The sequence below is a fragment of the Mesocricetus auratus genome, unplaced genomic scaffold (genome assembly GCF_017639785.1).
Source record: "Mesocricetus auratus isolate SY011 unplaced genomic scaffold, BCM_Maur_2.0 Super-Scaffold_100009, whole genome shotgun sequence".
NCBI classification, from domain to species: Eukaryota; Metazoa; Chordata; class Mammalia; order Rodentia; family Cricetidae; genus Mesocricetus; species Mesocricetus auratus.
Window position 1 is genome coordinate 7,893,797 of NW_024429193.1, and position 72,089 is coordinate 7,965,885.

Here is a 72,089-nt window from a genome sequence, read left to right on the forward strand (position 1 = left end):
TCTTCTCCGGTCTTCCTCTTTAATCCCTTCCACTCCATCTAAACTACGTCACTCCTAGTTTTCTCTTTGTCTTTGTTAGCATCTTTGCCACTCCCTCATTCTTCAAATGCAATATTAATAAACACAACACTCTTCGGTGACTTTTTTCATCAGACAGAACAAAACATGTCCACTTGTCATTTATTGTAGTGTAATAAACACTGTTTTGCTTCTCTCTGTCATTTAAGTTCCCAATCATTTTTGTTGCCATATATTGTCGATATATTGGAATCAGATGTGGAATTTTCTTTTGCTCAGTCAAAGTATTCGGCAGTTTGACATCCAACTAATAGTTTATTTCAACAACCATGGTAAACCCTTATTTCTTTTAATGACAACCGCTCCACACTTGGTGAAAATTCTTCTTTTGAAATTCCCTGTGTTAGACAGACCTTTGTCACTGTGACAAAACTCCACACGTTAGCAACTTGAAAGTAAGGAAGCTTTCTGTTGCTGTAGGCTACCGTCTGTGGTTGCCTTGCTCTCCTGGGCTTAGTGAACACCTGGCCAAAGGGGTGTGGTGGAGGATAGAATGGAGCAAACCTGCTCACCTGACGCTGGACGAGAAGCATAGAGACTGAAAGGAACTGAAGCACAGCACGTTGTCGAAAGAGACATCCACAGGGAGTTCAAACCTGCGACACTAGGCCTCTTCACCCTTCAGAATGTCTCTTGCTTCAGGTGCCTACTTCATATTGTTAATATTTTATTTAGTTCTAATTTGAATGAGTTTCTTTCCCCAGATATATTTGCTATCATCCTTTTAGCATTTTCTTGTGCTGTTTGAGCCACCATCTGGCTTCTGTTTTGTTTCTAAGCAGCTTTCATTTCTAGAAATTCTACCTGCTCCTTTTGAACCACCCCCCACTTCCTGGGTGTACCTGTGGTGTGTGCATATTTGTGCATGCACGCCCTGGTACCTGGTCCTATATCCTTGGTGTTCCAGGCAATTTCAGTTGAGACAAACTGAGTTTACGCAGTTGAGACAAAGATACGCCCTGGACCTGAAGCTTACTGCTTATTTACACTCTTGACTAACGATCAGATTCTAGCAACCCTCCTGTCTCTGCTCCTTGTTCCCCAGCTTAGGGTGACAGGCACACATATGTACATCCTACATTATTTCGAGTGTGTTCTGAGATCCGAACTGGTGGCCTTATGCCTAAAGAGCAAGTGTTTCATCTTCTTCAATGTTCGTTTCTTTGTTAATAATCTCTCATCTTCATGAATTTAACATTTACTGTGTATCTTATGCTTCCTGCTGCGCTTACCATCAAGCTTATTGGAAATTTTGTTATTGTTATTTGTGGCTTTAAGACAGGATTCATTATGTAGCCCAAGCTGTCTTGAACTTTATGACCATCTTGTCTCTCTCTCCAGAGAAAGCAGCTGATGCAACCCCCATCTTTGAGATTGTCCCATTATCTTCCCTATTTCTTTTGACTCTTGTTATTCTGTGTCTTCTCCTAACTCATGGAACCAGAGTGTTATAATATACATTCTAGTTATATTTCCTGTTAAAATCTTATCAAGAATGTGGTAGAAGCAGGGCTTTGGTGGCACACTCCTTTAATCCCAGCACTCAACAGGCAGAGACAGGTGGATTTCTGTGAGTTCGAGGCCAGCCTGGTCTACAGAGCGAGTTCCAGGACAGCCTCCAAAACAATACAGAGAAACCCTGTCTGGAAAAACCAAAAAGAAAACAATATGGTGGAGTCTGGAAATAACGTTTAATTAAATGTTAAAAGTTTGCAGTTTGTTTTGCATGTTACATGTTCACAACCTGACAAAAGAAACATCACATTCCCATATAGGTTCCTATTGCCTTTGTAAATATAACTTTCATGGACTTGTTCCCAGGATCTGGGGCTCCAACATTGTATAAAGGCAAGATATCAATAAAATCTTTCTGCTTTCAATTCTGGACAAATCTTTCTTTGCAGTGGCAAAAGGGAAAAACACAGTCGTGTGAACTGCAAACACAGTATCCTCTTCCAAATGACATCATCCAGGATGATGTAAGCCTAGAGTGACAGCCGTCTTTCAATATGTGGGGGTCTGATAATTACACATTGTTCTCACCTGTGCTTTCTCCCTCCTGTCCTCACTTTAAAGCTGCATCCCTTTCAGTGATTTGAAAGGACACTAGCATCTGGCATCAACAAATGCCTACAAATTGGAAACAAAATGAAGAAGTCTCAGGTTTTAATTAATTATCTAAATCACTGATTCTCTATTAGGGCTTCTAAATATGATTCAGCAAGTGGACTGTTGACTGTCATCATTACTACTAGTGAAGTATTATATGATTGCCATGCTCAGTCTTCTTGATCCCAGATAAGAAGGGAGAGGAGAGATCTCTCCTTTGTCTAAGGTGGAAGCTAAGATAGCCAGGGCTTGTTTGTTAAATTTTGGGCAGAATATTTCTCCTTTTGAGAATTCACTTGACCTCTCTGCTTTGGTTTATCTGACTGTAAAGTGGGGTGTTGGAGAGGTTGTACAATTAATATTTCTGAAGTACTCTGTAAATGAGAGATGCTGTGTAGGTGTTAATTATCTTGTCATGTCATTATTAATAGTAATTTCTGCAATACATGTGCAAAGAGACCATCGTGACATTTTTTTCTCCTTTTTGCAGCATGGCTGATTATTTTTGCACAACGCCACACACGTTAGTATAATATAAATTTCGAAGTTTATAAAACATCTCCTCTATGATCTCCAGGGAAGTCACATTATGCTTTTACATTATGCTAAAAGAAAGGAAATTTAAACATATAAGAAAGCACGTCAGCCAGTGGCGTAGTACCTCACGGGTGGTTCTGTGTCCTGTGGCTCCCATTTTTACTGCTCCAGCTGAGAATGAGAGTTAACATGGTTGAACGTTACTGTTGTGCAGTGAACAGTCTGGCTGTCTTCAGTCGTTCTCACCCACCCTGATTTCTTCTGTTCGATTCAAATGCTCAGACACCTCTCATACACAGTAAGCTTCAACTGACATTCCTGGGTGGTTGTGGCAGGGGCCGGGCAGAAGATATGCAAGGGATGTACCAAGAGAAAGCTGACCAAGTCTTGTTGAAGTCCTCCAGTGTGGGATGCTGTGCTAGTTATTCTTCCCATTGTGGTGACCAAACAGACAACAAGCAGCAATGTAAGAGGGAGTGAGTCTGCTTTGCCTTACAATTTCGGGGAGGATGAAACCCATCGTGGTGTGGTGGGGGAAGCCTAGTGGCAAGGGATGGGTGGCAGGCAGAATGGGGAGGTGGTTGGCCACACATCCACGTCTGTAAGCAGAAGCAGACAGTGACCTGTGGTTGTCAGGAGCAGGACTGAATTTCCACATAAAATGACAAAAGCTTAAAAGCAATTTTAGAAACAAAAGAATGGAGAGAGGCACAGCTTCTTGGTAGCAGCATTTTCTCAGGTGGGCTCTGTTTTGCTAGCAACAAGCAGAGACTCACGCGGCTCGCTTAAGGGAGTCTTCTTGACTCAGCATAAAACAAAACAAAACCAGCCAGGCGTTGGTGGTGCACGCCTTTAATCCCAGCACTTGGGAGGCAGAGGCAGGCAGATCTCTGTGAGTTCGAGACCAGCCTGGACTACCAAGTGAGTTCCAGGACAGCCTCCAAAACCACAGAGAAACCCTGTCTCGAAAAACCAAAAAAAAAAAAAAAAACCAAACCAAACAAACAAACAACAACAACAAAAAACCCAACAAGGTCTTTTAAGAGGCTCTGCTAACAATTGGAAGGTGTGTATTACATCTCCTATGGATGTCAGCATAGACTGGGTGTACTGGAATCAGGCTTATGCCCGCCATCTTGGAAAAACTGCAGTTTAAACAACCGCGGATTTAACAAATAAGACACGTGGCCAGAAAAATATAAAGAATTACAGTAAAGTCAGACTTGAATAAATAAAAACCTCTAAAGGTTTACAGTATGTTTTAAAATATATGTAGGAATGAGAGAGAAAAAGGAATTACATAGTGGTAAATAAATAGAGAAGCCTGCTGTGGTGGCGCACACAGGTAGGATTTGCTCAAGAGGCAGAGGTAGGCAGATTTCCAGAGAAACTCTGTCTCAGAGAAATAAATAAATACATAAAAGTAAAAGAAAGAGAGTAACATGAGCCACGTAAAGATGGAAAATACACAGAGAGTCTGGCTACTGTATGCTATTGTGTTTTTCAGTTGTTCAGTGGCTAAGGAAGGAGCAACTACTGAAATATACTTGATTATAAATGCTGCTGAATTAATATAACTTATATTTCAAAAATGCTTTGACTTCTAACTTTAAATATAAGGACCAGTTACTTGGGAAAAGAGTTTTTGTTTATGTTTCCACAGAAAATGAAAAGCTGAGGATTCCTTCCAGGCTTCTGTGGTTTGATGAACCAAGACCACCGGAAGCAGTGGGCCAGGTGTTCCAACAATTGAGACAGCTAAGATGATGCAGCCTTACAGACCCCGAAAATAAGGACTTATACAGGTTTCTGAGTTTTGTCATGATCCCCATGGTATGGACAGTGCCCCCATCCATCATGAAGCAGTTTGGAATAAGCGACGTCCAAATCCCCATATAGCTTATATAACTTTTGTTTTCATTTGAATGGAGTTGCTTATAATTGGTTAATGATTACAATCAATCTCTTTTTGAAGGAAAAGGGGGAATTATGGTATGGAAATGAATACTTTGTATGGGTATGGTTTTTCATTTATTGATACAAATTCAAGGTCAATTTTGTGATATGTATATTTCTCCTTTTGATCAAGTATTGTGAGTATACTGATCTTTTAAAACGTAAAGCATAATTAAATACAGACTATAGATAGTTACTTATAATAGTCAGAACTTATAGTTAGGTAAGTTAGGTTTTCTAGATATACAGAGATATATTTGAGATAGATAGTCTTCAAAACTTTCAAAGACCTTCAGAAAATGGCATTTAAAATGGTTTAGGGTTTTTCTTGACAATGAGAAATGTCTGCTCCTGGCACATCAATTACATCTGAAAGGAAGATTGGCATCAAAGAAACTCATTATGGAGTTTGCTTTCAACATGGCAAGATTACCCATTTGGGAAAGAAACTGCTCTTGCTTAGACTTCTTGACTGTTGCTGAATAAACTGGATATGCAGGACCCACAGGAAAGTGACTGCTGAACTCAAACAGTCCTTCAGGGTTCCTGATTCATGGAATAATCTATGAGACTTGCTGAAGGACACAGAAAAATAACTGAGAGACTGCCAGTGCAGATGGACAGGTTGAAATTTCCTGCTTTGCTGAGAAGTCTTCCAGACACACTGTGGCCTATGGGCTAAAGATGGATGCCCCAACATTACAGAGGAACTTCAGGTTACTGTCCAGGTAGCAAGATGTCTCTGTCAATTCTAGTGTTTATATATTATCCTCCTGTGGTCTCTGATGGAGTTGAAGACAGATAGTTATAATTATAGTTTCCTTAGTTATGATAAAAGATAAGCTACATATAAGACTTTAGACTCACAAAGATAGGATAGATGATAAAATACTTTCTTTAAATCTTACTAAATATTAATGAAGAAAATATTGTAACTATATTCTTACTTGATAACTGTTCTGTTATATATAATTTGACTATGTTAAAGTTAAAACCTTTCTTTTATTTAGACAGAAAATAGGAGATGATGGGAGATGCCATTCTGTATATCTGTCTCTTATTGGTTGTTGGCCAATAGGGAAGCAAGATAGGTGGGACTAGCAGTCGAGGAGGACTCTGGGAAAGAGAGAGACACAGGGAGCCATGATGTAGCTGCCATAGGAGTAAGAAGTCTGGACCCTTTCTCTGGTAAGAGAAGTACTTAGATTACCAATTATGGAGTAAATACTTAAGTCAGAGATAGCCAGTAAGAAATCAAGCAAACTGCCAACAGCTCCATAATTAATACAGCCTCCTATGTGTTCATTTGGGACTGATATGGCTTTAGAACCAGGCTGGCGGGAAGACTTCACCTACAGACCTGGAACTACAATAGCATTCTTCTACCTCAACGCCTGACCATCCCCGCTTATTGTTCTCTTTCATTCTGACATTTGAGAACTTGTGTCTCTCTGTTCCTTTAGGTTACACATTATGACATTGTCCTTGGCTGCATAACATGTCCGCTTCACTCTTTATCTGTGAATCACAGTCATTATGTTCATTTCCAGTAGAACCAAAGAGTCGTACGGCCCACTTAATGGCATCTTGGTTGCCAGTTAACTTGCAGTTGTGGCCACACCGTTTGCATGTGGCTTTAGGTGCAGACGTGACTCATGATAAGTTGGAAGCCAATTGAAGGCAGGGTTTAAATGATTTCACCAGACCCAAGGCAAATGATAAGTAGGTGTTTATTAGGGAAGGACTTACACAGATAAGTGTAAATAGCAGTCTTTCTGTTCTAGAAGATGCAGTCTCTGCTCTCTGATGCTCTCTGCAGTCCAAGAGACCATGAGTCAGTCCCTCCTCTACCTTATAAAGCATCACATCTGTATCTAAAACCAAGCACAAAAGGTGTGGCCACTACAAGTTCACTGGCAAGGCAAGATGCCACTATAGACCCGTCTTGGCATGAAGAGTTTTACTGACTCTAAAACTGAGGTCTTGAGATCAGAGATGTTTAAACAGTAAGGTAATGAATCTGAGAAGTAAAAGAACTAAGCATTGAAGTGCAGGTCTATGATCTAGTTGGATGTCCACATTACAGAGGTAGTCTATCTGATGCAAGTATAAATATTTCAGGTTTGTGCATTTACTTCTGGTCTAGTTTCACAGACATTTACTTACAGGTCTTATGGTATTATCACTAACAAACAAAAGGGCAATTCTGCTAAAGATAAAATAGGAGATTCTGAAGACTGTGACAAGCCAAAGGAATACTCCTGTGGGTAACGACCAGGCATTGTAGTGCCAGCTAGTGCTTTGAAGAAAAAATGTTTTCAAGTGTACAAAATTTTCTGCTTTTTCAAAAGGTGAATAAAAATGCAATGGTATATTTCTTCTGTATGTTTAAGACAACTAGAATCAACAGTGTATAACTGCAATTATCTTTATAACAAAAATGAGATACTGTGGAATTTTACTAAACTTCAAGCTCTTCAGGGTCAGTTGGAAATGAGGGTAACCTGATTCAATTATAGATGCTAAGATTCAATTATATAGATTTTTTTCAGGAGCCAAAACTTTAAAGCACACATTTTACAAATATTATAAAATAGCATTATATTTTATTGCCATTTAAAAATCCAATAGAAGGATAACATTTAGAGAGTATTAACATGATCTATGTAGCACTCTAAATGATTTTCTCCTATAGTCTTCTTTTAGGGGTAAGCTAAGAGGCTTAACTCTGAAAGACATGGATATATCCATTAGAGCAATAAAATCGTCAGAAGTTTTGGACTGTCAAATTAGTTATTAACGTCAATAAGATTTTCTGAGTCTTTCATGAGACAATATTGTAGAAAGTAAGACATTGGAGAAAGAGGATTTTTTAAAATTACTTAAGCTCCATTAACATCAAGAGGCTGTTCTAGTAGTCAAGCATGAGCATACCATATTATTCTAAGACAGGTAGAGCACTACAAGATATATAATGGAAATCCCATTTTCCAGCATGAGATATAGAACCTTACCTAGTTGAAAAGAACACAGATTCTGGCAGAGAAAGTTTTAGTGGAAGAAAATAGTTACCATCTTATCATGTTTCTTAAGATGGTAATTATTAAGATGGTAAACACAAAAAGAGTCAGAGCAACATGGTGAAAGCTGGAAAAGATTCAGAGTTGTGAATATATGTGAATATGCTCAGCCTGGCAGATCATTAGCATCCATATACATACTGGGTTCAGAGTCACCAAGGAATCACCTCTGGATATGTCTTTCGTGACATTTCCAGACAGTTCTAACTGAGGAGGTAAAACCCATCTTGAATATGAGTTGCAATATGGGCTGGAGGTCTGCAGTAAAAAGGGGAAATGGAGAAAAGCAGATAAACTCTAAGATCCATCTTTGCTTCCTGGTCAGTGCAGATATTAGGCAGCATCTCTGTACTCAAGCTGACCCTACATCGATGCCTTCTCTACCATGATGTGCTGTATCTCTGGACCCATTAGCCAACATCTTGTCTCCTTTAAGGTGCTTTCATCTGATGTTTTGTCATAGCCATAGAAAAAATAACTAGCATCCCTAAGTCTTACACATACAGAGCTTCTTTGTAGTCAAAAGAAGGCAATTGGAAGATTAACTTTTTGTGGAACACATGAAGAACTTACGGTGTCTAAGTGCTCATGAACAAATTCTAGTTGCTATGAGCTTAGACTTCTGGGTAGCATCTCTATGACATCTCTTTTTATCAACTGGCACTTTAGGAAATTGATAGTAGATGAGAAAGAAATTCTGAACATCCAACTTCTTTACCTGTCAAAATGGAGAAGCCTGGAAAGACAGATATTTTCCTTCTTGGTCATCTTTGGTCCTCTGTCCCTCCTTCACTAGAAAAGGGAGTAAGGACTTATAAGTTGAAAAATAAATTATATCCTTACTCATCTTAAAAATGGCTAATTATTGGCCTTACTCTACCTCCAAGACATTAGAAATAACTTCTTACATTGTTCTATTTGTCCCTGAAGTTTGTTGAAAAAAACTTAAGTCATGATTATTTAATACCGTGAGTTTTCAACCTTCATTACTCAATTTTTTTTTCTAAAAATAGTTACACAGTAAGAAGTGAAAGAGAGTGGAATTTTTTCAGCTGTATTATGGAGGATAATTTAAAATATGATAGACTTTTGAGCATTCTTTAAACATCAACTTCACCTTAAATTCAACCGTGGAGTGTGAAGGGGAAAGTTTTAGTTAAGGAACATTAATTATACATGCATAGTGATGACACCTCAGACCCATATATTAGTAATAAAAAGTCAAGGAGTTCCTATTGTCATCTCCTCCTCATGTTAACCATGTTTTACCTAACTTGTAGCTGAGGACAGTGTGAGCCTTTAGTGGGGCATGTGAAATCTTAGATACTTGAATGAAGCGGTTCTTCAACTTAAAAGAATGTCATTGTATGCAAAACGTGTGAGAGGGAAACTAATAAATCAGTGAGGGAAATATTTCGACAAGCCAACTCACAGAAAGAAAATTGAAATAGATAAGGGATTAAAGAAGAACTCAGAAAACTTTGAAGTCTACAGCATATGGTATGTACATTGTGTGTGTGTGTGTGTGTGTATGGCGAGAGAGACAAAAACAGAGAAAGAGAGAGAGACTATATGTGAACCTTAGAGATAATCAGAGATGTAAGTAAGGGTATTTGTATAGTATTTTTTATTTATTTATAGTAATTATTTCCAATGACATGTCTATTGACTTAATATACACTAAATTTTGGGGGTGTTTTGAGACAGGATTTCTCTGTGACATTGGAGGTTGTCCTGGAACTCACTGTGTAGGCCAGGCTGGCCTCGAACCCACAGAGATCTGCCTGTCTCTGCCTCATAAGTGGTGGGGTTAAAGGCATGTGCCACCAATGCCCAGCTACTATGCAGTAAATTTTATAATGGAAATACTTATTTAAACTTGAAACTTTATATAGGTTACCCTTTTTAACATATGCGTATTCATATCTGAATGTCTATATAATGAAAATATATAACTATTAATATGCAAAGCTCCTTCCATGATGCCAATAGAATATATTATTCACATACTTATGTAAATTGTAGGTAACTTGGAATACATGGAAAAAGATAACAATGTTTGGGTCTATGAAAATAGATACATAGCCAAGGATATAAGTCAAAAAGTATTCAATCTTATGTATACCTTTTGTATACAAACTTTTTTTGAAATTGTTGTGATACCATATTTGGCTTTATGGAGAGTGGGTGTAAATTATGTAATTATCTTTAACATTTCCTGTTTGGATTTTAAGAGTATATGGAGAAGTTATAAATTCTTAAGGTCTTTTAGCACGGAATATACAGGAAGAATATGGGTTACTCAGTCTTCTAGATCTTCTTTAATATCTTTAAGAAATTTTTGCTTTACCTACGTGTGCGCAAGTGTTCATGTGTAAGAATGATGCGTGCATGGAGAGTCTCAAAGATGGTGCCAGGCCTCTTATTTCTTCTCCTTCCATTCCATTTATTCATGCGGGTCACTAGGTCCTTCAATTTTATTTTCTTTGTTTATTTATTATGTACACTGTGTTCTACTGTCTGTATGCCTGCAGGCCAGAAGAGGGCACCAGATCTCGCTGTGAATAACTGCTGGGAATTGAATTCAGAACCTCTGGAATAGCAGCCAGTGCTCTTAACCACTGAGCCTTCTCTCCGTTCCCGCTCTTTAGCTTTTGAAGGGAAATTGTTCTTAGGTCATTTTTGCAGTCTGATCCATTATGATAAGGTTTCTCTTCTTGCTCCTTCCCTCTAGGAAACCTGATGTTAATTCCTCACAGAGGATGATAAAGAAACGAATGTAGAACTTACCTTGATGTTGCATAGGATGTAGCCTATCTTCTGGTGTCCATCTGGTCCGGAAGTTGGTGAAGGCAGCTGCTTGGATGACAGGTGAGTCACATCCGAGTTTATCCTGGCCAGTTCCCCAGCAATATCTGGCATAAGGAGCAGTGCTAGTTCTTTTAACAATTCATTTGCTTCTCTTTTAAAACCCTCTGAACATTCATTCAGATCAGCGCACAACAGAGAATGCACACCAGTGAATTTCTTATTATCTGAATTCTGGGAATTGTGTTCCTGTTTGATGGACTTCACACATCTTTAAACTTTGAGAAAAAAATTGGAAAAGGACAGCAGACTTAGCCCTGGGAGGCTGAGAAAGCTGTGTTCACTCCCATTTAATAGATAACCATGGAGAGGAGGAAAAAAATAAGGTAGGCATCTGTTGGAATTAAAGAGGATGCCAAGTTAAATGCCCTTCTGTTAGCTTCATATGCAGAAAATAAATTGTCTTGTAGCTTTTACAACTATCTCCTTACCTAGGTAACTACGCCGTAAATTTGTGTAAAACTGATCCCAAACTGTGGAGCTAGGAACACCTAAGCATGAAAGGGAAGGAACAGTTAGTTACTAAATGAAATGAGGGAATGGAAACTGTATTCTACTGACATATATCATTAGTAGATATCTATTTAATTCTGTTATTCTGATTTGGTCTTTGCATGGAACTCTTGGAAAGCTGATCTGAAGCAGAAAGCACATTGTTTCTTACTGTGCATATAATTGTGACAATCAGAGAAAGGTGAGCTAGGTTCACATAGTCATGGACCCACATGCCAGACACGTGAGACTAAAATGAGGACCCCATTTGCTTCTGCTATGAAAATGCCCTGAGAAATGACTGAGGAGTTAATTTCTTGGAGGAAGAGATGGTGCATTTTTTCTGTTGTTGCTACATGGGCAACGTAGGAGATCAACTGTCAGAAGACCTGGGTGTTCATAAGGGTCACATTCAGATGTCACAGCTCTGTTAGAATCTTGCTATCCACATTTTTGGCAGCATTGCACTTAAGAAAAGAGGTCATCATATATATATATATATATATATATATATCCTTATTTTACTTTTCATGACAATTTTATAAAGGGAATGGAGTAATGCTTTAGTATCAAAAAATGGCACAAATCTCTGTGAAATGATAGGTAAAATCAGTTTGATCTTCTATACTTTATTTCTCAGAATTAAGAAACTTTATAGTAGCATTTTGTCCTCTGTTAAAATACTAGACAATCCACTGCAGTTGGAATCTTAAGATACCTATGAGCCATATCAACACCTAGCAGGAAAAGATAATCCCAACAAGGGAAGTAGTGATTTACAACTCTTAGTGATAACCATCTGCATTCTAATTGAGCTTAAGATCCATTCAAGAGTGGAGAAATGCTCCCCTTTCTCCACATCCTCTCCAGCATAAATTGTCTTTGGTGTTTTTGATTTTAGACATTTTGATTTGCATTTCCCTGATGGCTAAGGATGTTGAACACTTTCTTAAGTGTCTATCAGCCATTTTAGACTTCTCTGTTGAGAATTCTCTATTTAGTTCTGTATCCCACTTTTTAATTGGATCCTTTGGTGTTTTGGAGACTTGCTTCTTGAGTTCTTTGTAAATTTTGGAGATCAGTCCTCTGTCAGATGTAGGGTTAGTGAATATGTTTTCCCATCGTCTGGACTGCCTTTTAGTCTTGCTGACTGTGTCCCTTGCCTTGAAGAAGCTTCTCAGTTTCAGGAGGTCCCATTTATTAATTGTCGATCACAGTGTCTGTGCTACTGGTGTTATGTTCAGGAAGCAGTCTCCTGTACCAATTCGTTCAAGAGTACCTCCCACTTTCTCTTCTAAGTGGTTCAATGTGACTGGATTGATGCTGAGGTCTTTAATCCATTTGGACTTAAGTTTTGTGTATGACGATACACATGGATCTATCCTCAGTCTTCTACATGCCAGCATCCAGTTATGCCAGCACCCTTTGTTGAAGATGCTTTCTTTCTTTCTTTGTATAATTTTAGCAACTTTGCCAAAAATCAGTTGTGTGGGTTAATATCAGGGTGTTCAATTTGATTACATTGGTCTACCTGTCTATTTTTGTGCCAATACCAAGCTGTTTTCAGGACTATGGTTCTATATTAGACCTTGAAGTCAAGGATGGTGATGCCTCTGGAAGTTCCTTTATTGTACAACGTTGTTGTGGCTATCCTGGGTTTTTTGTTTTTTCCATATAAAGTTGAGAATTGTTCTTTCAAGGTCTGTGATGAATTGTGCTGGGATTTTGAAGGGGATTGCATTGAATCTTCAGATTGCTTTGGGCAAGATTGCCATTTTTATTATGTTGATCCTACATATACATGAGCATGGGGGAATCTTTCCATTTTCTGGTATTTTCTTTAAATTCTTTTTTAAAGACTCAAATTTCTTACAATACCATGTCTTCACTTGTTTTGTTAGCATTACCCCAAGGTATTTTACGTCCTTAGTGGCAATTGTAAAGGGTGATATTTCTCTGATTTCTTTCTCAGCCCTTTTATAATCTGTTTATAGTAGGGCAACTGTTATTTTTGAATTGATCATGTATCCTGTCACTTTTTCTGAAGGTGCTTATCAGTTATAGAAGTTCCCTGGTAAAGTTTTTTGGCCCTTCCCTGAAAATGAGATTAATGATCCCTCACACACTATCCTAGAACCTTCATCCAGTGGCTGATGGAAGCAGAAGCAGACACCCACTGCTAAACACTGAAGTGAACTCCTGGAAATGAGTTGCAGAGAGGGAGGAGTGATGAGCAAAGCTGTCAAGATAGGGCTGGTGAAACCCACAGAAACTGCTGACATGAATAAGGGGGAGCTCATGGACCCCAGACTGATGTCTGAGAGGCCAGCATGGGACTGACCCAGAACTCCTGAATGCAGATGTCAGTGAGGAGGCCTCGGCAATCTATGGGACCTTGGGTAGTAGATCAGTATTTTTCCTTGGCATACAAATGGACTTTGGGAACCCATAACACATGGAGAGTGCTGTCTCAGCTTCGACATATGGGGGAGGGCCTAGGTCCTGACCTGGATGAAATGACAGACTCTGGAGAGCCCCCATGGAGGGCCTTATCTTCTCTGGGAAGCAGAGTGGGTATTTTGTTGGGGGTTGGGAGAGATGATGGGGGATGAGCAAGGAGGGGAGGGAGGAGGAGCTGGGATTGATAGTAAAGCAAGCTTGTTTCTAATTTAAATAAAAAAAAGAAGTTACACAAATACAGGAAGGTCAAATGAAAAAAAAATAAGATCCACTAAACAAGAGGGATACCATTTTTGGTATTGAAACCCTAGCTAACTACCCAGTGCTAATGAAATCACAATTATTAGAAGAGAGTCTACAATTATTAATTTACTAAACTATCATAAGCATAATTCCAACAACTATCTGTAGAGATTTGTTCTTACCACAGATAAGTGTAGTCTTCACCCCTCATCAAAGAAGTTTCTCTTTGCAACAGAGATCACTACAAAAAAAGCAAAACCCATCAAAATGCAGAGTTTTAGAGTCCACTCACAGTGGATATCTCTCCATAACACAACCACACCTAAGGATAAAGCAACATTGAGTCAGAAGGGGCTGGAAAGACTGTGAGAGTCAGATTGTGTCTCTGATAATGTCAGAAGCCATGCTCATAAAGTCTCACCAGTGTGACAGGCCAAATGTGAGCAGAACGAGAATGAGAGTAATGGGCATGCCAAAGCAGAAGGAGAAAAGTCCACGAGGCTTCAGCTCTACACAAAGAATTCTATGAGTGGAGTAATTACGGGAGTGGAGAAGTGGTCCTCCCCGGAGAAGGCCTCATCAATTGGTTCGTCAGTTCCAAATGGTCAGTTCTGAAAACACACTCACAAGCAACATTACACGGACTCAGCAGATTATATTTATAGATGTACATATATGTGCAAATATATGTACGTTCTAATAACAAGGAGGAAATAGGCCATGGATTTGAAGGAAAGCAGGAGGGGTTTCTAGAAGAGTATGAATGGAGGAAATGGTAAGGAGAAATGTAATTCAATTACATTCTCAAAAAACAGGCAGAGAAAACAGAATTTATGTTCCATATGAAAACCAGGAGTAGTAAAAACATGTAAGATTTAAAAGTGATTTACTTTGAAAATGTCTGTTTCCAATTAAATTTTATGTTAGCATTTCTGCTCTGAACCACCTGATTTGCTGGTTGGTTGAATGTGGATTTTTCAAGTTGTCATTGCAATTTATTCACCGTGAGGTTGGATTTTTTTTTCCAGTTCAATTTTTCTTCATGAATTCCTTGCATAAGGCCTGACCAGTGACCTGTTTACTGATATTGTAGGTAACATGGATCATGCTGTTAAAGTTACAAGTTCAGACATTAGATGGCTGGGCAAGCCCCACACAGCCTCAGTACTACTCCTACAAGTGCGTGGTAATGCCCTCGCCTTTCAGTAAGGTGTCCTTGCCTAACGGATTTGATTTTGACTTTGAAATCTCTCTGTCTCTTCCCTCCTTTCTCCGCCCCCTGTATTATATTGTCTGATAAGTATTCCTCAACATTTTATTTTTAGATAGTCTTTGTTTATGCTGTCATGTGAAGTAAATTACTTCTGTTCTCACAAAGAACCATTTCCAATGTGAAAACAAAACAACAAAAAAGGTTTAAATACCTTGTATATGCTCAAAAGTTTTATTTTAGAAGTTTGTTTAGGTTTATTGAACTGAAAAAAAGCATTCAATATAAGTAAGTAAATAGCAATGTATTATCTTTTGTATGTTTTAGCAGCATGATAGAGTGTGTATTCTATATAAGTTATGTTAAAAGGAAAATAAATTTGCTGCTCATACCAGCAAAATCTGGTTGGGAGAAACTGTATTAAAAATAATTTCAGATTTTGTGTTTGTACCATGTAATTTGAGTGCCAATAAAATATCAGTATGATTTTACATAATTTTATTTTTTCAGCCTTTTTTTATACTGAAAATTAAAAATACACACGGATTTTAATACTTTGTTCTCTTAGGCATAATAATATATATTGATGTGTGTTCATATAAACTGTATACGTATGTTATATTTGCAATGTATACAGTTTGATTATATTCTATATTATACACAGTTTATATAGTATTATGAATACTATCCGACTACATGTATGCAGTACAGGCAATTGATGAGTATTTGAGTTTCTTCCATTTTGGCTATGACAAGTTGAGAAACTATGAATTTTGGTATAAGGGTTTTTATGGTAACATGGACATTCACTCACCATGAGCACATTGCTAGACCCGAAATGAGGGGAACATATGTTGTACTTTTAGCGTTTTGAGACTGCTAAACCATTTTCCAGAGATAATAATTCTATATTCCCACTGGCAAAGTGTGAAGTTTCTAATATGTATTTTTACCAACATTTTCTGTCAGTGTTTTCTTTGATTATTCATGTTTTTGAGGTATTTCTGAAAAGCATTTATGGTACTCAACATGAGAATCTGAGAAAGACAAACATCTGAAGTGGTTACCCTAGTCTGGCTCGTTGATGTTTCTGAACAAATTTCAAGGATAAGATACAATACTGATACAGCTCACATCCTGTTTATGAGATGTCTATAGCTAAGCATCATATACAAGCACAGCTTTTCGTACTTTGATGAATTAGATTTTCCCATTATCTACCCATTACGTTTATCATTAGAGGTTCTGCTTACATGAGTTCAAGCATAATTCTTTGTAATTCCACACGCAGTTGTGATTATACAGCATTTCTCTTCTTTGCCTGGTTTGTTTTGCTTAGTGCAGTGCCTCTGTATGTCTGTGTTGCAGCGTATGGAAATCCTCTGTCTAAGGTTAAATAGTGCTCTGTCATCTCCATTTGTCTCAGTAAAACACAATTTTGTGAGATCTAGCCAAAGGCAGATGATGCTGAAAAAGTGAAGAGAGAAACGCTGAAGAAAGAAGCTGAAGAAAACAGAACTGCGCAAAGCGTAGGTTTATAAGGACTCTAGAACAGAGGTGTGCTCTGCCAGCAGTCTAGAAGAGGTTCTCTGAATCCAGAGTGAAATGGAAAGAATCCAGCACACACCAAAGAAAGGGGAGCGCTGATCCACCAGAATATACATGGGCTTGCATTTTCAAATCCAGTGAGACGTCAAACATCACGTAAGACACACTTGAAGTGTCATTACAGTACGTGAAATGCGGGATAGCTGTGCACTGTGTGACGATACATTGCTGAGACAGGTTAAACAAAGAACTAAAACGCCAGAAGCTAGGCAAGAGGTGTAGGCAGGACTTCTGGGCAAGGAGAGAACACAGCAATGAATCTAGGCATTCAGGAGAGAATCCAGGGACATGGAGAGGAAACACGAGGGGCAAGATGAAAGAGAGGGAATGCCAGATGGAGGGTGTAGACTTTCATAAATATATTAATTTAAGTTAGAAGAGCTAGTTGGGAACAAGCTTAAGCCATAGGCTGAGATTTCATAATTAATAAGGGGTATCTGAGTCATTATTTGGGAGAGGGCTGGTGGGACAGAGAGAGAATTGTTACCATGAGACACTGTCTGACTGTGTTGACTGTGTTTTATTGTATTTGTCCTATGATCCTGGAGGCAGATAATGGCTAAGTCTAAGCTGGGTTCCTGAAGAATTGGCCCTGTCTTTTCTGACCACTGTTGTGGTTTGAGTATAAAACGCCACCCCCACGCCCTTGCATAGCGCCTCATGTGTTGGAACACTTGGTCCCCAGTAGGTGGCGCTGTTGGAAGATGGCTGTGGAATTTTTTTTCATTTTTTAAATTTATTTTTAAATTTAAATTTAGGTTAGAAACAAGGTTGCTTCATGAGTCAGTTCCAGGTCCCTCTCCGTTTCCCTCCCCTCCTCCTACACCCTTCCCCCAATCCCCCCATTATCCCCTCATTTCCCCAGGGAGGGTGAGGCCCTCCATGGGAGTGTCCATAGTCTGTCATTTCATCCAGGGCAGGGGTAGACCCTCCCCCAAGAGTCCAGGGTGAGAGTGCATCTCACGGAAGAGAGTCCTGTGGAGGAAGAAAATCACTAGAGACTGGCTTTGAGCTCTTGTAACCTGGCTCCATTCCCTTCTTCTTCTTCTTCTTCTTCTTCTTCTTCTTCTTCTTCTTCTTCTTCTTCTTCTTCTTCTTCTTCTTCTTCTTCTTCTCCTCCTCCTCCTCCTCTTCCTCCTCCTCCTCCTCCTCCTCGTCCTCCTCCTCCTCCTCCTCCTTCTTCTTCTCCTCCTCCTCCTTCTCTTCATCCTCCTCTTCCTCCTCCTTCTCCTCCTCCTCCTTCTCTTCATCCTCCTCCTCCCCCTCCTCCTCCTCCTCTCTTCTCTGCTTCCTGATGGTAAATGCACTGTGACTGCCACTATGCCTTTCCAAATGGAATGGAGTCTTTGCTTCTGGAATTATAAACCAAAATAATCCCTTTCTCCTAAGCTGTTATTTGTCACGGTACTTTATCGCAGAAGTAAATAAAAGAACAAATATATTCATGAATTGTCCTGGATGTCTTGACTATTGCATGCTTTAATGGCCATGGCCACTTAGATATCCCTTTGACAGAATGCATTGTGTGTGTGTGTGTGTATCTATATGATGACCCGTCTATCCATAAAATTTTGAAGAATGTGTGTACTGTTTTCCACAGTGTCAAAGCCACATTTCATTCCATAACTACAGTGTAGTCTTTTCTTTTCCCTACATTTGCAAAAGCAGTAGCTAGCCATTATCCTTCTGATACAGTCATTTTAACAGGTTTGACATGGTACACTTCACTGTGGCTGTGATTTGCATTGCTTTGATGGTAACTGATGCTGAACACATGTTTGCATGCTTGTTAGCTGCGTGTACTTTTTTGATAAATTGTCTATTCAGATATTTGCTCATCTTTTAATTGGGTGATTTGTTTTCTTCCTGTTCAACTATGTGAGTTCCTTATAAACTTTGTATTTGAAGTGCTTATCAGATAGATGGATAACAAATATTTCTTTTATTCCATTCTGTTGAGTATTTCTTTGGTGTGGAATAGCTTATTGCTTTATGTATTCAATTCCCATGTGTGTACTTTGAGTTTTGATGTGTATACTTTTATAGTAATAAGAGATCATTGTGAACAGTTATACACCAGTAATATGGATGATGGAGAATGAATGCATAAACAGAGTATACCACATCGAGTCATGGAGAAATCTGGACAGATGAATAAAGAGTAAAGAGTTAGAAATAAGAATTCAAACCTGACAACAAAGAAAAGACCTACCTAATATTTTACTGTGTAGACATTGCAAAACTTACATAGAGATGCTTGTTTACAGTCTTAAGTGCATATAATTAACATTTTTAGGAAGAATTATTATGGCAGTGTTGTAGTTTTTAGTTAAGATTTTATCATACAGTGAAATTATTAATATGTACAACATTAATATGTACAACATAAATGTTGCGCCATATGGAAGTTACTTGTTCTTTGTAAATGTACTCCAAATTACATTGTGTTCTTTAAAGGGACTGCATTTAATTGATATACAGAAGAAATATTATATTTTCATATATATATAATCATGCATATTAGACGCTCTCTTGCCACATGCATAGGCTGTTCAATGTGTAAATCATGATAAGCATATCTATGCCCTCAAGTATTTTTCATTTATTTATGGTAAGGACACACGGATTTATGTCTTCTGGTTTTTTGCTGTTTCCTTTAGTCTTGGTGTTTAGATGTTGGGACTAAATCTAGCTGGGCACATACATACTCTAGCATTAAAGTATGCATAGGACCTTCTTTGTAGTTTTTCCTTTTGAGACAGGGTCTCAGTACTTTGTTCTGACTGTCCATGAATACACTGTGTGGTTCCTGCAGACTCTGAGAGTGTGATCCTCTAGCTTCATTCCCAAGAGCAGCTAAGATCATGGGTGTGTGGCACCAGTTCCATCTCTCTTACGGGTTATTGATTTACTTATCAGTTAATTATTGTTGTTGTTGTTGTCATCATTCTTATAGTTACCCCAATGTTCAAGTCATTCTAAACTTTTGACTTCTAAAAACAACTTAGCAGTCATTGATCGACCTTCCCAGGTCCCCTTTCTACTTCCCCCAACCTCTGATAAATCTGATACAATTGTGGATTTCTATGAGAGCAACTCTTAAGTTTTGTATATGAATGAGGTACTTAGTTTACTACTGATACCCAATGATACTCGTGTTGTTCCAAATGGAGAGGTTATATATTCCATGATCTATTCTTCCATTCATAAACTGATTCTTACTTTGGTATGAACATCAAAGCACATAACTCTGACATACTGATACTTATATCATTCTTTAAATATATACCCACTAGATAGATCTACTAATTTTTTTATTTTATGCTTTATAATAGAGTTAGCATGTATATAAAATGCAGGCACCAAGTTCTTCATAGTCAGTAGTTTAAAGATTTTCCATTTTTAGTCTTTGTGTGTGTGAGAGCGAGAGAGGGGAGAGAACATACATACATACATACATACATACATACATACATACGTACGTACGTACATACATACATACATACATACATACATACATAACGCACGTACCACGTGTGCAGATATCAGAGGACAAGAGGAAAACCTGTGGTAGTCAATTCTTCCATTCTACCATGCGGATCTCAAGGATCTAATTCAAGTCATCAAGTTTGGTTTGATTTTTTCTTCTTATTTATTTGACAGTTTTATCATGTCTTCTAGATACACATCCTCTTTTAGTCACAGATTGTTGTCATAATTCTTTCTTTTCTCAAATTAACCTGAGGCATCATTGTAATAATATAGCTGTCATTTCCTCGTGTTCATCATTTATTGTTTTGAGATATTGGCTTTAATAATTTTTTATTTATATGTGTTCTGTGTTATTAACTATTCCTATTCTGAAACTTAAAAATAGACAAAACCTAATATTGTCTAAATTATCCTTGAAAAATTGAGTTTTCTTTCTCATCTAGGTCATTAATTTATTAAAGATTTATCTTATATATTATTATCTCTGCTTTCTATTTACAGCTGATTCACTGAGCTAGTCAACGAAGTGGCTTTTCCCATTGACTTTACATGCCATTTCTCATTTACCAAGGTAGCTATTTTGTATATAACCATTCCTTTAAGTTATGATGTTTTTGTTTACAGAAATTATAGCTCATTCAACTTTGTTTTATTTCAGTAATTATAATAGACCTGTTATCTATCAAATATTTTAGGAAAAGATGTCATTGAAACTGGAGTTTTCCTTAAGCTAGAAGTTCATATATCCAATAAGTTTGGTTTAAGCAACATGCTTGAACATAAATGTAAAAATGAGAACACCTTTTAACAACGATTTCATTCTATGTACATAAGGGATAAACATTATAATTGATATTTGTATAGCTAATAACTCCGAGCTCTTCACATAAAAACTAGAATTGTATATATGTCTTATAATAAAATAAAAAGATAATTGAGTATCTGATGACAATTGGTTACCACCCAGGAAGAAAAGTGCAAAAGCAGGTGTGGTAAACTTCCTAAGGAAGCTCACAGACATCTGCTATGTTCATTGCAATTATGGGTGTAATTAGGTCTGAATGGGAAGGAACATGACGCAGGAAAGAAGCCTTGGACATAAGCAGCAGAGAAGGCAGCATGAACATGATCGGGGTTGAGCTGAATCTCAATAAGAAAATTTAAAGTTCACCAAGCTGAAAACAGAAATGCATTTTCTTAGCAGTGGGAATGACAGGCACAAAGGCACAGAGGCATGATGGAGCATGTCTTGCTAGGGAAATAGCAGCTGACCTTTCATAGCAAACGTAGAAACGTCAGGGGTGGAGAAAGGACTTGGAGATTAGTCTGGGAAAAAATAGATTGGGGTCAGATTTTGAAGACATTTGTACTGAGAGGCTGTACATAATTCTGCAGGCAACAGGCCACCATTGAAATTTTGAAATGGGCAAGTCACATGTTCAAAGTTGTATTTCAGAAAAGAACTGATGTCAAGATGATGGATGGACTGAAAGCTGTAAAGACCAGGAGGTACTAAAGCTTATTTTTATAGGAAAAACAAGAAACAGATTTCGAGATGTCTGAAATAAACTCAACGGGCCTTCTGGCTTCTACTGTTGCCTCCTGTAGTATAGTTCCAGGAAGGCATCTGGAGCGACCCTCCCAGCTTCTTTGCCCAGCTCCTCACAGTGATTCTACAAATTGCTCAGAGTGAAAGATCGGCTTCCTATAATCCATATCACATTACACCGTATCATTTGCCTGACTTCTGCCCTTGCTGCCCTGTCCCCTGTGTCCTCCCTCCATCCCACTGCCAGTCTGCCTATTCTCTTCTTATGTTTTACTAAATTTTTCCTATAAATACAAGGTTAATTGTCTCATCACTGTCAAATCTTGGCTCGAGTGACATCTTCTCGTGGAGAACTATGCCGGCCATTCTAATATTGCAAATCTCTCTTCATTTATCTCCTCTGATCCATTAAACCTGCTCTGCTTTTCCCTCCTAAAGTGATACCAACACAACTGTTATTCAATGCTTTTCTTGCAGCCTCCTTCCTCTAAGGCAGAAACGGTATGTTTTGTCAAATGATATTTGCAGAATTGTCAAGGACACAGTCTGGCACCTTACAGGCATGTGATAATTACTGTCTTTAATGAATGCAATGATAAAGTTCTGGATATGGTAATATACTGACTGAAAGAATGACTTGTCTCTGAAGTTTTAATATTAACTCAGTGCAGTTGTGGGAAGGTCTAAGCATGGACATTAGGTGAGCTAAATAAATGAGCCCTTTATGTTTTCTATGGCCTTGTTTTCAGGAGACCAGTGTGCCATTAGATTATATACTTTTACAAATATATGTGGACACATATTTAGTATCTAGTAGATACTTTGTATGTTTTCCTTACAGGAAAGGAATATATAGAAAGAAACAGATAAAGAAAGGGAAAGAGATTGAGGGAGGAAGAGTATCTCAGATTTTCTTTAATTCCAATAACTATTATTGGCTGGGTAGACAGAAAATTCATTGGATCCAAGCAGCATATTTCATGGTGACTAGATGTTTTAGCAATCAGAATCTGAGGCTATCAAGTCCTTTATAAAAATGAATGTTCAGTCAAAGTTCATTCTTTGTCAAATATTTTCAAATCACATTTAAGTACACACAAGGAGAACTCATGGCTACAGAGGGCTGGCGATGGTAGCCTATACAAAAGTTTCAACATTTCCACCAGACCCAAGACTTCTAACCTGTGGTCTCTGGAATACATGACCCCTGCCAAGAGAAAAAGCAAACTTTTCTGTTTCAGCTTAGTAGAGCTATTGCCAACTTGTAGTTTTGATATTTTATTGACAACGTCTCCCAATCCAGTTATTTATCTCTACTTGTAATCACTTCTCCCATTTGCAAAATGATACTACTGTTTAACACTTTACAATGACAACCTGAACTGATGTCAAACAGTGTAAGTTATAGTCAAGGACTAAGATCCTATCACTGTCCTAAAAAGGAAAGGAGAAAGGAGGACAGAGTCTCTAATGGGGAAACACATGCTATCCCATTGTCAGAAAACTGTGCTTATGGATCCAAGAATAATTAGCTTCTCAATTTTACAAACAAAATATGGTATTGACTCCTTTGTTTCATTGGATTGCCATATCTACATTTTTCCCCAAGAATGACTTTGAGTCATAAACACTCAAAGGTTCAATTCAACTCTATGATGGCCAATATCTAGGTATTTCTTGATTGGAGATGACACTAAATTTTGCAATTCTAAGTAAGTTGTGTTTTAAAAATATGTTGGTCAGTCTAATTTCACCTTTCTGGTACTTTCCAGAATCTGCAAATTTGAAGCCTTTGGCGTAGCAATATAGATTATATTCTTCCTTATTCAGTCTTAAATTAGGCTTCTGCTTTGATTGCATGCTTGAAAATTTCCATAGACAACAATTTATTTATTTTCATATAATCCCAACCTGATGGTATCAAAATAAAATATGAATGAACTATAATGTACAGAGACTGTGTTTCCCCATCTTAATAAAGATACCACCCATAAATTTCATGAGAAAATGAAACTGGAATGTCCCAGCACAGGAACTTTGGAAAACAGTCTAACCACAGACCAAGCTGTGTTTTACTGTTAGGATTTTCAATCATTTTCATGTGTCATAAACCGCACCTACATGCAAAAATAAAAAGGCCTCGAGTACTGAAATATAAAGGTCTCAAGTCAGTTGCATCAAAACTATGATTCATACTTATCTGAATGTGTCCTGTGATTAAATCCAAATTAACCCTTTGTGGTAAGAATGTGGTCAGTTTGGTGCTGTGTATATTACTAAATGTTGGATCTCCTCTTACAAATGTTTCTTGTGGAAATAATACTGTTTTTTGCAACTGTTTTTGAGTGTACAAAATAATTTATGTCTCTATATTTTGACAAGTTCCTACGGACTCCCAGAAGAAACTGGTGATATCTACGGTGATCAGTAAGTCAGGTATATTTATTGTATTTATTACTCTTGTTCTGGGAGATTAGTCACTTCAGCATTAATTTTCTTTCATGCTTCTACTAAGAACCGCATGAATTTCCAGATGTGAAAGATGAAACAGTTTAGTTTTAAAGCCTTGATCTAACAATATGTGTGTATGATGGTCACACTAATATAGTAAAATCAAGACAGAAAATGTGATTCACCACTCAGCAACAGGAGTCAGGTTACAACAGGTACACTAATATTAATTACTCCACCTGCTACATGATGTGAAACTTCAGCATGTTATTCTTTTAAAATATAATTTTCTAAAGGTTCAAATCTCTGTAAGTTAGCAAAAGCAAGGCAGTCACCTTTTCAAGATATTAAATAGATGTAGTAATTAAGTCATGCATTGGTTTTTTTGTTTTGTTTTTTTTTTGTGTTATTTTAATAAACTATGTTTCCCCCGCTGTGTTGTGTCCTTGGGGCTGAGGAACTAAATACACTTTCAGGAACGGATATCATAGTTAAGAATTAGGTTCTATAGATTTTTCTGTTTTGGTTTAGTTTGTTTGCTTTTCCTTCACGCATTAGACATTGTTGGGAACTTCAGCGTCTTGCATTGTTTTAGAATTTTTGTTTGCTTGTTCATTCTTTTACTTTGGGGGCAAGAGCCTGTGGATATTAGACTCCTTTCATAAGTAAAAACTTGGGTTCCTCCGTGTTCATCAGGAGGTCCAGGAGCTTAACCACTCTTTTTCATTCTGATGGAAAACATAGCATGTTAGAAATGTCAATTATAAATAGAATATGACAAAGATGATCTTTCTTTGTTAACCTTGCATATTTCTCACCTTGTTAGTGTTAGGAGGCTTGCAATGAGAAGGTTACCAAGAACCTGTGCTCCTAAGAGGCATCCATTTATTGTACATAAAACTGATGAACTATTTTCATTTTCTATTTGGGATGATAGCCAAATGTCCTGCTGTGCTTCATCTTCTCTGTGGCACCACATTGTTTGTGGTCAACAGGGGTATACTTACTATAGATGTACCTTTGTTTGATTAGAAACTAAAGGAAGAATTTTTTTGATTATCCCCTTTGGCTTTAAGATGGAGAATTTGCTTTATTTAAACAAAAGTTAAGCACAATGCTGACTTAACCTGTAATAATGAATGCTACAGGTTAAGTTGCTGAAAGGACACTGTCAAGTAAAGAACAAATATGTGTTGTAATCAATTTGATAATTAGATTTCTCTGAACATGCAACAACACAAGCCTGACTCAAAACATCATTGTAACCCATAAATATGTGCAAGATCTGTCTTTCAATTAAAATGAAAAATGTAAGACACCACCAAAATATCAGTGCTTTACAATGTATCTAATTTTATAACGAGAAGAGATATTAGAAATGGCCCATAGGATCTGATGCCCTCTTCTGGATTTCTCAGGCACCTGCGCTCACATGCAAGTAATCCACACACACACATACTATTCACATAGTTAAAAAAAATCTAAATGTTAACAATACAACAATGTTTGCTCAATAGTTACAATGAATGCCTCATCATTTTCTTTTGTGGGGTTTTGCATACATTTTGAGAATTAGCCACCTTGACCAAGCTGTTCTAAACAATTTGAACTAAACACTATTTTAATTGCTTAATGTGTCATAAATGGAATAATGGATAAATTTAAAGAAATTTTACATATATTCTGCTTTCAATTTAGACAGCAATGCATTAATTAAGTGTGGACTCTACAGCAACTTCCCGTCTTTTGTCTCCTACCTCTGCTGTGAATGAGAAAACAATTTTGTCTCCTGTAGAGCAGCAAGATATAATGATGTGCGAATGAGTTTGTTTCTCTTGAAGAAAACATCCCGATAGATTTACAGTGTTGTTTGCAGCTATTTGTGGCCCAAGTGTAGAGGAGATTTATTCTTTTCAAAGGAATGATGGCATCTGTTCTGCTCCACGAGACCTGTTAGTTGTTCAACATAAAGCCAAAGGCATTTATTTAAAGAAAGGGACGCACATGCCCTCAGCTTATCAATTGTATTGCCGTTAGTGGTTCAAAGTGTTATATAGTTTTCTTGGGTCGTTAGGCAACCTTGTAGTAAGGAGGAAAAGAATGTTAATATTGGGAATAATTTGTTCCTAACTGGAAGCTTGCAACCATGGTGTTGAGAGCTCCCCAGTGGCCAAGAAGTTTCAGAATTCCCACGTGATGTGCGGGTACAGCAGATGAGGGTCTGTGAACGTTTCTGCAGATGGCTGCTTAATGTGTAAATTAATCTGACTCAGTAAGGATCATGCCAGTCACTGGCAGCTATAATTATAGATCAGAATAAAATCTTGCTCTACAAATTTGTTCAACCAGAGAACTGTAGCACAGACACAAGTTTATTTAAATACTTTAATTATTGACTGTCAGGATTTGTGACACATGTGTGCCTCAACCTGTGAACACTAATAGGGATGATACAGCTTCCTGTTAGTGGCATAAAACAAACAAGCTAATTAAGGAATAAGAGAAAAATGAAACCACCACAAACTCACAAAACTACACATCCGTTTCCATGCAATGAATTTGCAAAGTAAATGAATTTGCAAAGTAAATGGATCAAATAACAGTCAGGAAGGGCATTTGAAAGAACCTGTTAAATACAAGACTGATATGTTATTACATTTTTTGTGTGTTTTTGAAATCAACATGAAGTCCAAGATGCTCTAGTTCAGCCCTTGCTAACAAGCACAATTCAAAGCCTGCTTGAATTTCAAGGTAACTGCTGTGAGTGTTTGTTTCTAACAGTGGCATATTTGCACTTAATGAGACACGTATGAATTTCTAGCCTTTATTTGGAGAGCTTGGGAAAGCATCAACCTTGAAAGGCACATCTGTTGCCTCCTTAGAACTAGAAAGTCCTCCCTCCTTGACATCAACTGCAGACACAGAATTCGCTAGGAAAATAAAGCACACTGTACTTGATGAAGAATCTTTGATTACTATTTCCTCCTTTGGAATGTAAGCTCTAATCTAGTATTTGCTCAATTAAAATAAATCCTAGTTGAGTAGCTATTTAAAAAGCTAATTAAAAACATTAATTCACAATGGAACATACAAGATGAGATCCCTGCTCTGGCGTCACATGCTTAAATGGCTCTTATTCCCTTTGATGACAACGGCTGAAGAAAATACTAACATATTAGTTAAACTCTTTCCTATATACAGAAGAGTAGAGCTTCTCATTCCTCAGAAACCCAGTCTGTCAAAGGAAAGGTGGGTGAACACCCCACTACGTTGCTCACATTGGTTCAGAAGCTGTGCTGGAGCTGGAACAGGGGCTCAATTGGTAAAGGAGTTTTATACAAGCATGAAGACCTTGAAGACCTTATTTATTCAGTATGCATACAGCTTTCTGCCTGAATGTGTTTCTTCATGCCAGAAGAGAGCGCTAGATCTCATTAAGGATGGTTGTGAGCCACCATGTGGTTGCAGGGAATTGAACTCAGGACCTTTGGAACCACAGCCAGTGCCCTGAGCCTGGAGAGATTGCATTCTGTGTGGGAACTCTGTTCTGAATTCCATAATCAAAAGATCTTTAGGGGAACATTGAGTATCAGCTTCAGAAGTAAGAGTCTTTAGGAACACAGAGCCCAGGAAATAACTAAAAACAGAAAAGCTTGAAGAGGAACTCTGCATCTCAAGGTACTGGTGATACACACACACACACACACACACACACACACACACACACACACACACACACAAATTGCCTTTTGCATGGGGACATTTGTTGTTAATTAACTAAGGGGAAAATCCTAGTTCTACTCTAGGGTCTAAGATTGTACTCTTTAGGCCTTTAATTAAAACAAGGGCAGAAAACTGAATGAAATAAATGCAAATGGTGGAGCAGAGATTCATCTAGTTTTGTTTACTTATTTGATTTTCATAAAAGCAATAAAGTAAAAGAAAGGACATGTTTTAATCATTTCTGCCTCATATTTGTATTTTCTGACTAGCAGGAGAGAGATTAGCAAAGACCACATGAGGGGTCATTTCAAATGAGACTTGTTCCCTAATGTTCTCACAAGATCACAGGATCACTGCAGCACATTCCTGAACTTTTAAAAATGTGGATTACATGTTCACGTGTCTTTGTATGTCTCTTTCTCTGTGTGCATTGCAGATGTGTGTGGATGTCTACAGAGACTTAAAGAAGTCTTTGACACCCCTAGAACTGTGGAACTAAAGTTATGGGCTATTGTTGAGCCAAGCCATCCAACATGGGTGCTGAGAACTAAACTCAAGTCCCCTGCTAGAGCACTAAGCATGCTTAATGGCTGAGACATCTCTTGAGTTTTGTTGACTTCTGAACTTTTACAAGACTTTCATGATTAATCATCTGGTAATTAAATAAATGTGGCAGTTTTTAAAAATGATTTTTTGTTTTTGTTATTTTTATTTTTTAATTTAATTTTACATTCCACCCTCAGATTTATTCACCTACCTCTCCTCCTGTACTCCTTTTGCCTGGCCCACTCCATGTCCATTCCAACTATCATCATGGAGCCTTCATTCTATAATTGATAAAAACAGATGAAGAGATCCATAGCCAAACACCAGGCTGAGCTTTGGGAATCCAGTTGAAGAGAGGTAGGAGGGGATACATGAGCAAGGGAGGTCAGGATCTTGATGGAGGAATCTACAGAGACAGCTGAACCAAGCTTGTAGAAACTTATAAACTCTAGACCTACAACTGTGGAGACTCCAGGGGACTGAACAAGGCTTTCTGTATGTGGGATACAGTATTGAAGCTTGAACTATCTTAGACGCCACTGGCAGTAGGACCATGATATAAAACTGGCTCATGAGATAGCTTGTTTGAGCCCATTCTTATGGTGGGATGTCATACTAGGCCTTAATGCATGGGAGAGGGGCTTGGTTCTGCCCCAAGCTAAAAATGTTTTAAATAATAGGCATGTCAAACATATATATTTGTAGACAGGCCTTTGTCTCCAAAGCCATGTCTATTTATTTTAGATTTCAATGTATTTAATCAGCAACAATTATAAATTTTAAGTTCTACAATATAATGATGCATAATATGATGTGTACATTGTATACTAATCACATACAAATTCATGAGCATTCATTTTGCACATGGACATAGTCACTAATATATGCTTTTATAAGTGATCAATCTAGTATCAATAACCACAGTCGCCTCCTCTATTAGATTCCTTCAACTTACTCAAAAAGACAAATCTACCACTTTTCTTCTCTCTACAGTCTACGCTTAAGTGTTTGTATTTGTATGAGAGTCAGTTTGTGCATAGGCTACAAACTAGACAGGGTCTCATGAGAGCAAGGGGTAAACAGGATTTAAAAAAGTAGGAAGGGTAATAGAATGCATGTTATATTAAAATTAAAAGGCGACTAATGGACAGAAGAGGATTTAATTAGCTTAGAGCATGTATGTGTGTGTGTGTGTGTGAGAGAGAGAGAGAGAGAGAGAGAGAGAGAGAGATAGTGAGGGAGGCAGAGACAGAGAGAGAGGGGGGTGTGAGGAAGTGAGAGGAGGTTCAACCAATTAAAATTAAATTTTGAGGAAGCTGAAACCTCAATCACTTTCACTGAAGATTCTCCAAAAATGCACAGACCAAGGAAAATTTTTCAACTTTCCTAACAAGTTTATGTGTTCAATTATCAGTCCCTAAAATTGTAATACTCTCCATTTGATAGAATACAAGTTTAATGTCTCAAACAGAATCTTGACTAGGGGTTCAGAGTTGGCTAGTACAGATTCCTATGTGTTGAGCAGGTTAAAAACACTGTGACAAATGTATACTGCTTAGCTCTTTTTTTCTTTGATATGCATTAGGTAGCAAATTAAGACTTGTAGACAACTATAAGCTGAGAATTTAAATGTGGGTGTTAGGATACTTCATTAAGGTACCAAGATATGTATATTGTTACGCTCTTCCACCCAAAGTTATTAAATAAGTTTAGAGGACAATATAATGAGCTGATTCATGCAACAGACAAGAGTTTTATGTTTCGGGTCTTACATTTTTACTAAGTGAACTTCCCGAATATTCCCAGAGTGCTTTGCTATTGCAGGTTGGCATGAGAAAGACAACTTTGAATCTGCTTACTCCTTTGCTCTGATAATGGCACAGAATTTTGACAGCAGCACCTTCTCCTGTGTTAGTTATTTACTTTGCCTGTTATTTGTTCTCTAGGAAACAATTTCATTGTACAAAAGCTAAGATGTCCTTTATTAATTGTAAGACTTGCTGCTGAACAACTTTACCAAGATGCTTAATTTTATATTTCATCACCCCCTAAGCAGCAAGAAAGAGTCTTCTCACTTTACAGAGCATAGATGTGTCCATGAAAACACACTTGATGGATGTAAAATAACTCACCCAAGAACAGCCTTGTGTTAAATGAATTTTCCTAACACCAAACAAGTTGTTCTTGGAACTCTGGGTTGTGTTTTGTAAAGTGGATGTTTCACAAATTTGCATATGTGGTTAGACATAATTTTTTAAATCCTATTAGATATCATAATATAATTTTGTATATGAAATAACAACTATGCTTTCCCCTGAAGTGAACAGAAGACAGTGTAATTTAAGAATTTCTTTTTCTTGGCTAATGGTCAATATTTCATGGGGAATGTGTGAAAAAAAAGCTTTCAATAAGTTTGTCTATTATTTCAAAAAGGAAATGGATGTAAATGGAGAGCGATTTTTTTAAAACATTGGCAAAAATATCTGTCCTGGTTTAAATATTTCTCCATTCAAATTTTGTGGGGAACACAATAATCTCTGAGTCAGGACGGAGTGGTGAGCAAAAGAGTAGGTGCTTAGACTACAGAAGATTTACTCTTACAAATGAATTGATGTCCACTTAGAAGTGCTGGGGGGCTGCAAGTCTTGTATTTCTTCTTTATCATCTGTCCCTCCTTTCTGCGACTGCGAGGCAGGAAACCCACATACAAAGGGTATTGCTCCTTTAATGATACTCTAACCAACACTCCCTCAACGTTACCCAAGTCACCAACTCCCTCAATGATGCCCTAGCCACTACACCCTTGGCAATGCCCTAGCCCCACTCCATCAGACACACTCAGGAGGAAATGATAGAAAACATAAAATGAGCTGTAGTCATAAAGATTTTTCTATTATATTTTTTGGAATGATTAATTGGACTCAATGTAACCATCCAATAGAGAAATGATGAACTTACTGAAACGACTATGCATTATTTACTCATTGTTTAAAAAGTTCCTAAAATGCTGACATAATACGTAAGGCATAGTATATTAACACATTTCGGGAAAAGAATGATGGAAAACAAATGGTAATCTCTTAGTTGATGACTGAATTGTCTCTGCCTCCACACTAACATATGGCTGGTTTCTATGTCAACTCTAAGGCCTCCCCACTCACTAAATAATCTGATTGACCATTTTAAATGTGGAATGCTATAAATGCATAACACCAAAATCATAATAGACAGAGAAAATTCTAACAGTTGTTCTTTTGGACTACTATTACTCTTAATTTTTATTCTTTCGGTAAATGCTCAGATTTCTTTAAAAATTTTTAAGCAATGTGGGGAAAAAAGCTCATAGTCAGTTATAAGTTTTAGATCAATAATTACCCAAAGGAGTCCAATACTTATTTATTTCCATATCACTATGCCCTGTCTTCATTTGCGTTATCCAAAACAAGATCATATTTTAACACATTTGTGTATAGTTCATTGTCCAACATCTTGCTGAATTGCGAACTGAGATCATGTTCCATTAATCTCTAATACCCAACTCAGTGCAATTTCTCAAGTTTGTGAGATATTAATGTAGTAAGTGTTCAAAAAGAATGAATCACCAGAATCACCAGAATCATTTGTTTCAGAACTTTTCACTTTGTGTGTGTGTGTGTGTGTGTGTGTGTGTGTGTGTGTGTCTACAGAGTTCATGAGAGGGTATTTGATTGACTTGGAGCTAGAATTATAGACAGTTGCAAACTTCCCCATGAGGGTACTTGGAACCAATCTCAGGCTCTTTATAAGAGTAGCAAATATTCATAATCTTTGAGCCATCTCTTTACCTTCTGCTAGAATCTTACCTGTATTTGCTTCTCTGGTGTTTTCCTGGCCTGATATAAATATGTAAATTTTATCTATAATGGAAAATTAGAGTACAGAAAATTTTTCCTGTAACAATGTGTATATCTATGAAGATCAGAGCAGTGGCTATTCCAGGTGAAAAACACAAGAAAATGTAAAAAAAAACAACCTCCATTTTCTCAGAAGGGAAGACACAAGGTTATAATAGGTGAATCATTCTGGATAAATTCAAACCTGAAACAAAACAAGTTCCAAAAATAGTTTACCCTAAATAAGAAAAGATGGGACAGTATCATAGAGACTCAATCATCAAAGTGCAAAACAGGAAAGCACTAAGGGAGAGGTGACACAGTTCCATCCAAAATAACCTGTGCCATGCGTAAAGGACGAGGAAGTCATTGTAGATGGATGTTTCTGTCCAGCCTGGTCGCTTTGTCTCCTATTCCAAACAAACACACAGAGGAGTCTGTTAATTATAAACTGTTTGCCAGTGGCTCAGGCTTCTTACTGGTTAGCTCTCTCTCAATTATTAACTCATAACTATTAATCTATGTATTTCTACATGGCCTTGTCTTAATGGAGAATGCCTGACATCTTATGTTCCAGTAGCTACATGGCATCTCTCTGGCAAACCCTCTCTCCAGAATTATCTTCACCTGGTAGCCACACCTATACTTCCTGCACGGCTACTGTCCAATCAGTATTTTATTCATCAACCAATTAGAGAAACATACATAAGAAGGACGTCCCCCATCAACTAATAAAATAAAAGAGGCCAGAGAGAGTAAAAAAATCTAAGGAAGACATTGGACCAAGCTGGAATTCTAACTCATTCTATGTGTCTTTAAAAATAATATATAGGGAAATCAGAGATTTTTATGATTTGTTAGATATGAAATGTCTTCATTTTAACTGTAGGCATGGCTATTTTGGTTGTTAATTCTTGTTTGTTAGAGATATGTTATGGATATTTGAACTGGTTGGAAACATGAAAGGAGATAAAGAGAGATGGTGATAGATAGATGGATACATAGATACATAGATATCACACACACACAAACACAAACACACACACACACACACACACACAGACACAATAGATATTGAGTCCAAAATTGAAATTTCATTATGGTATGTTTAATTTTCCCCACAATGAATAACTTAAAATAAAGTTTTAAAAAGTTAAAAACAAATCAAAATATCCTAGAAAGTAATGAATGAGTAAGTTGTCACTCCATGATAACCTGGATAATGAAGATGTCATTTTCCTGTCCATGGTTGCTTAAAATGGTTCCTTGGAAATATTTTATTTGTATTTATAATAAATCATTTCAGGGTAACAGTGTAAAATATAAATGAAAATTCTGTTAAAGCTAATGTTAGTAGCTAAAGAGCTCCTGGATAAGGGAAAGAGCTGAATTTCATTTTACTATTATTTAATTGTCTGTGGCTCATCTGCTCCCACAATCATTTAAACTTTATCCAAAAAAATCCCCAAACCTCCAGGTCTGAAATACATCCAGAATAAAATAGTTTGGTCAAGTGTTGTGTGTCCCATCAGCTGAGTGAATGGAGACATGTTTTATTTCAGGTTGCTAGTTCACTCCCGAAATGCCTCCCAATTCAGGGCATCTCTCTCAGGACCCTCTTCCTCCCCACACCGCACCTGATCCTTTCTGTTCTTGCCCCCAGCTGGCTCCAGTGAAGACTCATGTTCGTAGATGGGACAGATTTATCCTGATGAGCAGAAGGAAATTCTCCAGTGTTGGCTCCTCACTGGTATTCCAGCCTGCCAGCCCTCTATGGAGACATCGGAGGTGACATAATCCACAGTTATGACAAAAGTACTCAAAATGAATAGTTTCCAATAGACGTGTTTGGACACATGTATATATTATATTGACCCCATTACTCTTGAGAACATAAATATCATATTAAGCACATTGCTTACATAGTAAACATGGCGCTTTATGATTAAGAATGAAATGATAGTCACAAAAGAAATCAGTCTTGTGTTGTTAGTAGAAATCCCCAGATATTAGTAGAAATCTCTAGATATTACAGAGTTCCCTACAGTCTCTTCAAATGACTTTGCTTCCAAATAACCATGGATTGTTATGGTGCCCTATGGCGTGGCTTAATGTACAGATGTTATGGGTTATTTTCTCTGTTGATCTGGGGAGGTACTATCATCTTTTTAAATAAAGTCATATATTTTGTCTCATTACAAATATTTAAGAAGTTTAATATTGATTATGCTATATAAAAAGGCGCAACAGGCAAAATAGACATAATGTATCTCAAATTGATAGTTTGAGTTTACTACACTTTTTGAGTTAATAAACATACTTTAGTTGTTACTCAAAACTAGCATGCTGGCATTTTACATGCCTAAATAGAAATAATTATTCCTCACAGTTCTGAAGTAAATAACTCAAGTTCAGGTTGCTGAAAGATGAGTCTCAAAGAGTGGGCCTTGAGAGACGAGGAGGAGGCCTTTATTATTAGTTTTTTTTGTATTTTCCATCTCTTTTTTATTCTTTTTTAATTTAAATTTAAATTAGAAACAAGGTTGCTTCACATGTCAATTCCAGGTCCCTCTCCTTTTCCCTCCCCTCCTCCCATGCCCTCCCACCAACTCCTCCATTATCCCTTCATTTTCCCAGGGAGGATGAAGCCCACCATGGGGGTGTCCATAGTCTGTCATTTCATCCAGGGCAGGGCCTATATCCTCCCCCTTAGAGTCCAGGGTGAGAGTGCATCTCCCATTGTTGGATGGATGCCCAAAGTCCATTTGTATACCCGGGATAAATACTGATCTACTACCTAAGGCTCAATAGATTACCTAGGGAGGAGGCCTTTATTTTATCAGGGATTTTATTTATTCAGATCTTTAAGGGCTTCCCCTTCATAATGCAACATAAATGTTTTCAGATACTTCATCCCAGAGTATTGCATGTAGGAATTCAACATATGAAGTTTAAGCTCTTTATTTTGAAATATTCAATCTTTAGCAGAAGCTAACAAAAACTCTAAGCCCCCAGAATGGTTCAGTAAATGAACTTGTAAATATGCACCAGTGGGGCTGGAGAGATGGGTCAGCTTTCAAGAAAACTTACTGCTCCTGCAGAAGGACCTGGGTTCTGACTCCAGCATCCAGAGAGTGTCTTAGAACTTCTTGGAACTCCAGTTCCAGGGCATCCAATACTCTCTTCTGGTCTCTGTGGGCTGCTGCATACACATAATTTCTACAAATTAGTTATATCAATTCCTTTTTTGACAAATCAGCTAGTGTTAACAAAGTGCATCTATACTTACAAGTTTAGCACACACATGTATCTGTTAATTATTTAATGATGGAGTTATAATCTGAGGTATGTTTCATTGGACAGTTTTCCATTTAGCAAGAATCATGAGAATATACATGGGATCTGAGACCAGTTTTCCATGTGACTTTGTGATGTAATCAAGATGCTTTAAACTAGAGACTTACAGTCCTGACTGACCATAGCATAACAGGGAATGCATTTTGACAGTTGGAAGAGTAGTCTGCAGAAGCAAACATTAAAATAATGATTAACAGAATGACAAATGACTGTGTTCACAGCATTACTTAGCCTTATCAAGTATTATGTACTATAGATAATTTAATGTGCCACATTCTACATGACTCAAATATCATAATGTTTATTCTAGTGCCACTAGTAACAAGTTAATATTGTGCTCTGTGTTGCTCATTATACATAAACAGCTACTGTGCCATTAGACAATATAAAAATTTCAGTGCCACTTTAATCTTATGAAACCAAAGGCACACCCCAAAAATTGTGTGTATGTATATATATATATGAATATATTGTATACATGTATACATACAAACACATACACATATATATATATGTAAACATACAGAACTCTTCACTGAAACTGCCATGAGTTGTGTATATGAATTTTAGATTGCTAAATATGCACCAGATAATATTTCTGTACATTATTAAGTGCATTCTATGCATGTAAGAAATGTTTAAAATCTATACACACTATAAAAGTGGGTCATAATTAGAAAATATGTTTTGTAGGTAAAGTAAAAATGACAAAATTAGTGCTTAGGTAGGGACATTGAAGATCACATATGCAACATTAAATATTCTCAAATTTCTGTTAAGCATTTCCTACTTGTTCTGTGGAACTAAAATGAGTCTTCGACATTTGTAGGATTTGCCACATACATTATAAACGAATAAGTTGTTGACAGAAGGAGGATAACACTGCCCATGGGTGACTGGCAGAGATGTCTTCATGAGAAGCCCCTTCCTGTGTCCCATTTATCTGTATGAATGCTGAATCCAAGGGGGTAGTGGTTAAATCAAGGCTTTGTTCTTCCTGACTACAATCCCAGGAGCAAGTGCACCTCTATAAACCTCAGGATTCTAGTGACTCTGGATTTGGTTCCCAGCTGCACAGAAATGTGGAGACCCTCTGAAGGCATAACTATCACCATGTCATTCATTTTCAAATTTAGAACTTCTGGAACATTCTACTAATCATATGGTCTCATCTCCTGTTTATTTTTCTTTATAAAGGTTGCTGTCTCCTATGCTTAAAAAAGAAAAAAAGCTTCACCAAAGTACAATTATTTACAACGCTTGCTAAATCGCAGAAGAGATGAGAAATGAAAGGGGTCTTTTCATGGTCCAGGACAGGAAAATACTATGTTCACACATCAGTTAGGAAGTAACTCCATTAGGAATGCCATGCTCCTTTAGCATCTGACCTATGGCAGTCCTTATTTTTGCCAAATAATCACCGCACTTCTCAGACATGCGAGTCTACCTCTTTGTTTGGTGCCAGGCTCTTGCCATTTCTATACCTATTCCACGAGGTGCTTTCAATTCTTATCCACTCCACTCAAGAGTGAGTTGAGTTTATAAGTAGAATCTGCCACTAGATATTGAGATCAAAATTAAATGTCACACAAATACTCAAATAGTAGCAGAACCACTTATCTCATAGGACCATGTTGAGTACATTTTAATGAGGAAATGTACATAAGGAAATTAGCAGTATGATTGTGATGGAGTCATTTCTCAGTCCATGCCAATCATCTTTCCGTTGGTATTATTACACTATAGATAAATTACTTTGTCTAACTAATATCTTACTAATAAAAATGAAGAGATAGAGAGACAGAGATAGAGAGAGAGATAGAGAGAGAGAGAGGGAGGGAGAGAGGGGGAGAGAGAGAGAGAGAGAGAGAGAGAAGACTGACTATATGATACAAGAATTTAACTCAAGGAAGGTAGGTGAGCAACTTTGCTTTTTTGTCTCTAAAACAGAAATTTCATTAGTCTGTATTTCCTAAGACCAATGATGGAAAATGGTTTCGACTGCCCCAGAAGTTGTTGGCTTCACTCTCATAGGTTAGGGCACCTCTCAGCCCCCATTAAAGAAGCTTCTATTATTAGTAAGTGCCAATTATCACAAGGAGTACATATGTGGTCACTGTGCGTAAAAACGAGACTGAAGAATGCTGGGCACTGATTTGGAACATCTGTATTATACCCTCCCCTCCCAGTGCTCAGGGCAGAAATGCTTTAGAGACAGAGGTAGTGCACATCTGTAGCTTCCCAGAAAACTACAAACAGGAACATGTGTATGACAATACGGAAGAAACCTGATAGTCCCCATGAAAGGAGAAGTTACATAATTAAAAATCAGCGACATAAAATTGAAATATTCAACCATGTAACACACCGACTCAATACATAGCTAAACAAAACAAATTCTAATTTATTAGTTTAATTAAATGGCAACTTCCAAGTTACCTCCCCTTTGGAACTCCACTGAAAAACTTTCTCGTGAATATTGAAACATTATCCTGTCCTTGTACTGCCATAAGTGATTTTATGGGAGGCATTTCCTCTCATTTCTTTCATTTGAGACGACTTCTTTTGGTGCCCTTCAGTTTCGTGGACTGCTTTCCTCTGTTTATCTGGCAGGCTCCTTAATTCTGTGATGTCCCATCTTTCACAACTTAGTTTCTCCCTGAGCAACTGGTCCTCTCTATTACCCTCCCTCAGAGCTCTGAGACACATGACAGGCATTGCTGAAGACCAATCATCTCACTCCTCCACTTCACCCAGACAGTTTGTCCTTTCTTGTCCTTCCTCTTCCTCCTCCTCCTCCTCCTCTTCCTCCTCCTCTTCTTCTTCTTCTTCTTGAGTATTTGAGACTTTCCATCAATTTTAGTAGTAATCCAATACCTTATGTGAATTTAACTTCTGATTTTATTTCACGGAGATTTCTACTTCACGTAACTTTTAACTTCTGTCTTCTAGTGCTTTCTACCAACTCTATTTTATCAGCAATTTAATAAAACTTTTGGCTAAAGTACACTTCAACTACACTCTCAATACTTACATGTTTGTGGCTGTGGCTTTACTCTTAACTTTTCTTCTACTCTTCCTGAACCAGGACTTCTTCCTTGTATTGTATCTATAAATTTGATTGTAAGCTGTCCTTGCAAGACCACCGCAGCCCAAGACGATGTGTTTACGTCACTGTTGACTGTGGCAGAACCTTATGTTTGGGTGGGTTTCTTGGATTTCCTAGTTTCAGACTTATTTTGAGGCAGCTCTCTGAATCACCCATCTTACTAGTATAACAGCATTTACAATGAAGAGATTCTCTATTGATGAGTGTCAACCAACCGTCAAACAATCACCAGGCTGTACTCAGCATTTCAAAGGCTTTCATGAAATCTGAAATTGTGAATTATCCTTTCAGTAATTCCATACTGACTGGGAATTCTGATCTTCATAAAAGGAAAAAGAAAATGTGGGAGTTGTGATTGCCTTATGTGATAATGCATTGCACAATGTACAGAGTATAATGAAACCTGAGAGAAATTCATCAACTCAAGTTGTTTCCACCCACTTCTGGGAAATTGAAATGAAAAAAAGGTAACATTTACCTGGGAAAATAACAGAATAAGTATCTTGACTAGTCATCAGCATGGATTTTGGTTACCATAAGTATTATAGAGTGTCGGCTGGACAGATTACAGGAACACAGGCCCAGAACTTCATAAGCCTTCTTACCGTGGACTCTAAACGCTTATTTGCTCAAATTGGCTGATGAATAAGAAATGTGAAAGTGAGAACAATGACATAATAAAGAAAAGTTCATGACAGGAAGTAGAGACTGACTATGTCCATGGAATTTGGAAATGGTTTCTTATATGTAAGAGGAAATCACCGAGCACAGTGGCTGGGCTGTAATCCCATCCACTCAGAGGACAAAACAGAAGCACAGATTTAAGGTGTGTCTGGGCTACAGAGTGAGTTCACAGAAAGCCTGGGGAGCTTAGTGAGACCAAGTTTTAACCAAAAAAAAAACAGAAAAGAAAAGAAAAGAAGGAACTGGATCTAGCTCCTCAGTAATTGTCTAATGTTTGCCAGGACCTTGAGTTAATTGTCAGCATCCTGTGTGTGTGTGTGTATTCACATGTGTATGCTTGTGTTCATGTGTGTGTACATATGGGTTCATGTGTGTGTGCATGTGTGCATATGTGTTCTTTTGTGCATGTGTGTCTATGTGTGTGCCTCTGTGTGTTTGTGTGTGTGTGTATGCACACATGCCCAATCAAGAGTCAGCAATGGGGGTGAGTAGTAGTATTTGCAGTATTCAAGAAGAAAATGACCTGCTTTGTTGGTTTCATGGACTTGGCACGGATTTTAGCAAAAGACACAGAGTAGCGAATGGAGATGGACAACAGCTCATGCACCCTCCCTCTAATATCTGAAAAACTAAAGGGCTCACACTACTTGAGTCAGGATTCTGTGCAGGAAATAAAGGCTCTTCATCCTCTCATTGTGGGAACTATTAACCGTGGAGAAAGATCTGCCAGTACTCCCGGGAACTTAAGAGAAAGAAGACTATGTGAAGTCGGGAATATAACCTAAAACAACTATGTTCATCAACAGATGGATTAACACTTCAGCAGTTGTCTCTAATACCTAGGGAAATGGTGCTCTCCCTGCCCACTGCTGTCCAGGCATAACAGCTTTTCAAAATTCTCTCAAGGCTTGTACTGGTGAACTTCAACCGGGGCTCTGATAGCAGCAGGGCCTTGGGGTGCACAGAAAATCTTGGTTTCCATCCCTGGAAATGCATGTTGCACCTCAGAGGGGGAGCAATGTGATGGTGAGGGTCAACAGAAAATTCATTATGTCCTTGTATATTTACATCACCACTGTGGGTATTGGTCTGCATATTCATGGTGACGATAACATTATGAAATGCATTGAGGTAGAAGTGATTTTCTATACATTTTGCTCGTTCACAGGTACCAACACGGTTATGTAAAAGCTCTGGTTTCTCTGAAACCAAACACGTAGTAATGAAGAATGTGAGACATTTATCTGTGTCTACAACTTTTGCTCCCCTGTTTGACCCCCTTATCACAATTCTGACACCATATTACAAATCATGAAAAGAAAACATTATGGAAATGTGGTACAGCCATTCATTTGTTTTAGGGTGTAATTAAATTGAACATTTTAAGAAAGTGTGTAGTACCCATAATGAAGCATGTTTAGTCGAGTGCATTTAAGAATGTACATTCATTTGCACAACAAAACACACAACATGGGATTCCTACATAATTTACTCAAGTGGAAATCCTTCAGTATATGAATATGAGTGCTATTCACTATGCAAAGGTGGAAATATTTTTCATAACCATGCTCCTCCTCCTCCAGTGCACATATACCAGTGGCGGTGGTGTGTACACGTTTGTGTACAGTTAACTGGCTGACTCTCTCCATTCTTCTCTGCCTTATTGTTTGAGACAGATCTGGAGCTCACTGTTTAAGGTTGTTTTGCTAACGACAGAGCTCATGGGCTCTCCTACTTCTGCTCCTCTGCATTGGGATTATAAATTTACCAATATATTACCTTGATGCTGAGAGTGTGAACTTTGGTTTTGAGACTTGTGTAACAAGAACTTTACCAACTATGTCCCCAAGCCCCTGATCTTTTGAATACATTCCTGTCCTTGTCATTCACTTTGATATGCTATCATAAGCCTCTTTAACATAAACTCAAGTATCATGAGCAAATGAGACCTTAAGAGAAAATGCATTTTACCTGATTAATTCAGGGTTTTTTTTGACTAAACATGTTTTATTACAGACACTAAAAGAAATATGCGTTTAATTACTTTTTAAATACACAGGCTGATTTAATCCCATTTCTATGCTAAAATTATGTATGTTTCATTTTTATGCTTCCACTTATTACAAGAGTACCCCTCATCTCTGGTTTCACTTTCTTTGGTTTCAGCTACCCATGATCAATTACAGACCGAAAAATGATAAATGGAAAGTTACAGGAATAAATAATTCATGAGGTTAAGTTGTGCAGTGTTCTGAGCAGTGTGCAGAAATACTGTGTGCTCAGGATGCGAATCACCCTTTGTGGGGCACACAAACACACAAAGACGGCGTGCCCGCACCTGCCCATGGTCTCACCCTAGCGTTTTCGTTTTCCGGTACCCCGTCCAAGGACCACACAGTACAAGGCAGCAATGTCATCTCACATCGACTGTGCACATTCCGTCCTGTCATTTAGGCCTTGTGTCGGCTCCCGCCATCCTGACAGGAAGGGTGAGTACAGTGTAGTATTCTGAGAGAGAGAGATAGCATGTCCACTTAACTTCTGTCACAGAATGGGACCATAATTGCTGTGTTTTACCGTTGGTTGCTGGTGGCTATTTGCCCCACCCATAAATTAATCTTTATAATAATCCTGGATAGGAAAAGCATTGTCCACGCTGTGTTTAGGGCGTGCTTCTGCATGGTCATCCACTGATGATCTTGGATTGTATTCCCTGCAAATAAAGGGGTGATATTTTACCAACCTCTTAAATATTGTGATCCATGTGGCTCCTTAAAACAATAGTTTGGGTTCAAAAGGGATCTTTGGTACTAGGTGAATACCTATCTGTCCACGAGTGTTGAAACCAAAATAACATATTTAGCACTTTACCACACATTCCAAGTCCAGGCTGCGTCAGGGATGCTGCGGCCTACTGATCACGGGAAAGCAAACATTGCAGCACAAGGAACCACAGGGTTTCTGTTTTCCAGGTGCCTATCAGAGTCATGTTTACTTTGAACTGTAGTCTGTCAAGTGTGCTGAATGCATTGTGTCAAAACAAAAGATGATGATGCGCATGCCTTCGTTTAATAAAATACTGCCACGAACTGAAAGTGACCACATGGGCTGCTTGACACCATGAAAGAAGGCACTGGGAAACAAGAGGCACATTAAATGCCTTACACTGCCAGAGTACTGAGCCATGCGGCTATCTCTCCTTTATGTTTAACCCGTTTGTTAACGTCAGCTGGATTTCAGGCTGACACAACTGGTACAGCATAACTAAGAGACTGGAGAGTAAATAATAATTCAGCAAGAACATATCAGAGCACCAAAGATTATGTGTTTGTATCATGGCTTGATCTCTTCCCCCATCCAATAATTCTACAATCTCAAGTAAGTGCAAAATGAATATATTCATTTCATTATCTGACTGACTACCTGACCTCAATTTATAACTACATCCAAATCTATGATCCATAAAACCATTTTGAAGAGACACAAGCCAAGCATTTCTTTTGATAGGTTAATGCAAGCAGTCCATTTGTAGAAAGGGAACTTTACAAGTCCTAAAATAAAAACATTAAAGAGGTTCAGGGATATTACTCTGAAGCTTTTATTTAAAAAAAGGTTCTACAATGCCTCGTGCAGATCTAGAGGTTTCAAAAACATAATGAATGAGAGAAGTAATGGTTCTAATATTTTAGATAAATAAATACCTAAGATATACTTGCTACTTATGAGCAGTAATCTACAATTCCAGTAGTATATGCAAAATATATGTGACCAAATCCCTCAAACATTTCAGTTGTACCTTGGTTTCCCCAGACATTTCAATAAGGAGAAAGTTCTTAACATTTGTGCCTGGAAGCTTCACCTCTAAGGTTCACAGAAATGGCTATTAACAGGATCAAGGAGGGATGTGCACTAGTAATTCTGTCACAAGGGATTTTGAGGCTTACTTTTGTTTCTATGCTCCTATTTCTACTTCTTAAATTTCTGTTTCCAACAGCCTGTAGAGTGTGTTGCACAGTATACTTCTTAGATATGTGCGCTTAATTTTTCTTTTAAAAATAATTATCAATATCTCTGCTTTTGCCCATGAATAGAAACTGAAATGAAACATCTCCAGGACACATAGACTGAGAAATTAGAGATTCTTCAGGATAAATTTTCAACATTTACTTTTCAAAGGCAAGAGAGGACTAGAAAGTCATCCTTTTATAACTGTGTCAGTTTTCTCAGTGTTGTGATAAAATACCTGCAAACCTCAACTTAAGTTTGAGAGTGTTGATATGACTCATCTTCATGAGTATAGTGCATCACCACAGAGGAAGCTCGGCAATGAGTGTGTGTTAGCTGCTCATATTTATCTGGTCTCAAGAATCAGAGATTAAACAATTAATTAATTAATGCTGGTGTTCAGATAATGTTATTTGTTTCATTCAACTTAGTATCCCAATCCAAGGAATGTTGGAACCCATGGTTTTTAAACATCATTCTTAGAAAGAATTTGTCACTCACCTTCATCAACACAACTGAAGCAGACAAGCATTCGACAAGTTCATTCGTTCTTGACCAAAAAGTGATGTCATTGCTGTTTCTAACTTGTTACTATTTTCCTTTGGGAATGGAAGATACCTTGGTGTGTAAAGTGCCTGCTGTGTAAGCATGAAGACTGATTTGTGGTCCTCAGCCTACATATTAAGTGGCTTACAGTAGCTTATCCATAGACTTAGCATTCCTACTGTGAGTTGGGAGATCACATGATGACTAGTTTGTGAAACATTGTAAGGAATAAGCAAACTGTCATCAAACTAGGTGGAAGGTGAGGGATAATATGTAAGGTTGTTTGTACAAACCCATATTTTCATACATGAATTCTTACACACTCTTTTTAATATCTTTTCTTGTGATATAGAACCTGTTATAAGAAATCTGCAGCCAGCAGGGATTATATGTATGGGTTATATATTTAATTATGTCCTGGGCAATTCTTGTTGTTTTATATAACTATGATACGGCAGTATTATTTCAACATACTCTTTTATAAATGACAGATGTTGGGCCAAACTGTTATCAGTGCCTGCAAGATACTAAGATGCCAAGTCAAGTCAAAAATTAACATCTATTGAAATATGGATGTGGCTCAATTTCTGAATACATAGGGGAAATAGGTTGAGTGTTTCCCTATGTTGAGAAACCAATAAATAGTGGTCAGAGCCAGACCAAAATGCCCATGTCTTATCTTTAGTATGTTTTCAAAGACTTCATAATTCAATTTCCTGAAGTACAAATTGAGCTCCACAGGATAAATTACCTTTTGGACGTGTGTTTTAATTGCTGTTTGCTTTTATCCATTGACTTTAAAGAAAGAGAGGGCAATCTCAAATTACTCACCTGTTACCATACTTTTTGGGGGTTACTTCAAAAGATTTTTGAGTAGATGGTATAAATAGGAAATAGACATGAGTAAGAAACAAATACTTTATTAATATATTAATAACAACGTTTGAAACAAAAACATTCATATATTAAATATTTCTTAGAAAATTATCCAATATTTATATAAAAGAGTAGTTGTATCTTTGAAGATCACAGAACTTTTAAAAAGTTCTGATGGTCATGGGGAAACAGGAAGGTTGAGTGGGGGGTAGAATAGGGGGAAGAGGGAATCATTGGTTAGAAAACATATCAGGCACCAGTGTGACCTTTAATGATCTAAAGGGATGACAACAACTGGCAAGCTAAGCAATAGTGGAGAGACCACCTCTAATACCAATTCCTGATAATGAACTTGATGTCCATAAACATCCTGGAGCCTTCATCCAGTGACTGATGGAAGCAGAGGCAAACACCCACAGTTAAGCACTGAACTGAACCCATGGAACCCAATGACAGAGAGTGAGGAGCGATGAGCAATTTGGCAAAGAATGGGCTGGCAAAACCAGTAGAGACAGCTGATCCTAACAGCGGAGAGCTCTTGGACTCCAGACCGACAGCTGGGAGGCCAGCATGGGACTTATCCAGACCCCCTGAATGTGAGAGTCAGTGAGGACACCTGGGCAACCTATGGGGCCCTGGGCAGTGGATCAGTGTTTATTCCTGGCATACAAACAGACATCGTGTGTCCATAACACAAAGAGAGATGTCTGAACTCGTAGGGGAGTGCTTGGATCCTGCCCTGAGTGAAATAACAGACTCTAGATATCCCCTATGTGGAGGGAAATGGTGATAGGGTGAGAGGCTGGGGGGGATGGTGGGGAGGTTAGGGAGGAGGGGAGGGAGAGGTAGCTGGGATTGACATGTAAAACAAGCTATTTAAATTTAAAATAATAACAAAAATAAAAAGCAAAAAATTTAACTTAAAAAAGTTCTGATCTTAAACCATTCTAAAATATATTTTAACACTGACTATCTCAACATGCAATATTATAGCATAACATGTTAGATGGACACATTGAGATTTTTTTCTATTATATTTTTTCCTTATCCTTGATACAGGTCTATGGATCAGCAGTTGGTAATTACTGTATGCTGTTGGTTGAATGTGCATATGAGAATTCCAACCCTGTAAATACGCATGGAAATGTGGGAGTTGATGACATTTATCAGTAAAAACCTAGAGATCTGCAGGAGGGATGGAGTGAGCTATCGCCAATATGAAGCCCTGTCCCATGTCTGTAGACTCAATTCCTTTCATTTTCCATCCACACATCTTTCCTCTGGAATGCTTCTTCTTCTTCTTCTTCTTCTTATCATTTCTGCTTTGACAGTTGTCCAGAATCTACACTCTGTGTGAGGAGCAGTAGACAGACCCTGGAGGAGGAAGAGGAATGTCTCCTGGGCCCTGGGTATATGTTTGTAGCAGACAGTCGGAAAAGCACAATACATTCTTAGTAGTTCCCTAGTAGATTTTGCAGCCAGTGGATAAATCCTCAGTGAGTCACTCTGGTAGCACAACAAGCAGCCTTGTCTTTGGCAGGACCATTAAACTTCTCCCACCAATGCAACATAATGAAACTGTCCACTAATATTCCTAGGGTAGGAGTGGAGGCTCTTGTATTCTATGTGCTTCTTCTCTAGGTTTCGGCCTGAACCTGGTGTGGTAGCTGACCTCTTTGGAGATGATTCCTTCTTTACTACCTATTTTCTAGATGAAAATTCTCTCTCCAACTAACTACTGTAGTTTCTTTGCCTTGAATCGGCCCCAACTGGTACATGTCTGCTCTGTCTAACTTCGTGATGGAAAGATCTCATTAGATCTTCATGCCATCCCCCCTGCCATTTTAATTAGTTCTTTAAAACTTTTAATTCAACATGCCACTATTGGATTTAAATTCACTACTCTGATAATATATTGGATACAATTTTGACTTCTGATACAGATAACTGGGGAAGAAGATGCATGGATGTATAATCAAGGGTTGTAAGTTTGGCATTTCAGAAAGTACTCCATAGAAATGGCCCAGTAAGACAGAGGAGGCCCAGTAGTCTTAAAGATGTGGGGCTGTCAGGGGTTTCTTAAGATGACTTTAGGAACAAGTCTCACACTTGGATGTTGGGTAATGGGCAATTAATAGCTTCTGGGAGAGGGAAAGTCAATTTTCTTGAATAGTATATGCCCTGGTTGATAAACCATGTTCCATTGAAAGCACATATACTCAACTGTATATGGCAACATATATGCAACTATGTATGACAGCATTAATTGGATCAAAGGCTTGCTAGAGAGAGAGAGAGAGACAGAGAGAGAGAGAGACAGACAGGCAGACAGACAGAGACAGAGACAGAGACCAGAGTAGACAGAGTGGTAAGGGTGGTAGATCTGGGAGAAATTGTGGGATGGATTTGAATAATATCAAAACACCTTGAATTAAATTCTCAAATCACTAACATAAGAGAAAAGATCCCTCATTTTCTCTCCCCTCCTGCATCTTCCCGCCCTCCTCTTTCTCCTAATGTGACTTACTAACACTACAAACTTTGTGAGCAAGTAGTTCTGTAAATGTGTCTACACACAATATTGAAGCACGAGAAGAAATTAAGTTATTTGAAGCTTGAATGACCCATGAAAATGAAAATAATTTCTCATTTCACTTCAGCATAAGGAGACTCTTCAGACTGTTTGATTTTTAAAGGTTAAATGTGTGAATTTTCTTTGAAGCTAATGTTTTTTAATGACTTAAAGGTATAGAAAAGTATAGAAAGAGTGAGCAATTTAAAAACACATCTATTATGCCTTGAACTACATAAAAATGTTAAATGATTTAGTCATTTCCCACGATCTAATTGTGTACTCAGGAATGCAATTCAGCTGCAAGTCTTTGGTCTATTTTTAGATCTCCTTTCCTTCACATTAGAAACTGAGAACAAAAGGAACAGCAGGTGAACAGTGTCTGTTAATCTAGGTCCTGGCCACTCAGCCTTGACATAATGGCTCAGTAAAGAAGGCTGAATATTTGAGCAGCTTAGCATGCAGAAGCATGGGGGTCAGAACATCTCTATTTTTCATCAAGGCAGTTGGGCAGAAAATTAGCCAATTGAACTCCATCTGTCTCTGTCTTTGCTCATTAGGTTCTTGAGAGAACATACATACATACATACATACATACATACATACATACATACACACACATACACAGTGTGTGTGCACAAGCGAGTATGTATATGTGTCTCTTGTGTCTGTGTCTATGTTCTTCAATAACTGGATAAATTCTACTAATGTGCATGATGTTGAAAAAGGTTATATATTACATTATCACACTAGGAGGAGAACAGTACCCTGAACTCCTAATACTGTGTTTGGATAGCTGTCTGTCATTACAGCACAGAAACACGATGCTGGACAGCACCACAATCTGTACAGCATCTTTAGTGACTGCAAACAAACAAGATGTTAACTAGCCAGCCTGTGTTTTAAAACGGACTCCATAGGAGGCAGATCACCACCAAAGACCTTACATTGACAGAGCCCTGCTTCCTCTTTCTGGGATTGAAAACTAGTATCTGACACATTCCATGCCACCCTAGGTGATGGTTCTCTTTATAAGACATGAATAAGCAACCCGTGTAGTTGGTTGACCAAGTCCCTCCAAGGGTGCAGAGAAGTGTTATGGAAAAAAGTTACGTTAACCCAGTCTGGACAAAGTGACAATTCCATCACCCATTAAAGGAAAATCACCTCAGAAAAGGGTAGAGTATATATAAACAGCCAGTGATATATTTGGAAGTTGCTATAATTAACCAAGTGAGCAAAAATTAAACACCCTCATAAACCTTGGTAAGGACCTGGGTTTCCTATTCCTTACATGGTTTTGGTTCCTTTCCTCCCGCCTCCCTCCCATCTTTCTCCTCAATCTTTCATGTGTCTATTTCCTATTCTATATCTAGAATGCCTTTCTCTTTCATATCCCATGTGCATTTTTGTCTTCTTTAATCATCTAGCTATACGTATGCTTTAAAAGAATAATGTTAGCAATGTTTGAATTGTATTGGGATATAGCTCATCCCAGTCCCTGGGAACTTAGTGAATAGGCTCTCATGTTATAGCTGAGGTCTTGTATACGCGAGGTCTTGAATGGTGGGAGGGATGTGTGGAGAAGAAGAATCAGAGAACAAACTCCAAAAACTTTTCAAAGTCAAACTTGAGAGATTTGGTTAACTGAATTCAGAAGGTCAGGACAGGTCAGAGGCAAAGATGACTCGAGTTTGTTGGCCTGTGTGACCGGGAGGAGCTTGGCCCCATTACTGGAGCAAGGGACCACAGAGGAAATGCACCAGGGCGGGGGTGGAAACATAATGAGTCCAATTTGCACCATCTTAGTTTTCAAGTGTCTGTGGGCCAGGCATGCTTCCTATTTTGTAAAAATGAAAGGGCACTGGGGGCAATCATCTAAAATAATTGTAATATTAAAATATAATTTATAAATGTCATGCAGATGTAAAAATATTTAGCCGCACACATCATTAGCTCAAAGCATGCTATTTTCAAGAGGCCCGTGCATACACATTAGGTCTAAGGTGTAAAAGTCTGTCCATTAGAGAATGCAGCATAGACAATTACATTTGATTTGACCTACCTCCCTGTCCATTTTGGAGACATAGATTGAAGAAAGAAGACAATTTTGCCCTATTTTACTAACAAATATTTTGGATAACATTCTCATACAGATAATTGGATTTTTAACATAAGAATTACTCAATCAGAAATTGAAGGGAAGAACAAAGAGGCGTGAAGTAATGGAAATAGAAAGCACTACTTATATTTAATCAGGACTCTTTCTGTTAAAATGTCTAAAATCAAACAAAAGGTCTCATTTATTCTTTCCATCAAATTAGATTATTAAAATTTCTTATTTTGAGTGCTAAGTGTTTGTATTGGATTTTAGGAGTAAGATTATTACAAAATGTGGATTGTATTTTATATGATACTATTTAATTATATTAAATCAAGACTATAAATTAGAAGGATCTATAAAAAAGTTATTATGTAAACAACCTGTAAGTCATCCAATTAGGCTTTCAAACTCTAGCGATTACAGAAAGTATTGGCTGGTAGCATTTTAAGTGTTCCCTAGTATTTTCCTCTTTACAAAGTTAAAATTCTCTCAGATATTCAGCCAAATTTATAAAATTCTGAATCAGTTCCTGGTGTTAGTGGATCAATTCATTTAGCTCCCTTTGTTAACACATCAGTAGAATGTTGGATAGGGGGTGTACTGTTTCTGTGGCTGCATGGATTCCTTGGACCCTGATGTTCTTCTGTGTAAAACTGACTTCTCCAATTTACACCTGAGCATTCTGGATAGGCACCTCACTTCTGCTCAGTGGCTTGCTTACAGATCATAGCAGAAGAAGAGTTAGACTCATATGTAAGTTGGCTCTAGAAAGTAACCCTCATATTTTTACAGATCTAAGATTGCATCCTAATACTCAGTGACAGTTTTTACAGGTATGTTTAGTGACAAACATATCATGGAATTTCTCCTTTTTTCTCATTTGATTTTTGTAGTGACCGTAAAAATAATATCTAACCAGTATATCCTGGGCACATTCCTCTAAGAGGAAATGGGATGAATTGGTTGTTTAAATTTACCTTGCAGGAAAACGATTTTAAAAAAATAAGATTAAGAATACAAATTCATTATTTATCAAACATATCCATGATACACTTATAAAATTAGAATCATTGCCCGGGATTGGTGGCACTCGCCTTTAATCCCAGCACTTGGGAGGCAGAGGTAGGCAGATCTCTTTGAGTTCCAGGCCAGCCTGGTCTACGGAGCAAGTTCCAGGATAGGCTCCAAAGTTACATAGAGAAACCCTGTCTGGAAAAACAAAAAAACAGTATCATTGATGAGACAATATATAGGATGACAGTATTAGTGAAAGAAGTAGCTGCTGTTTATCTCTAAGATCACAAGTAGATCTTATCCCACCACCTCAATAAGTTTAAGAAAGGTTTTTAGTTCAATAGATAAAAGAAGTCTAGTCTCTGAAGCCATTATGGAATATTTAGTTTGACTTGTTTTCAAACTTGTTATTAATTGACTCCTTCAAACTTATTTATTTTCTGTGTGTGAGTGCTTGGCCTGTGTGTACATGTGTGTGCTTGGTGCTCAAAGAGATCAGAAGAGGCTGCTGGATCCCCTGGAAATGGAATTACAGATGGTTGTGATCTGGGTGCTGGGAATTGAACCCAGGTCCTCTGGAGGAGCATCCAGTGCTCTTAACCACCAAGTAATCTTGCTAGTCCTCACGAATTGACTCTAAAAACAACAGCTGTTGGCGAAAAGAATCAAGGCATATGTCAACAGCTTTACAAGGAGCAGATTGGATCATTACTACAGCAAGTAGCTCAGTGAGTCAGAGAATTGCAGGGAGAGGAGCAGGAACTTAAAAGACTAGCAGGGGGAGAGGATAACCTGGATAACCCAACTTCTTCATCAAGGCTGAACTATTGTCCTAAGAGTTTGATAGGGTGAGCTCATTTCTGTTTCTCTCCTTTTCTGCTCTCCATTGAGAAACTACTATGGATATGAAAAATAAAACTGGAATTTAAGAAGTAGAAGCAAACAGCCCGTGCTACCTATAATACTCATAAGCAGCTGGAATGTAGAGAAGGCTGTATTACAGCCTGATTCAAAGGCTTTCCTCCATCATCAACAGCACAGTTTTAAAGAAAAGTAGACATTACTTCAGAGCTGAGATAGTCTAAGCTCCCATAAAAGGAATAGTGCAGAGTCTGCTCCCAACAATGATCCCTTATACACCAGTTATGGAAAGAGTTGCTATGGCAACCTCACATGTTTTTTTATCTTTTTTATTTTTGTTTAGCAGAATTTGTGAAAACATGTGAGAAATTATGTATTTTAAAGCTGGATTCAAATCTTAGCTCTTTTGTAGCTATAAAACTTAAGCTGTTTGTTTAATCTTCCTCAGCCTCAGTTTATCAGGAGTAAGATAGTAAGAATGTCTGCTTAGCAGGGCTCTCATGGGCTATTCATGGAGAGATGAATGTAAACCACTTATCACCACTAGACTAAATGATGCTGCTCTTTTTAATATTTTTATTCACTGTATAAATTCCAAAGTCAGTTTGTGATATTTGGTTATTTCAGCATAAATGCTATTGTGACCCTTCTCATAAAAGGCAGTGTAGGACCATTACCATATACCATGATGCCACATGTCACTGAAATTGTTTCTCAAGATCTAAGGATGTTTACTGTGACATATGTTCCAATAATACCACAAAGTATCTCAGGTATCACTCTGTAGTTCCCTGTACCTGTGTTGACACTGAAGGCTGTTTGTAAAAGAGTTCATCTCTGGGCCTTTGAGTCACTCTTTCTTAAGTCAAGAATTTAAAGTACATGCAAAAAAATTAAAACACTAAGAATGAACTGTTTGTATTTATTTTATTACTGACTACTCCACACTCAATTGGAGACAGGACAAAAGATGTCTTGATGCAATAGGAAACACACAAGCATATTCTCCTCATCACTTTTTTTTGCTTCCTGGACAACACAGTGCCTGCTTCCTGAGACCAGTCCAACTCAGGTTGAAGCAAAGCAGGTCCTGACTTTGATATGTTCCTTCTGAGTCCTGGCGCACTTGCTGAGTGAATGAGAAATGCTCCTTGTTGAATTTATAGACTGTGTCATGTTTAATGAAGATAAATTTGTGTCCACAGCAAGTGTGTCTCTGCCTTTACCTGATCAGTAAAGTGGCTGAGATTGAGACTGAGTTGTAGCTGAGACTGAGCTATCTATTGTTCTTGCTGGAATTATTATGAGAGTACTATTCTAGGAGGCAATGTTAGCAGAAAATAAAGATTTTATAATAAGTAGTTAATATAGTGATAAAATTAATAAAAAAGAGTATATAACATATCTTCCAGGCCTGCCTGCCTTTCTGAATTCATTTCTTTCTATACTCCTTCCTTTTTTTAAAATTTAAAAGCAGAAAACATATAAGGTTTGTCTTAGTTTGGTTTTTTTATTGCTGCTAAGAGTCACCATGACGATTGTAGCTCTTATAAAGAAAACTTTTAATTGGGGCTGGCTTATAGTTTCAGAAGTTTAATCCATTACTGCTGTGGCATACAGGCAGACATGGTGCTTGAGACGTCGCGGAGAGTTCTACTTCTTGTTGAGACGTCGCGGAGAGTTCTGCTTCTTGTTGAGACGTCGCGGAGAGTTCTGCTTCTTGTTGAGACGTCGCGGAGAGTTCTGCTTCTTGTTGAGACGTCGCGGAGAGTTCTACTTCTTGATCTGCAGGCACCAGGGTGTAAACTGCGTGCCACACTGAGCATAGCTATCTTGAGCACAGGAGACCTCATGTACCCCCTGGCACAGTGACACACTTCCTCCTCCCCTTGACACAATCAGTCACACCTCCTGATAGTGTCACTTCCTACGGGGGCCCTTTTCTTTCAAACCACCACAAGGTTATTGTATGAGATCCAAATAGAGAAACATATTCACCTTCTGGGTTTAGGAGTAGCTGACCAAAACACAGACTCATCCTCAGCCCCAACTTCCAGTCATCTAGTAGTCCTTAAGTAAGGCTTATTGTACACACTCTACAGATACCCTGATTATATGGAAGAAATTATTGGAGATAATTCCTGAAGTAATTAGGGTAGAACAAAATTAGATGAGAAACAATATTAGGCAAATATTATAATCCAGATGTAAATTCCACTTGTGTTATTATGCTGGATTTTCTTTCCACTGTGTTTGCCAGGGGGAAGTATAAACCCAGATAAGCAGAGAGTTTCTGACAGGCTTCAGATGTAATGAGGGTAAGTCTGGGAATAGGCCATGCAACTTCAGGAAGCTGTGCTGTGATAGATGATAAATTTAGTGCATGTTATACTAACAGCAAGTCATCACCTTCCTGACTTTCTCACAGTGCAGAGATTAATGCAAGAAAGGCAGTCTCTTCTGAAATGCATAGTGTTGGTTGCAGAGTGAAATGACACTGCAGATGAGTCAGCAAACTCTGTATAGTCTAACAGCAATTCAATGACACAAGTGTAGTCTAGTACAGACAATATTTAAAGAATGTAAATTATAGCATGTTGTATCTGTGCTCTTGGTCCTTAAACCACCTAGACTTTATGACCCATTGGGCTTCTTATCTTCCCTGTATCAGAGGATTACAGTGCAAAATGTTATCCCCATCAAATATTCTCTTGTGATTTCCATATTCATAAATCAAAGAAGAACTGATCTAGGACAAAGAATGCACTCATTTCTGCCTCTCATTGTGCCTTGATCAGTGCCCAAGGAGTACCACATCCATCATAATCACAGAGAAATTGCCATATAACTGTGAGTCATACTGATGTCACAGGATTGTTAATAAATTAGAGATTGCCCTTTACTGTCTGTCTTATGAGTAGTACAGAAACTTTTCCTTAAAGACTCAGAACAAGTTTCTCTTTTTTTTATGCCAGAATTATGTCATATCAATCAATCAATGACAAAGAGAATGAAATTATCATAATTGACTAACATAATCATTACCTGCACCTGAGGAGCCTAAAAAAATTACAGACAGCTTGTTTCACATTGTCCCTTAGCACAGAGTCAAGATCGTGTGTGTGTGTGTGTGTGTGTGTGTGTGTGTGTGTGTATGTGTGTATGTGATCACCATTAATCAAAACATTCTGTGGAATTATGAAGGTAACCACTATGTCAACTAAAACTGAGTCCCATAAAATGCCAAGTTCCTCCATGAATTGTAACTATGTTAGAAACGAAATGAAGAGATAAGATTCTTTGTAATCATACTCAAATACATTCCGGGAATTGTTTTATAAATATGCCACTATTAATTTTATCATATCTAAGGCGTTAGCAATTTGTACTTTCATACGAGAATAATAGCAGATTGAATTATTTAAATGTGCATTACAAACACAGAAATTATTGGATGCATTGTTGTATAGCTAAATCTGTGCTATGTCAGAGATTGCCACATTTACTCACAATATTTATCAAAATCTGCAAAGATAAGGGAAATTCCTCTTATAATATTGTATCTCTGTAATAAACATCTCAAAAGATTCAGAACAAGTAGCATTTATTAGTTTTATGCTGCTCTATTTATTAAAGGACTGACCATGAATTTTATTAAACTATCTTACACACAGGTCATAGCGAGATGTTTTAGCTTTTCCTATACATTTATTGGTCGTTCAATTTGTTCTCTGTGTGGGTAAGCAAACAACATGTTTGATAGAAGAAGGAAAAATTAATATCCGACCTGGAAATAAAAAATATTCTTAAAAATTCATTGAATCTTATTTTGAGAAATTTTTGAGAATTTTCATGTAGTGCAGGTTAGCTTTAAAGCTGTGATCCTCCTGCCTCAGTCTCTTACAGGCTATAATTATGGGAATATGCCAGTATCATGGTTCATTGGGACTTATCTTTTAACTTTATGTAACTATGTGATGGGGGATGTTCTTCTGTATATATGTTTCTCTTATTGGTTGATGAATAAAACACTGTTTGGCCAATAGCCAGGCAGGAAGGATAGGCAGAATGACCAGACCAGGAGAATGTTTGGGAAAGGAAGGCAGAGAGAAGTAGCGATAGGAGATGCCATGTAGAGACAGGGAATACAGGACACTCCAGGTATTCTCTGGAAAGACAATCCCATGTAGAAATACATAGATTAGTAGTTATGTGTGAGGAGCCGCCCTCGCTATCGCTATTGCCGTTAGAAGATGGCGCTGACATCCACTGTCAGTTGGAGTTAACTGTCGCTGTCAGTTGGAGTTAACTGTCGCTGTCAGTTGGAGTTAACTGTCGCTGTCAGTTGGAGTTAACTGTCGCTGTCAGTTGGAGTTAACTGTCGCTGTCAGTTGGAGTTAACTGTCGCTGTCAGTTGGAGTTAACCGTTTAAACTGTGCCTCTCCCGTGACGTCATCTGGGGTGATGTGCAAACCACCAATCCCGGCTCTACACATCTCACTCGGAGCTCCTAGGCTTATATAAGGGGCTGGGTTTCTTAGCTTGGGGTCTCCCTCTAAGAAGCTGATCATCTATCTCTCAAGATGCATTAAAGCTTTACTGCAGAAGGATCCGAGTGTTCTGCGTCGTTCTTGCTGGCGAGACGGTAGCGCGGGACATCTGGTGCCGAAACCCGGGAACTCTTCAACATCGCCGGCGCCGCGGGAGACCCCTCGGAAAACGGGGCGGATTCAGAACTGCAGGGACGTAGGTTCAGAGAGGTATGCTTTATCCTGAACAACCCTTTTCTCGACTTTGGCCTTAGTTTGTCATCACCGTGGGACGGGTCAGTGGAGGCTTTGGTGCTAGTCCTGTTTGTCCTTCTCCTTCATCGTGGCTGGTGCTGACAGAACGGCGCTGTCCGTCTGGCGCTGTCCGTCTGGCGCTGTCCGTCTGGCGCTGTCCATCTGGCGCTGTCCATCTGGCGCTGTCAGTCTGGTGCTGTCAGTCTGGTGCTGTCAGTCTGGTGCTGTCAGTCTGGTAACGGAGTTGAGCGCGTTTTTTAGATAAGCTGTCAGCGCGATGGGGTCGTCACAGTCAGTGGTTACAGCCTTACAGACTGTGCTAAAACAAAGAGATCTTAAAATTGCACCACGAACACTTCAAAATTTTGTGAAGGAGGTAGATAGAGTGGCACCATGGTATGCTTGTTCCGGGTCCCTCACTGTGGCCTCATGGAACAAGCTAGGTAAAGAACTAGACAGGAAGCATGCAGAAGGAGATCTCTGCTTAGGTACCAAAGCCATTTGGAAGCTAGTTAAAAACTGCTTGGAGGATGAGGCCTGTCACCCTGCTATAATAGAAAGTCAGGGAACCTTAGAGGAAGTTCAGGATAGCATGTCAGAAACTGAACGGAGTGAGAGAATGGGAGCTCGCAAAAGAAAAGACATGTCTAAGAAAAAAGGCCCTCCCCAGGAAGTTAAGAAAGGGGGAGAGAAAGAAGGGAGTTATCATTCACCCCTTAACAAATCTAAGAAAAAGAAAAAGCCAGAATCTAGTCTATACCCTGCAGTAGAGCTAGAAGCCTTGGAGCTAGATAATTCTGATTCTGACACTCTGGATTCTAGCGAAGAAGGTGGTCTAGAGGAGGAGGTGGCACGGTATGAGGAAAAAGATATCACCCTGATAGACACCGGCCACTGAAAACAAAAATGAATGTGAGGCCACCGCCTATAAATCCGGCGGGCTCACGCCTCTCAGCGCCTCCGCCATATGAGCTTCGGCTGAATACTGGTACTGACTCCTTTTTACCTTTAGAGGAACGGAGAAAAATACAAATGGCTTTTCCAGTATTCGAGAATGTGGAAGGCGGAAGAGTACATACCCCCGTAGATTACAATCAAATTAAAGAATTGGCCGAATCCGTTCGTAATTATGGGGTCAATGCTAACTTTACCACATTACAGGTGGAAAGGCTTGCTAATTTTGCCATGACTCCCACTGACTGGCAAACGACAGTGAAAGCAGTGCTTCCCAACATGGGACAATACATGGAATGGAAGGCTCTCTGGTATGATGCAGCCCAGGCACAAGCTAGAGTTAATGCCACGGCTGAAGATGAGAATCAGAGGCAGTGGACATTTGAAATGCTGACAGGTCAGGGTCAACATGCCCTTAATCAAACCAACTACATCTGGGGCGTCTATGGTCAGGTGTCGGCCGCCGCTATTAAAGCATGGAAGGCCCTCACAAAAAGGGGAGAGTCCAGTGGACACCTTACAAAGATTGTCCAAGGACCCCAAGAGCCATTTTCAGACTTTGTGGCCAGAATGACAGAGGCCGCCAGTCGCATCTTTGGTGATTCAGAACAAGCTATGCCCCTGATTGAGCAACTTGTCTATGAACAAGCAACCCAGGAATGTCGAGCGGCTATCGCCCCTCGCAAAAGCAAAGGTTTACAAGATTGGCTCAGAGTGTGCAGGGAGCTGGGGGACCCCTAACCAATGCAGGACTAGCTGCCGCCATTTTACAAACGCACAGGTATAGAGATTTATCTAATCGAAAAGCTTGTTTTAATTGTGGGAGAATGGGGCACCTTAAGAAAGATTGTCAAGCCCCTGAAAGAACAAGAGAATCGAAGCTTTGCTATCGTTGTGGTAAAGGTTATCATAGGGCTAGCGAATGCAGGTCAGTCCGGGATGTAAAAGGGAGGCTTCTGCCCCCTATTGAAGAATCCAAGGTACCCCAATCAAAAACGGGTCACGGGGCCCATGGTCCCAGGGCCCTCAGAAATATGGGAACCAATTTCAGAAAAGCAATCAAGAGGAAGTAGAGGTTTCCGAGGAACCTCCGGAATGGACTTGCGTGCCGCCTCCGACTTCTTACTCATGCCCCAAATGAATGTTCAACCGGTCCCAGTCCATTCCCCTGGACCTTTGCCCCCTGCCACCATTGGGCTTATTCTGGGCCGTGGCTCCTTAACTTTACAGGGACTCATTATATATCCTGGGATTGTTGACCCATATCATAAAGAGGAGATTCAAGTTCTCTGTTCTAGCCCTCGGGGTGTATTTTCTATAAAGCAGGGAGATAGAATTGCACAACTGGTGTTGCTGCCCTCCCTCGGGGATGGAGAAACCTACACTTTACAAAAAAGGGCTATGGGATCTTCTGGAAGTGATTCAGCCTATCTGGCTATACCCCTAAATGAGAGACCTACAATAAAATTGTTAATTAATGGAAAAGAATTTGAAGGGATAATGGATTCGGGAGCAGACAAAAGCATTATTTCACTCCATTGGTGGCCGAAGTCTTGGCCCACTGTTGTTTCATCTCATTCTCTACAAGGTCTTGGATACCAGTCCTCTCCTGCCATCAGTGCCTCAGCCTTAACCTGGCGGGATGCTGAAGGCAAACAGGGATGTTTTACCCCCTATGTGTTGCCACTCCCTGTAAATTTATGGGGACGAGATGTGTTACAAGCCATGGGCATGACCCTAACTAATGAATACTCCCCCAGGCATCAGCCATTATGGCAAAGATGGGGTATACAAATGGTAGAGGCTTGGGTAGGCAAGAACAAGGCAGAATAAAACCCATTACACAACACGGAAATCGGGGTAGAAAAGGACTGGGTTTTATTTAGGGGCCGTTGAGGCTTCACGACCCATACCATGGAAAACAGAGGAGCCGTTATGGGTCTCTCAATGGCCTCTATCCTCTGAAAAATTAGAGGCTGTCACAAGATTAGTGCAAGAACAGGAACGGCTGGGGCATCTAGAGCCTTCTACCTCCCCATGGAATACACCAATTTTTGTTATTAAGAAGAAATCTGGGAAGTGGAGATTACTCCACGACCTGCGGGCCATTAACAATCAGATGCATCTTTTTGGCCCTGTTCAAAGAGGCCTTCCTTTGCTTTCTGCACTTCCTCAAGATTGGAAGCTTATTATTATAGATATTAAGGATTGTTTCTTCTCTATTCCACTTTACCCACGGGATAGACCAAGGTTTGCCTTCACTATCCCTTCTCTTAATCATATGGAACCAGACAAGAGATTTCAGTGGAAGGTACTGCCGCAAGGCATGGCCAATAGCCCAACAATATGTCAGCTATATGTGCAGGAGGCTTTGGAGCCAATTAGGAAGCAATTTACATCTTTAATCGTTATCCATTATATGGACGATATTCTTATTTGTCACAAAGAGTTAGATGTTTTACAAAAGGCTTTTCCCATGCTGGTGGCTGAATTAAAACAGTGGGGATTAGAGATTGCCTCAGAAAAGGTTCAAATTGCAGATACAGGCCTCTTTTTGGGCTCAAAGATTACTCCCAAAAATATAGTTCCTCAGAAAATAGAAATTCGCAAAGACCACTTACAAACATTAAATGATTTTCAGAAACTTCTGGGAGATATAAATTGGTTGAGGCCCTTTTTAAAAATTCCATCTGCTGATCTAAAACCCTCTTCGATCTCCTGGAGGGTGAGCCTCATATCTCCTCACCCAGAAAATTTACCCCTGCCGCCCACCGAGCCTTACAGATGGTGGAAGAGGCCTTACAGGAAGCACAATTACAACGAATTGAGGAGTCACTACCTTTTAATCTGTGTGTTTTTAAGACAGCTCAATTGCCAACTGCAGTCCTGTGGCAACATGGACCATTACTTTGGATTCATCCAAATGCTTCCCCTGCTAAGATTATTGACTGGTACCCTGATGCTGTTGCACAGCTCGCGCTTCGCGGAATAAAAGCAGCTGTTACACATTTTGGCAGGGATCCTGATTCCTTGATTGTGCCTTATACTGCTGCACAAGTTCAGACCTTGGCAGCCACATCTAGTGATTGGGCAGTTTTAGTTACTTCCTTTTCAGGACAAATTGATAATCATTTTCCAAAGCATCCAATTTTACAGTTTGCCCTAAACCAGGCTATAGTGTTTCCACAAGTGACAGCTAAAGACCCACTCCCAGATGGGACTGTGGTGTACACTGATGGATCAAAAACTGGTATGGGAGCTTATGTGGTCAAGGATAGGGTTATATCTAAACAATATAATGAAACTTCACCTCAAGTTGTAGAATGTCTGATAGTACTGGAGGTTCTTGAGGCTTTTCCAGGACCCCTCAATATTGTATCAGATTCCTCTTATGTGGTTAATGCAGTTAATCTCCTTGAGATAGCTGGAATAATAAGATCCTCCAGCAGAGTTGCTAACATCTTTCAGAAGATACAAGCTGCCTTGTTAAATAGGAGATTTCCTGTTTTCATTACCCATGTCCGAGCACATTCTGGACTCCCAGGTCCCATGTCCTTAGGGAATGACTTAGCGGACAAGGCTACAAAGCTGGTGGCCGCTGCCTTGTCTACCCATGCACAAGCAGCAAAAGAATTCCATAAGCGCTTTCATGTGACGGCTGAGACCTTGCGCCGTCGTTTTGCTCTATCCAGGAAAGAGGCTAGGGAAATTGTTACTCAATGCCAGAATTGCTGCGAATTCTTACCTACTCCCCACATGGGAATAAACCCACGTGGCATTAGACCATTGCAGATGTGGCAGATGGATGTTACTCATATTCCCTCTTTTGGAAGGCTTCAATATGTTCATGTTTCTGTTGACACCTGTTCTGGCGTAATGTTTGCCACACCCCTAACAGGGGAAAAGGCCTCATATGTGATTCAACATTGCCTTGAGGCCTGGAGTGCTTGGGGAAAACCCAGAATTTTAAAAACAGACAATGGACCAGCATATACCTCTCAAAAATTCCGACAGTTTTGTCGGCAAATGGATGTTACCCATCTAACTGGCCTACCTTATAACCCTCAAGGACAGGGCATTGTGGAACGTGCCCATCGTACACTCAAATCATATCTGATTAAACAAAAGGGGAGTATTGAGGATGTTCTACCCTCGGTACCAAGAGTTGCTGTATCCATGGCACTTTTTACCCTTAATTTCTTGAACTGTGATGCCCAAGGCCACACTGCGGCTGATCGCCACAGTTTAGAGCCTGATAGGCCAAAAGAAATGGTAAAATGGAAAGATGTCTTGACTGATCTCTGGAAAGGCCCGGATCCTATTCTTATAAGATCCAGGGGAGCTGTGTGTGTTTTTCCACAGGAGGAAGAAAACCCCCTGTGGATCCCTGAAAGACTCACTCGAAGAGCTCCTTCACAACTCCAGAATAAGAAGGATGGAGGCCAAGTGGGTGATGAAGACTCTCCTACTCGGGATGATGGTTCCTAGTATGATGGGAGAGTTACGGTGGGCCATCATGTCTACCTTCCCCTACCGATGCCAGTGATGCAGAATGCCCAGGTGTTCCCTAGATTTTTCACAAATAATAGAGAGTTGGGGCTTGCCTTTTTGCCTTTAGATCCTCAGATACAGAGTTTTCAGGATGAGAGAACCTTGTCATTAGTAGGAAGCTTGTGCTTTACTGTGATTTCTTCATTAAAGGATAATTTTATTCATATGGATCCAGAAAGATCTAATGCTAATCCTTTTGAATTAATGGAAGCTGTACTGATCTTTCTCCTATGATAGTGAGAAGGGACAGATTACTTTTGATTGGAAAGGGGCATTAGGCAACAGTCTGAGTGAGGGACAGAGCTCTGGATCATCTGATTGGTCCTCCTCCAATGTTAAGTATACCCCTTTTAAGAGAACTAATTATTCAGCTGCCCTTTATTTGGGTTGTGAGTAATGATACCTTAGGTAAGAATCAGAAAGAAATAAATTGTTCTGCTTAGAATTGTTTTTATGCATTATGCTGGGATGCTATTAAGCACCCTTTTGCTTTGGTAATGCGCATGCCTCGATTTATTCCAGCTCCTGTTGAGGCGCCAAGTAATTTGAGTTTGTTTAGGGAAAAGCGAGATTTTTGGGATCTCTGCTATTATTGTGGGCCTGATAGCCACCGCCGCGGTTACTGCTTCGGTTACCGCCTCGGCCCTTGCACTTTCTGCCACTGTGCAGACAACTCAAACCATTAATGAACTATAGGCCACTGTGACCATGGTCCTAGATAAACAGGCCACTGCCAATTCTCAGATACAAGGAGGCCTGATGTTGGTAAACCAACAGATTAATTTGGTTCAGGAACAATTGGATATATTGTGGCAGATGGCCAAATTGGGATGTGAACAAAGTTGCCTGGCCTTTGTGTCACTTAGTACAATATGAGAATTTTACAAGAGCAGCTAACCTGTCAAAAGCTCTGTCTCAACATTTATTACAGAATTGGACTTTTGAGTTTGAGCAGACACTCCGTGAGTTGAGAATGGCGATCCTGCAAGTGAATTCGACGCATCTGGATCTTTCTCTGATGGAAGACCTCTCCCCTGGATTTCATCTGCATTTTCTTATTTTAAGGAATGGGTGGGGGTAGGATCATTTAGCCTAGTTCTCTGCTGTGGAATAGTGTTGATGCTTTGGATGGTGTGTACGCTCAGAGCCCAAACAAAAGGAGAAAGTGGTGGTGGCACAAGCACTTGCTGCCTTAGAACACGGAGCATCCCCTGACATTTGGTTAACCATGTTAAAGCAATAGGTCGCTGGCCTCCCAGCTCTTGCACCCCACGAGGCTAGTCTCATTGCACGGGATAGAGTGGGTAGGCTTCAGCAGCCCAAGGAGTTGCAAGGCTAAGCACTGCACAGGAGAGGTTCATGGTATAACGACTTTCTCCTGGGAGATAAGTCATCTTGCATGAAGGTTCTATGTCATGATCTCCTTCCCCCAGAAAAAAGACATCGGACTGGTCAGGACTTCCTCTGGGGATAAGACCCTGGAGAGGAGCTTTGTACATGTTCCGAATTTGCACATGGGGATTTGACCTCTATCTCCACTCCAAAGTTGTGGGTGTCCTATTGCTTCAAAAATAAATGAATAGGGGGAGATGTGAGGAGCCGCCCTCGCTATCGCTATTGCCGTTAGAAGATGGCGCTGACATCCACTGTCAGTTGGAGTTAACTGTCGCTGTCAGTTGGAGTTAACTGTCGCTGTCAGTTGGAGTTAACTGTCGCTGTCAGTTGGAGTTAACTGTCGCTGTCAGTTGGAGTTAACTGTCGCTGTCAGTTGGAGTTAACTGTCGCTGTCAGTTGGAGTTAACCGTTTAAACTGTGCCTCTCCCGTGACGTCATCTGGGGTGATGTGCAAACCACCAATCCCGGCTCTACACATCTCACTCGGAGCTCCTAGGCTTATATAAGGGGCTGGGTTTCTTAGCTTGGGGTCTCCCTCTAAGAAGCTGATCATCTATCTCTCAAGATGCATTAAAGCTTTACTGCAGAAGGATCCGAGTGTTCTGCGTCGTTCTTGCTGGCGAGACGGTAGCGCGGGACAGTTATGGGTAACTAATTAAGAGAGAGCTAGCCAGAAAGAAGCCCTAGCCATCGCCCAATGGTTTATAAATGAATATAGTTCTTGTGTGTTCATTCGGGACTGGGGGTCAGAGGTATCAGTCTGGAAAGAAACTCCAGCTACAGCTATGGATACTATTAACTCTAGCTATCATAAATAGTAGCAGAGTGCAGGCAAGCTGCTTTCATGTTTTCTCCTTCTTAAAAGTCTTAGTTTTTCTGTTTAGTCTTTACATGACTTTACGTACTAGATTGAATCATTTCAGTTTTATTATTATTATTATCTCATAAAGTGATCCCAACGATCCTTATCTATACTGAGTTGTATTGAGGGGAGAATAGGAGACAATGAGATAGCAGAGGAGGAGGAGGAGATAGGAGAGAGAGAGAGAGAGAGAGAGAGAGAGAGAGAGAGAGAGAGAGAGAGAGATCAGTAAATTTAGCACTGGTCTCCATACTTTGTTGGCATCCAGTCAGTATGATGCAATTTTCAGTGGACGTGTCTTCGGGTGATTTTATTCTTATAGGAAGCAAGATCACAAAGTAGCTTACTCTTTGGAGTACCCTTCAGACATCACTGGTACTAAAGACACAATAGTGAATATTTTTCTTTCCATGTATTGGTTCTTAAATGCAATCTCATTTGAATAGAAACACATTTAATTTTAGCCAAAGAACAAAGATAGAGTGAGGAAGAGGAAGAAGGGAAGAGAAGACGTTATTTCTATGTTTTTCACTGCCAAACCATCTAACAATCCACTCATTTTGCCATCTTAGAAAAGTATTTCAAAGTCCTTGTAAGAAGATTGTCTTAGAGTAATTTATCAATACCGGTCATAACATGCTACCTGCCTACATCTGGTGTTATAGGCAGTGTACTTGGGAGGCAAAGACAGATGTCAAGTTCAAGGTCTTCCTGGGCTACAGAGGAATTCTGAGAAACTTATCACATCTCAGAAAAATAAAAAGGACTAAAGATATGGCTTAAGAGTAGACGGGGCACCTAACATATCTGCAATGGTAGGTTGATTTGACCATACTCTGAAATAATAGGTAAATGATAAACAAATTAGCAAATGAGAATTAAACTGCTTATAATATTCCTGAGTACAGAACATGTATCCCTTTCCGTGGCCATTCATTTATTTTTAGTAAATTTCTCAGAGGAAGTTTTCCTCTGTTAATCTACTGGCACTCAAAGAGAGTAAGTGCATGATTTACAAATTAAACACAGAGAGGAATCTGTGCAAATGGACAGGGTGTCAAAAGGTCAGTATGGGAAGTGTGCATTTTCCTCAAGTGTTGTTGGAAGTTGATGAAGCAGACTGAGCCCATGCCTTCCACACTTTGATTCTATTTACTAGACTTGATATGTGCCTATTTTCCAGGGCTGGAAAGAAAAGAGAGGAATTAAATCTCTTGGGCCATTCTTACCTTCTCCCTGGATCATCTTTACTATCCCCAACCTTTTTTTTCTGCGTAACAACAGTAGAAGTAAGATCTTTCAAGGCAACTACAGAGTGCTTTCAGAGAAGCCCTGGGAAATCCTCATCTTAGTTCTGACCATACAGGGCTTCCCATGTCCCTCAATGCTTGGCATGTCTGTTCCCAGGTTTCTCCAGAGGTTAAGGGACACTTTCGATCTGAAAGATGACACAGCATATAAAAGTACTTGCTGTACAAACCGAAGAATCTGAGTTTCTTCCTCAGAGGCCACATGGAAAAACTGGATGTATTGGCCCATATGGTCAAAGAGAGATAGATTAATCACCTGGAAGCTAAATGATCGACTAACCTAGGGTAAGTAGTATCAGAAACAACAAGGGATATGCTGCTTCAACAAGATGGAAGGACAGAACAATCACCTGAAAGCTATCCGGAGAACTCTACATGTGGATTTGTTATTCAACACCTACACACACCCACACACACATATCACTGATGATAATAAAATAAAAATAATAAAAAAAACCACATTTGCTTTATGTGACAGGGTACCCTCCTGATTGCACATGTGGGCCTTGGTATGGGACTGTAAAGGATGAGCAAGTTCTCCACAGACTCCACAGACTCATCCAAGAATGGTCATTTAAACCTCCAAAGGGTATCAAGGCTTGAGGTCCTAGTGGGAATCCTAGCTGAGAGTTTCACTGTTACCTTTACAGATTGTTCATTTGATATCTGGAAGAAACCCACAAACACAGCTGGGGTAAAACATGCCTGAACCACATTGTTGACTTTTGTTGATTTATAAAAATCTATGACCCAAGCTGCTACCCATAAGATCAGGAGACAAAACTCCAGCTTGAGCATATAAACCATACTGGTTTTGTTTATTCAGATAACTAACTATTCCCTTGTATAGGGTTGGAATATCGTCGGTTCTACGTATCTAAAGTATTTTTTATGTAATTGCCACATTCTTCTACTCAAGGAAGAGATATTATCAATTCACTCTATGACCTCCAAGTTATTTCTGCCACAAAATATAGGGCCCTTGGCTACTTTTGCTTCTTTTTAACAAGTATTTGTTAATTTTGATAATTTGCAGAGTTTAGAGAATAGCATTTCTGTGTGAGAGTGTGTGTGTAAATCACAAGATTTAATTAGAGAAGAGGAATCCAAATGGTGCAAATAAAAGTCTGTGCATAATAAAATATTAATTGCCTCGAAAAATACAGCAGTGATCCTGCATTCTATTGTCCTCCACTGGAAAGTGCTACAAGCAGGAGTGTGCAGGGCCATAGCTCCACTGTAACCTGGCAGTCTTGGAAGATGCCAGAAGGCTAGAAGGACAATGTCTTTCTTGCCTTGCTGATGGGGAAGCGTCAAGTCTTTCCTTGCAGCATGTGAGCCATTTTTCAGGAGCCCTTTGGGCAGGCTTCTGAAGCTTGGGTCATTTTGTACCTGTTCACTCACACTACTGAAGTCCAGAATGTGGGGAAGATGTGCCTGTCTTAGCAATTGTAGTAGGGGAGAAGAATTCATTTGGGTCAGGTGAGATGAGAGGTTATTTTGTCCCTGCTATCAAGGAGCTCTGACCCCACAAGCCCTGACATTCTGCATAAAGCAATGCGTTTGTGACTGCTCTGCAGAACACACAAAGGGCAAGCTGCTCAAATGTAATCGAATCTCTCTGATTTCCAATCGTTCAACTGTTCCAATGTCTATTTTCAAATAGAATTTCATGGAGACATTCAGGTTTGAGTGAACATTGTGCTATGTTATTTGCTAATATAATGTACTTTCAAAGCATAGAGCAAAAAAAAAATGAGTGAATGAGAGGCCTCAAGTAAAACCTTATAATTTTGTATAGTGTTTTATAGCATGAAAAATACACTTCACATATATTATGAATTTGATTATAGCAATTGTCTCAAGAATCTTCCAGAAGCAAATAATATTTGGCATTAGAAAGGAATTCATAAAGTTTAACACCAAACAAGTACTGTCAGCATGATTGTTGAAATTGATAGATTTAATTTTCATGAATCAAATAAATATAAAATAGACAAATTGGAATTAAAACCATTATTAGTTACTTATGTTATTTCATAGCTTTATTTTAACTTGAAAATTTCATTTTAAGTTTAGCCAGATCCATTTATGTATACAATTATTTATTAAGGAAATGGTAAAAGTATGTATTGTCTGAAACTGCTGTGCTAGTCATGGAATATGGGACAAAGAGAAAATGAGTCATTAGCACCAAATTCCTTTATCATTCTATCAATCAGGCAAATAATGCAGGTATTCCAACTGTAAATGTACTAATATGTATTTAATAAAATGGTAGGGATGAATGCATATAACAAATGATTGTCAGCGTTTTACATACAACTCAATATAGCATAGTGATTTATTGGTAGCAAACAATAAATACTCCTTTCACAGAAAAAGAAGTTCTATAAGTCTTACTAAAATATCCAAGAGGTGGCATCAGATTCAAGTGCCTTGGATATATGTTTTATATCATTAAATATAGGAGATTTATTTCTTTGGAATAAAAATATTAAACCATGATTCCTATTCCATATAGTATAACTCATATAGCAGACAGGTATTTATAATAATGTCTATTTTATACCATATGTATTCTCCCAAAATGTAAATGACGGTTATTTTAGATCACATTGGACTCCAGATGCTGTCGAGATTAACTGTAATTAAAACTGTAACTATGAAATGAAATTAAGCCACAGTAAAGATCAAACAGGTCTTATGAAATCAGGTTCATTCAGACCTTAGGAATTAAGGCAAAGTTTGGCAAATGGGGCATCATCAAACTATAGAGCTATGTACAGCAAAAGGAGAAAACATCCCAGTAAATAGGAAGTTCACAAATTGGAAATGACTCTTTGTCAGTCAGGTATCTGACAGAAAATTAATATTCAAAAGGTATAAAGATCTCAAAAATCAAGAAATAAAAAAACAATTAAAAATATGGGGGAATGCTTCTGAACAATGATTTCCCAAAAGAAAAAACAAAAATGACTAAGAAATATCTTACAATGTGTTGAACATCCTTAGCAAACAGGGCAATACACATCAAAGTCACTTAGAGCTTCTTGGGAATTCCTTTATGTGGCCCTTTCCCTCTCCTTTCCGGCGTCTTCCCTCACTTTCCTTCTCAGTTTCTCCTTTTACTTCCTTTATTCACACCTGTTCCTTCCTTCCACGTCTTCCTTTCTCCTTGTTTCCTTGTGTTCACTTACTCTTTGGCTAATGGATAGATACATATGACTTCACCTGTGCATCTGCGGCCTGCTCTTTCAAATCCATCACCTGACACCGTTACTCTTATCCGTGGTAAGTATATCCCAAGTCCTCTCTCTTACTAGTGTTGAGAAGTTAAGTGTAATTTGTTAATCATGGTCACTCTTCTGAGTCGTAAAGAGTGGAGCATTTTACCTTTTATCATATTTTCAATACTCATCATGTTCCCTTAAAAACCTTCCTTTCTGAACTCCTCCTGACATTGCATCTTTCATTCTCTACTTCAGTTAAATCAGCTTCACATTTTACCTATGAGTAGTAGTTACCACTCCATCCTTTGTTTGCTTAAACACAATATCTTTTAGGTTTTTCTATGTCACTTGGACAGGACTTTTATCATATTACAGGACTGAGTGCTCTCTCTCTCTCTCTCTCTCTCTCTGTCTCTGTCTCTGTCTCTGTCTCTGTCTCTCTCTCTTTCTCTCTCTCTCTCACAAACACACACACGTGTGTGTATGATAAAATATACAAATATAATATAGATAATTATAAGATAATAGGCTTTCACTTTTCTGAACACACAAAATAAAAGAATCAGAGACTGATACTGGGTTTCAAGCTTCAAGTATCTGAAAAGCAAAGCAGCTGGCCACCAGCTCTCACTTCTGGCTTAGACTGAAAGGGTTGATCCAGACACAAGCTCCTCACTAAGTCTCAAACTTCTGCCTCTCCTCAGTGTGTGTGGAGAACAAAAAGCCCTTCTGAGACCTTGCTTCTGTCTTATATACTTTTCCATAAAGATGCTTATGATACCCTGGCTATAATTACACATACACAGACAAATAAAGCATACCATGTACACAGCTCAAGCTCATCATATAAAAATATCAAAAAAAGTTGTCAGATATGTTGCAGAAAATTTAGGAGGCTTGTATGTCATAAGAAAAGCATGCTCTGTTTCTGTTTAAAAGGGCTCATGGTGGTTACCAGACAACAGAGAGTGAATTATAAAAGCTCAGATAATTTTTGTTTTCTGGAAAAGCTGAGCCGTGGGTTACCTGGTACTGGAAACCATTATCTCTCATGGCAAATACTTTTAGTTCAGTTTCCAACTAAAAATGGCCTCTGACATCTGGCCTCCAGTATCATTTGGCATTTCACGTCATAGTTTCAAGTTTCAAGTCACAGCTGCAAGTTTGCTGCTCTTTCCAGGCCCTTTTGCCTCAAGTTACTTACTCAACAGGTAAGCTATGGCTTCCATTTACATTAGACAAAACTTTTCCAACATGATTTACTGGGAACAGGGTCTCTAGTTTTCCAGTCTCTATTGTTAGGTTTTAGATAGACTGGTTATGATACTAATTTCTGCTGGTATATTGTTTTTTGTTTTGTCTGTGTGCATGTGACATGCTTTCAGGTGGCACCTTCTGTAACCAACTAGAGCACAATGAAGATCATTCACTTTGTATGTGGAAGCACAGTTCTCTCATCTCAGGGCCATGCGGCCCATGTCTTAATAAGTCTGTATTATTCTCACATTATCATTGTAAATCATTAGTCGGTCAGGAAATAAAGTCTAGTCATATTCTGGGGAGAAGAAAATACCAACTGTCCAGTGCAAACAGCCAGAATTCTGATCATGTCTGCCATGTGAGAAATGTTAGTTAAGAAAGCATTTGTGCAGAGACTCTGACACCCTGTTTACCTACAATGCAATCAGGGTCAATAGCTATCCAGTGATCTAAAGAGTAATAAATGGTCTTCAGATATAGAAGTTCCCTCCCATGGGTTTACTTTAATCTCCTAGCACTAATTCTCCTTAACAATTCTTTACAAATAATTCTGCCTGAAATGAAAGTTTAAGAATTCAAGCAGGCACCAGTACATCTTAGCTAGAATGCTCAGTTTTAGAGCATCCCTACCCCAGCTTCAAATTCTTTTTTTCCATTTCCATATTGCCAGAGTATTTCAGAGGCAAAATAATCTGTAGTTCATTTCAAATTTCTAAGCTTCCCTAGGGCACCCATCTCTCTATAGGGTGAGAGTAGCTAGGAACTTTGGTCGAATGCCATCTACACAGTTAAAGTTCACAGAGGGAGAAATTGCCCATGTAGAAACCACACTTCGACTACTGGCTGCTGAACATAAAATAACTTGGGCCTCCAGGGTTAATGGTAACATTAGAATCACTTGAGGCTCAGGTAAGAAAATTGTAATTAAAAAGGAAATGGACTTTGAGATGTAGCTGAATGTTATTCTAGAAAAGTGTGCTGCTGTACTTCCTTCTTAGCCTTCGAGCCAAGAGTTTGAACGTGCCGGAGTTTCTGATACCTAGCAAAAACGCCTTGATGAGAGAAGGGGAGGAGAGGTAGCATTAAATAGACCATTGTAGGAAATCTGCCCTGAATTTTCAGAATCATTACTGCTTGCTTGTCATCTATTTTAATTTCCTTACTTTTGTTTCATCTTAGACAGATTTTTCCTCTCCTCAAGTTCCTTGGGCAAGGTGGTTCTGGCCTAAGTTTTTCCACAACAGACCATCATCCTTCCCCTAAAGCTCATAGGATTGTCTCCTCCATTTCTAAATCTTGGAGTTTAGCTACTCAGAAAGTATATCTCTTCCATGTTAAAGATTTTTTTAGTAACTAAACTTTTGTGGGCTTGTCTCAGTGTGTTTTTATTTTATTTCTTCACTGTGATAGAAGGAAATAATCATACTGCTGTGTCATAAAGGTCGGCTTTGAACCATGGCTGCCTGCTGTGCTTTGGTGCAAATCCCAAAACTTTCCTGACTACTAATACAATTAAAAACCCAATTAGAACCCTCACTTTGCTCCTTCAATCCATACAGGCTCAGGGATCGTGCCTCTTCAGAAACAGCCTGCGCAAGTCCTCTTCTCCTTCCTGCTTGCAATCAACACTTGCACTCAACATTTGTTTATTTTAGGTTTAAATCGAAAAGACCTCAAGGAAGTCATTCGGGAAATGAGAACTCAAGAGTACAGACCTCACACTTCTTGCTTATCCACTGAGGCCTCTTCCAGCAATTCACAGCACAGCGCAGCACAGGAGACTTCATCCCTCAATGTACCCACCAGTGTGCAATCCTGTCTGCCAGCATCCATTCCTGTGGTGTAAATGAAATGGACCACAGGAGAACTTGTGGCCCACTTCATAAGCATCTTGACCTACCTGTGTTGCTTATGCTCACATATTTCAGTTTCTCTGATCTCATAGCTATGCTGAGTATCTTGTAAGATGACAATTTTAATAAACACCTCACAGTTCTGTCTTGGGTGCATGCAGCTGAGAAAGACAGGTACCGTCGGTGACAGAAACACAAGGACACTTGAGAACTCACACCTGCCATCGGTGGTCAGGTGATGCCCATCTAACCCAAGAATTCAATTGCAGGAATGGTTTGCATTCCTCTTGTTTAATTTCTGTTCCTCTTAATACTTCGGCTCTGCCAAATATTCACTGGTCCAGAACCAGTCACTCTTGGAGTTTGTGCACTTGGGGTTAAGGAATTCAGAAACACAAAGGAATATTTACCCTTTAGGAAGTTAAGTCCTAGAAGAGGGTCCTGGCACCAAGCAGCATATAATTGTTTATGGGGCTTTCTTCTTC